Raw genomic sequence first — 72089 nt, 5'->3', positions numbered from 1 at the left:
GGCGACAGAGAGAGGGGCACAGAGAGTGGGGGGACAAAGATTGGGGAAATGGAGAGAGTGGGGGACAGAGAGAGAGAAGGGGTCAGACAAGGGGGCAGAGAGAGACGGAGCAGAGAGAGGGCGACAGAGAGGAGGGCTAAGAGCGGGGTAGGGATAGAGGGGACAGAGAGAGGGAGACAGAGAGAGGCCGACAGAGAAAGGGGAGAGAGAGAGGGTGGACAGAGAGAGAGGGGGGGGATAGAGAGAAGGGGACAGAGAGAGGGGGACAGAGAGAGATTTGGTGGGTGAGAGAAGGGGTCTGAGAGAGGCGGGTGGGAGAGAGAGGGCGACAGAGATAGGGGGAACTGAGAGAGCCGGAATGAGAGAGAGGGGGACAGACAGAGTGGGGGACAAAGATCGGGGATAGCGAGGCGGGTGGAAGAGAGAGGGGGACAGAGAGAGGGGGACAGAGAGAGAGGCACAGAGAGGGGGGCACGGAGAGGGGGACAGAGAGTGGGACAGAGAGGGGGGTACTGAGAGTCGGGAAGATAGAGGCGGACAAGAAGAGGGGGGAAAAGAGGGGGAGGTAGAGATGGTCAGAGGGAGGGGGACAGATAGTGGGGTACTGAGAGTGGGGGAGATAGAGGGGGACAAAAAGAGGGGGAGGTAGAGGGGGTCAGAGGGAGGGGTAGAGAGTGGGGCGTACTGAGAGTGGGGGAGATAGAAGGCGTCCGAGAGAGGGGGACAGAGAGAGGTGCACAGAGAGTGGGGGAGATAGATGGGGACAGAGAGAGAGGGTGACAGAGAGAGAGGGTGACAGAGAGAGAGGGGGACAGAGCGTGGGGGAGATAGAGGGGGTCAGAGAGAGGGAGTCAGAGAGAGGGGGTCAGAGACTGGGGGACAGAGTGGGGGTGAAATAATTGGTCAGAGAGAAGGGGGCAGAGACAGGGGACAGAGAGAGGGGAACAGACAGTGGGGGAGATAGAGGGGGGCAGAGACAGGGGGACAAAGAGTGGTGAGATGGTGAGAGTGGGGGGACATATAGAGAGAGGGGGTCAAAGAGGGGGCAGAGAGGGGGAGAGAGCTGGGTAGAGATAGAGGGGACAGAGAGAGGGGGGCTGAGAGAGAGAGGGGGACAGAGAGAGGGGGAGATAGAGATAGGCGGTGGGAGAGAGAGGGCGACAGAGACAGGGAGAACAGAGAGAGCCGGACTGAGAGAGAGGGGAACAGAGAGAGACGAGGACAAAGAGGGAGGATAGCGAGGTGGGTGGGAGAGAGAGGGGCACAGAGAGAGTGGCACAGAGAAGGTGTCACAGAGAGGGGGACAGAGAGGGGGGTACTGAGAGTGGGAGAGATAAAGGGGGACAAAAAGAGGGGGACAATAAGAGGGGGAGGTAGAGGGGGTCAGAGGGAGGGGGACAGAGAGAGGGGCACAGAGAGTGGGGGAGATATTGGGGGACAGAGAGAGGGGACAGAGAGAGAGGGGACAGACTGAGAGGGGGGGACAGATAGAGGGGGGACACAGGGAGGGGGACAGAGAGAGGGGGGACAAAGAGGGGGTGAACAGAGAGAGGTGGGTTCAGAGAGAGGGGGGACAGAGAGAGGGCGATAGAGAGTGGGCGACAGAGAGTGGAGGAGATAGAGGGGGTCAGACAGAGGGGGACAGAGAGAGGGTGATATAGAGGGGGACAGCGAGAGAGGGTGACAGAGGAGAGGGGGACAGAGAGAGGGGGATTAGTGGGGGACAGAGGGAGGGGGACAGAGAGTGGGGGACAGAGAGAGGGGGACAGAGAGAGATGGGAACAGAGAGAGGGGGACAGAGAGAGGGGAGAGAGAGAGAGGGACAGAGAGAGGTGCCCAGAGAGAGGTGCACAGATTGTGGGGCACAGAGAGTGGGACAGAGAGGGGCTTACTGAGAGTGGGGGAGATAGAGGGGGACAAAAAAGAGGGGGACAAAAAGAGGGGGACAAAAAGAGGGGGATGTAGAGGGGGTCAGAGGGAGGGTTAAAGAGGGGGGTACTAAGAGTGGGGGAGATAGAGGGGGACAGAGAGAGAGGGGACAGAGAGAGGGGGTGGGACAGGGAGAGAGAGGGGGACAGAGAGAGAGGGGGACAGAGAGAGAGGGACATAGACAGAGGCGGGGGGAGAGAGAGGTGGACAGAGAGAGGCGGACAGAGAGAGGGGGAGATAGAGGTTGTCAAAAGGAGGGGGACAGAGAGATGGGCACAGAGAGTGGGAGAAATAGAGGGGGTCAGAGCGAATGGTACAGAGGGAGTAGTACAGAGAGTGGGGGAGATAGAGGGGGACAGAGAGGGAGGACAAAAAGAGGGGGAGGTAGAGGGGGTCAGAGAGAGGGGGACAGAGAGAGGGGCACAGAGAGTGGGGGAGATAGAGCGGGAAAGAGAGACGGGGGGGCAGAAAGGGGGGGCAGGGATGGGGGACAGAGAGAGGTGGGTGGAAGGGAGAGGGGGGCAGAGAGAGAAGGCGACAGAGAGAGGGGCACAGAGAGTGGGGGGACAAAGATTGGGGAGATGGAGAGAGTGGGGGACAGAGAGAGAGAAGGGGTCAGACAGGGGGGCAGAGAGAGACGGAGCAGAGAGTGGGCGACAGAGAGGAGGGCTAAGAGCGGGGTAGAGATAGAGGGGACAGAGAGAGCGGGACAGAGAGAGGCCGACAGAGAAAGGGGAAAGAGAGAGGGTGGACAGAGAGAGAGAGGGGGGGATAGAGAGAAGGGGACAGAGAGAGAGGGACAGAGAGAGATTTGGTGGGTGAGAGACGGGGTCTGAGAGAGGCGGGTGGGAGAGAGAGGGCGACAGAGATAGGGGGAACTGAGAGAGCCGGACTGAAAGAGAGGGGGACAGACAGAGTGGGGGACAAAGACGGGGGATAGCGAGGCGGGTGGAAGAGAGAGGGGGACAGAGAGATGGGGACAGAGAGAGAGGCACAGCGAGGGGGGCACGGAGAGGGGGACAGAGAGTGGGACAGAGAGTGGGACAGAGAGGGGAGTACTGAGAGTGGGAAGATAGAGGGGGACAAGAAGAGGGGGGAAAAGAGGGGGAGGTAGAGATGGTCAGAGGGAGGGGGACAGATAGTGGGGTACTGAGAGTGGGGGAGATAGAGGGGGACAAAAAGAGGGGGAGGTAGAGGGGGTCAGAGGGAGGGGTATAGAGTGGGTGGTACTGAGAGTGGGGAAGATAGAGGGGGACAAAAAGAGGGGGAGGTAGAGGGGGTCAGAGTGTAGGGGGTAGTGTAATTTTTAAACGGTTAGCTGCCTTTTAGTCTTTTCTACCTCATAGTAAACACAAGCATGTAGGGGGTAGACGGTTAGCTGCCTTTTAGTCTTTTCTACCTCATAGTAAACACAAGCAGACACTCGAAACTGTTGCCGGACCTCCCCCACGTTTATATGAATGAAACAGTTGTAACAGCTTTCCTCGATAGTTGAGAGGCCGCCCTTAACCACAGTTGTACAACATCATCCATATAAGGGAAGAATGGGAAGCTCAAACACTGATTGGCCAAGTGAATGATAAAAGAATCGCAGGCACCAGAACCCAAAAAAGGAAAACAGTGCGGAATCCGAGCACTCGTTGGTCAAGGCAGCAGTAGTAAACCCAGCCCACATATACATGTATATAATGCGTGGAGATTACTATGCTTGTGTGTGTGTACCTTTGGGAACAGCACCCAACTTTGCAAAGTTGAATGAAAAGTTTTTGGACTGACTCCTCCGTGTCTTTGTTCCTGGGAAGGGAAATAAAAAAAGTGCCGTAGATGGGGCTGGATAGCCACCTATCTCGCACAATTGGGGGCTCGTCCGGGATGAAATAATTATTGCCGGGGGGGGCAGTCTCTTCGGCTCACGGATCAAGCCTGATTACAACAAAGACGCGTCTAGTATATATTTATACTTCTCACTGATCAGCTTGGTCCGTTGGCCGTCGGCCAAGAGACGATGTGACCCGGCTCATTTAAAAATAATTTTGAATCCTGGAAAAGGAACACACGGACGAGTGCTGGGACGACCGGTTAGTGACTATACACGGGGGTACACACATTTAAAAAGGCCAGACAACTCCGTGCACGGATCAAGGTAAGAGATTCTTTTGTTCTTCCTTGTTGGCCGCGTGGTTTTGACGGTCATCTGTGAAAACGCTTTGGGCGTTTAAGACCAGGACTGAAGATAAACCACGGGAAATTGTGGTTTTGACGGTCATCTGTGAAAACGCTTTGGGCGTTTAAGACCAGGACCGAAGATAAACCATGGGAAATCAGACTTCTAGATTTACTAAGGAAAAGTCAGGGAAGACTGCAAATGGGAAAGAAATAACCCCCGATAGTCCATTAGGTCGGAAGTTAAGTCTATGGACGGACAGTAGTAGAACGAAGGACTTAAAGAAAGAGACCATGATAAAATATTGTTGTTTTATATGGACCAAAGAACCTATCCGCGCCCCCTCGGTAGTTTGGCCCGAGTATGGGTCTGATGAAGACTGGGTGTGTCAAATCCTAAATGTATATGTTAACAGAAAACAACCGTTTGACCCAGAGGAGAGCAAATATGCCGCCGCCTGGTTGGCGGGAGACGGCGAGAGTCCCACGCGTCTCTATCCTCTGACTCCCCAAACAGACCCGAGGAAGCCCCAGAAGTCTTGGGACATCCTCACCGACGGTTTGCCACCGTCTTCCCCGCCCCCGTATATACCACCCGCGCACGACCAGGCGTCCAGCGCGTACCTCCCTCCTGCGATGGATAATTCCGAGTCCCAGCAGGCTACGACCAGTGAGGAAGGGACTGCTGGGGGGTGTACAGGAGGGGGCACAGAACTCACCCCAGGCACTAGGAAATCAGTCCGACTCGAGATGCGGAGAGGTCGAGAAGAGGGATTGAGAGCTGGGAGGAGTGATAATATTGAACAGCTGAACCCCTTACGAGAGGTGCCGTTTGGGAACGAACGGACCGGGTTTGTAGTACAACCTTTAAATTCTGGGGATATCCGGCATCTCCATAATGAACTACCCCGTCTACTGGACGACCCCGTCAGTGTGGGAATACAACTGGCCCAATTTCTGGGGCCCAGTATATACACATGGGCTGAACTGCAGGCCATGATGAGAATACTATTTAATTACGATGAAATTGTTATGATCCGGAATAGTGCAATGGCCATTTGGGATAGGGAGCATCAGGACGGCCCTCAGCGTGGAGAGCAGAAGTACCCCTTAGAGGACCCCCGGTGGGATCATAACGACGCGGGGGGACGAGCCAATATGACAGACCTCAGAAGCCTTATAATCAGGGGGATCCAAACCTGCGTGCCCAAACAGCGGAATTTAGCAAAAGCATTTAAAGTTGGACAGAAAAAGGATGAATCCCCGAGTGAGTTTTTAGACCGTTTGCGGGAGTCCATGCGAAAGTATTCAGGTTTAGACCCCGATGGGGAAATAGGCAAGAGCATGCTTAAGGTGCACTTTGTGACTAAGTCATGGCCTGACATTCAGAAGAAATTACAGAAAGTGGAGGATTGGGCTGAAAAGGATGTTGCAGAATTATTACGGGAAGCACAGAAGGTGTACGTTCAGAGGGATGTAATAAGGGAGAAACATAAGACAAAAATGATGGTGGCAGCCGTACGGGAAGCTTGTAAGTCCACCGGAATGGGGGAGGGAGATTATGGGGTGGAAAGAGGAACGTCGAAGAAAAGTTGGAGAGGGAGAGAAGCGAGACGGGGCAGAAGTGAGAGAGGAGGATCTTATGGAATTGAGCGCCCTCAGAAGGCTGGATGTTACCATTGCGGGAAACTGGGACACTTCAAAAGGGATTGTCCCGAGTTTAAAAGGGAAAGAGAAGGGATGTATGAAATGGAGTGTGAACAAATGGATTAGGGAAGTCAGGGGAGGATCGGAACACGGGCCTACCAAGAACCCCTGGTAAATTTACGGGTGGGCCCATTTAGACAAGATGTTACCTTCTTAGTTGACACAGGCGCTGGCAGGTCCTCAATTCCCCTCCATCCGAGGGGGGTTGGCTTCCAAGCTAAAACATTAAACATTTCTGGAGTTAAGGGTGGGGTTTTTAATGCGAGAATATTCGAACCACAACCCTTGTGGCTGGAGGAGGAGGAGCTCCAGGTGGAAATCCTTCACCTCCCCCATCTTCCCTATGGGTTGTTGGGACGGGATTTGATAGTCCGTTTCGGATTGCGAATAGAAGTGGGAGAAGAGGAAGAATTAGCCGTTACCATGTCATACCTTAGTGAGTCCCGATTGACAGAGATAGACCCTAGGGTTTGGGTCGCCAAAGGGAACCGGGGGGGACTCGCAATTCGACCTGTGGAGGTAAAATTAAAGCCCCAGAGCCCCGACGTCAGAGTGCGCCAATACCCCATCTCTTGGGAAGGGAGGCAGGGCCTGAAGACAGTTATGGAAGACCTAATAAAAGATGGATTGGTAGAGCCCTGTATGTCACGATACAATTCCCCAATCCTGCCGGTCCGGAAGTCGGATGGGAGCTACCGAATGGTCCAAGACCTAAGGGAGGTAAATAAAATTGTCCAAGTACGGCACCCTGTGGTACCGAACCCATACACTATTCTGGGGCGAATTCCCCCGGACCACGGCTGGTTTAGTGTTATAGACTTAAAGGATGCCTTCTGGGCGTGTCCCCTGGACAAGGACAGTAGGGATCTTTTTGCTTTTGAATGGGAGGATCCTGATACTGGCAGAAAACAACAGTACAGGTGGACCGTACTCCCCCAAGGATTCACTGAGTCCCCGACTCTGTTCGGGCAGATTCTGGAACAATTATTGGAGGGACTAACCTTGTCCCCGTCCCTTAAGCTTATACAATATGTGGACGATCTCCTTTTATCCGGACCGGCGGAGGAGGACGTCCTATTTGGGACTAATGCCCTGTTAAATTACCTAGCTGAGAAGGGTTTAAGAGTGAGTCAGAAGAAGCTCCAATATGTTGAGAAAGAGGTTAAGTACCTGGGACACTTGATAAGCCAGGGACAGAAACGAATAAGTCCGGAAAGAGTGCGGGCAATAATCGAACTAGGCCTCCCAATGACCAAGAGGGAGTTGCGGAAGTTCTTGGGACTCTTAGGCTATTGTCGGTTATGGATAGACGACTATGCCCCCCTTACTAAAGACTTGTACCTAAAACTCATTGAGGAGGCACCCAACAGAATAAAATGGGAGGAGGAGGAGAAAGAGTTAATTGAAACCCTAAAAGGAAAATTGATGGCCGCACCTGTTTTAAGCTTGCCGGATTTTAGTAAGACATTTCGCCTCTTTGTGAACTCCAGAAAGGGAACCGCTCTTGGAGTATTGACCCAGGACTGGGGGGGGATAAAAGGAAGCCCGTGGCTTTCCTGTCAAAAATTCTGGATCCAGTCTCCCGAGGGTGGCCGGAGTGTGTCCAAGCGGTGGCAGCCACGGCAAAGCTGGTAGAGGAAAGCAGGAAGTTGACTTTCGGGGCCCCCTTGACAGTCACTACTCCCCACCAGGTTCGAACTATCCTGAATCAGAAGGCCGGGAGGTGGCTGACTGACTCGAGAATTCTGAAATATGAAGCCATATTGTTAGACCGAGAAGACCTCCGAATAGAAGTCGGGGGCTGCCAGAACCCGGCGGAATTTCTTTGGAAAGGGGAAGGGGAGGAGGAACTGGAACACTGCTGTTCAGACATAATAGAGTACCAGAGTAAAGTGAGGGAAGATCTGAGGGATACCCCCTTACATGCAGGTAGGCGGTGGTACATTGATGGGTCCTCTCGAGTGATAGATGGGAAGAGACACAACGGTTATGCAGTCATTAGTGAGACTGGTTGGGAATTAGTGGAAAGTGGACGGCTACCGAATGCCTGGTCCGCACAAACGTGCGAATTGTACGCCTTGCACCGAGCTCTGAGGAATTTAAAGGGAATAGCCGGGACAATCTACACTGACTCTAAGTATGCCTTTGGGGTAGTACACACCTTTGGGAAGATCTGGAAAGAAAGGGGAATGATAAATAGTCGAGGAAAGGAGTTGGTCCATGAGGAACTAGTAGCCATGATCTTGGAGGATTTGTTGCTGCCACAAGAAATTGCTGTAGTACATGTGAAAGGACACCAGAAAGACGATAAAATAGAGACCCTGGGGAATCAATTGGCAGATGAACAGGCAAAATTGGCTGGGATGGGGAAGGAAGTAATAAACTGCCTGGTAAGGATTCCACAGATATCCGAAATTACCGAAGTGCCCACGTTTACTGACAAAGAAGAAACTCTTCTCGCGTCTCTGGGGGGTACAAAGGATAGGGAAGGCAAGTGGACCTTACCCGATGGCCGCCAGCTACTAAATCGACCGTTGACGCGGGACATTATTGCCCGTTTACACCAAGGGGGTCACTGGGGCGCCCAGGCACTGTGTGGTGCCTTCCTGCGCCGATATGCTCACCCTGGTCTGTACACGGTAGCCAAGCAGGTCACAGGAGATTGCATAACATGTCGAAAGATTAACAAAAGGGGGCTGCGGCAGCATGGAAGACAAGGAGGTAGGAGTCCGGCCTATAGGCCGTTTGAGTATATCCAGGTAGATTACACTGAGCTCCCCCCCATAGGTCGCCTGAAGTATCTATTAGTAGTGGTAGATCACCTGACAGGATGGGTGGAAGCTTTCCCCACTACCACGGCAACGGGCAACTCAGGTTAGCAAGATTCTACTCGAGCAAATCATCCCACGATTTGGGCTACCCCGCGCTATTGACTCTGACCAGGGGAGCCACTTCACCTCGACCGTCCTCCAGAATGTAGTGCAAGCAATGGGGATTGACTGGGATTTGCACACCCCCTGGCATCCCTCCTCCTCGGGCAAGGTCGAAAGAATGAACCAGACCATCAAAAAGCAGCTAACCAAACTCACTAGTGAAATCGGCCTGCCTTGGACCAAATGCCTACCCCTTGCCCTATTGCAAATTCGCACCCAGCCAAGGCGGGATTTGGGCGTCTCCCCTTTCGAAATGTTATTTGGCCTCCCGTTCCATGGGCCGAAGGGGGAACCTCCTGTATTTGAGTCTCGGGATATGTTTGTGCAAAAATATGTGGTGGCTCTGGGGTCTGCTCTATCTCGTTTACGCCAACAGGGACTTTTGGCACAGACGCCGCCCTCGAGTTTGCGGTGCACACCGTCAAGCCAGGTCAGTGGGTCCTGATTAAAAGCTGGAAGCAACGTACCCTCGAACCAACTTGGGACGGTCCCTTCCTGGTACTTTTGACGACCGAAACGGCTATCCGTACGGCCGAAAAGGGCTAGACACATTACGCTCGAGTCAAGGGACCAGTGCCACAACCGACGGAGGACGAACGAACCGCTCTGACAAAGGCATCTAAGGAACAGAGACCCTGAGAACGAACTAATCGGACTTTGGCGAGTCTAAAGGAACTGTGCCCTCGGGCTACAGGTGTCACGGAAAAAAAAATGCGGTCAATCGTATTGTTAACTTGCTATGCCATTATCCTTGGGCTGGGTCATAGTGCGCGTGTTACCCAATTTGGCCTCTGGAAAAAACAAGCAGAGGACCGTCAGTGGTTCACCATCTCCGTGCTTGCCAACCAATCAACACAGACACTTAGCTTAGACCTATGTGAGTTGGTGCCCTGTAGGACTAAAAGTCAACTGAATCGAACTAGGCTGAATATATAGAGAGAAAGGGGATTCCAGGGTCAGGCGTTAGTATTACAATTGTATGGTAGGGAAGGCCTAAATAGGCTTCCAGCCCCCGGGGTCCAGGCTATGGTGTCGGTTGTCCGTGATCCCATCACCCCTGGACGAGATTGTGGGCAGAATCAGTGCAATCCGCTTTATCTGACCATAAAGAACTTGGAAAAGAACGAGGCGAGCCTTAATAGAACAATACTGGGTATTAGAGTTGGGGGCCAGGCAGGATGGGGGGGGATGCAGCTGTGCTGCACGTATATCACGGTCATTGAAGCTGAGTCTGGGGGCTCATCCACCACTGATAAGCAGGAAAAGATTAGAATAATTGAGACGACGGATTTGGAAAAGACCTTTGAAATAGAAACGGGATACGGGGAGGCGAATGCCTGGATGGAATGGGTCAAATATACTGTGAGGAGCATGAAAAAGAGTGATTGCTACGCATGCACGAGTGCCCGCCCTAACCCTCAGGTGGTCCCATTCCCGCTGGGATGGGAGAAACACCCACGAGCCATGGACTGCATGATAAGGCTGTACCAGGACCGAGAGGCCTGGAACGACCCCACTTGTCGACCCTTGAGTTTGAAGTTTCCCCCCGTCAGGTCTGAGGGGGCGCCCCGCCCGCCATCATTCTCAGGGGTAACGGGTACGCACCAGGCCTGCGTCTCTCGGACGGGACTACAGTGGGACGACGATGTGGGGACATTGACAAGTGCAGCGGATCAATCCGGCTGGTCAATGAAACTACCGGGGGCGGGAATTACTCCCACATTCATGTGCCTCGGGCAGACCTCTGGTGGTACTGTGGTGGGAGGGTTCTGCGACCGACCCTGCCCCAAAAATGGACGGGCACTTGTGCGATCGTTCAATTGGCCATCCCATTCACCCTGGCATTCGAAAAACAAGAGCGACCCCGTTCTAGTGGAAGAACTGAGAGAGCTTTGGAGACCTCTTTCGATGATAACATATATTTAGATGCCATAGGGGTCCCCAGGGGTGTTCCTGATGAATACAAGGCGAGGAACCAGATAGCGGGGGGTTTTGAGTCGTCACTGTTCTGGTGGGTAACCATCAATAAGAACGTGGATTGGATTAATTATATTTACTACAATCAGCAGAGGTTCATTAATTATACCCGGGATGCAGTGAAAGGAATAGCAGAACAACTGGACGCCACTAGTAGGATGGCGTGGGAAAATAGGTTGGCCTTAGACATGATGTTGGCAGAGAAGGGGGGTGTTTGTGTCATGATAGGCACTCAGTGCTGCACTTTCATCCCCAACAACACAGCCCCTGATGGGTCCATCACCCGCGCCCTGGATGGACTCACCACATTGGCGGACGAACTGGCCGAAAACTCGGGCATCGACTCTGGCCTCACGGACTGGTTGGAAGCTTGGTTCGGTAAATGGACGGGGGTGGTCGTTCCCTTTCTTGTCTCATGTATAGTGGTGGCAGGGGTACTCACTGCCCTTGGGTGTTGCGTTATTCCCTGTGTCCGGTGATTAACTCAACGACTGATCGAAACCGCCCTTACTAAGAAGGATGTTCCCTATGGGCAGGTTGAACGAATAAATCTCGAGATGGAACAACGTGAATCCCTCTTGGGCGGGGGTTGTATTAGAGAAGGGCAATTTGATGAACAAGCTCGGGAGTTATTAAATGCCCTGGAGAAGAAACTTACGGTTGAAAAATTACAGGCCGTAAGAAAAGACACGGGGGATTTGTAGGGGATGGTGTAATTTTTAAACGGTTAGCTGCCTTTTAGTCTTTTCTACCTCATAGTAAACACAAGCAGACACTCGAAACTGTTGCCGGACCTCCCCCACGTTTATATGAATGAAACAGTTGTAACAGCTTTCCTCGATAGTTGAGAGGCCGCCCTTAACCACAGTTGTACAACATCATCCATATAAGGGAAGAACGGGAAGCTCAAACACTGATTGGCCAAGTGAATAACAAAATAATCGCAGGCACCAGAACCCAAATAAGGAAAACAGTGGGGAATCCGAGCACTCGTTGGTCAAGGCAGCAGTAGTAGACCCAGCCCACATATACATGTATATAATGTGTGGAGATTACTATGCTTGTGTGTGTGTACCTTTGGGAACAACACCCGACTTTGAAAAGTTGAATGAAAAAGTTTTGGACAGACTCCTCCGTGTCTTTGTTCCTGGGAAGGGAAATAAAAAGTGCCGTAGATGGGGGTGGACAGCCACTTATCTCGCACACCGTGATGTTATGCTGCAGCTGTACAGAGCCCTGGTAAGACCCCACTTGGATTATTGTGTTCAGTTTTGTTCCCTTCATTGCAGGAAGGATGTGGAAGCTTTAGAGAGGTTAAAGAGGAGATTTACCAGGATGCTGCCTGTACTGGAGGGCATGTCTTATGAAGAAAGGTTGAGGGAGCTAAGGCTTTTCTCATTGGAGTGAAGGAGGGTGAGGGGTGACTTGGTAGAGGTGAACAAGGTGATGAAAGTCAGAGATAGAGTGAATAGAGAGAGAGAGATTTTTTACCCTCATATAAATAGTTATTACAAGGGGGTATAATTTTCGGGTGGTTAGTGGATGGTTAAGGGGAGATTTCAGAGGTAGGTTCGTTTCATACAGAGTGGTGGCTGAGTGGAATGCACTGCCAGCGTGGCGGTAAAATTAGATGTATTAGGGACATTTAATATACTTCTGGATAGACACATGGATGATAATAAAACGAAGGGTATGGAGTTAAGAGTCGAAGAGACGTACAATATGGAAACAGACACTTCAGTCCAACCTGTCCATGCTGACCAGATATCCCAACCCAATCTAGTCCCACCTGCCAGCACACGGTCCATATCCCTCCAAACCCCTACTATTCATATATCCATCCAAATACCTCTTAAATGTTCCAGTTGTACCAGTCTCCACCACATCCTCTGGCAGCCAATTTCATACACATACCACCCTCTATATGAAAAAGTTTCCTCTTAGGGCTCTTTTATATCTTTCCCCTTTCATCTATAACCTATGCCCTCTAGTTCTGGACACCCCAAACCCAGGGAAAAGACTTTGTCTATTTACCCTATCCATGCCCCTCATAATTGTGTAAACCTCTATAAGGTTACCCCTCAGCCTCCGATGTTCCAGGGAAAACAGCCCCAGCCTGTTCAGCCTCTCCCGATAGCTCAAATCCTCCAGCCCTGGCAACATCCTTGTAAATCTTTTCTGAACCCTTTCAAGCTTTCCAATATCTTTCCGATAGTAAGGAAACCAAAATTGCACGCAATATTACAACAGTGGCCTAACCAATGTGTTGTACTGTCGCAACATGACCTCCCAACTCCTGTACTCAATACTATGAGCAATAAAGGAAAGCATAACAAACGCCTTCTTCACTATCATATCTATCTGTGACTCCAGTTTCAAGGTGCTATGAACCTGCACCCCAAGGTCTCTTGGTTCAGCAACACTCCCTAGGACCTTACCATTAATTGTATAAGTCCTGTTAAGATTTGCTTTCCCAAAATGCAGCACCTCGCATTTATCTGAATTAAACTCTATCTGCCACTTTTAATTTTGGTCTTATGGTTGGATAAAAGATTGGCATGTCATCATGGCCGAAGGGTCTTGTTCTGTACTGTTCTGTGTTCTACGTGTCGGATGGTAAACTGGGTAATAAGCTCAGATCAGTGTAAAAGGTTATGGCTTTCAAGAGGAGCTGGTCAACTGGACAGAAAATTGGGCTTGATGGTAGGAGACAGAGGGTGGTGGGAGACATGTTGTTTTTCTGACTGGAGACATGTGACCAGCGGTGGAGTGGGTCCACTGTTGTTTGTCATTTGGATAAATGGTTTGGATGGGAATATTGTTAAGTAAGTTAAATAAGTTTTTTGGGTGACACAGAAATTGGTGGTAAACAGGACACTGATGAAGGTTATCTGTGATACAACAGGATGAACAGTACTGCTGGGATAGTGGGCTGAAGAATAGCAGATGGAGTTTAATTAGATAAAGGTGAAGTGTTCCATTTTGCTGAAACAATCCAGGGCGGGACTTGTACAGTTAATGTTCGGGTCCGAGGTAGTGTTGTCAGTCTGTGACCCAGGGATGCAGGTACACAGTTCTTTGAAAGTGGTGTCACAGGTAGACAGGCTGGTGAAGTAGGCGTTTGTTATGGTTACCTCCATTGGGGAGAGCATTGAGAGTAGGATTTGGGGTGTCATGTTGTATCTGTACAAGACATTCGTCAGGTCACCATAAAAGCATTGTTGATCAGTGGGAAGAACTCATCTGGTTCACTGACCTCCTTTTGTGTAGACCATCTGACTTTTTAACCTGGCCTGGCTAACATGTGACTCCAGACCCATTGCAGTATGGCCAACTCTGAGCTGTCCTCTGGGTAATTAAAAGTGACACCCACATCCCATGAATGAATAAATAAAAATACATATGTCCCTCTCTACCTCTGCAAACCCCTCCAGCTGCAGCAATCCGCACTGGTTTTGTAACATCGTTCAGGCCCTGACTACTCTCCGTAACACTCTTACCAACTCCGGCACCTTCAACTCTCCCTGTTCCTTTTGTGACATTGAACCCTGACAACGATTACCCTTCCCACTGCCCAACTCCTGCTAGCAGACCCTTTGCAATCCCTTTAACACTTACTCCTAAAACACTCTCTCACTTCAGGATTTTAAGTACTTTTTGGTGATCTTCTAAGCCTCATAATCTAATATGATCCATTTTGTCCTGAGTGAGGGGCCGGTGGGAATTTCTTGCTGAGGTTTTGTCTGTTTCAGTGGAATGTTCTTTTGTTGAGTGATTTACACTGTCCTTTCAAATGTTTTCCACTGTTCATTTATAGGCACAGATTTCAGTCTGTTTAGCCCATTTAACTTGGTCAGTTCTCCTCTCAAACCCATGCCATTGGCTATTTTTGTTTCTAGTTGTAGCATGTCCTTTCTGTGATTCATTTTAAAACTTTATATTTCTTTAAACTGCACTTTATCACAGTTTCCCGAAGGATCTCTCCAGGTGACATTACTCATTCACGAAGTTCCCTCACACAAAGGTAGCTCTGAGATAGTTATGTCCGTAGCCAGTTGCACAATTTGTTATTCAAAGAAACACTGAAAAAAATTCTCTGAACTACTCTTCCAATTCACTGTTGTTAGTGTGACTGTCCCAGATTATGGGAATATTGAAGTTTCCCAAAATTATCACAAAGCGTTTGTTTAAAAATTCCAATGAGTTCCTGTTTAATGCAATGATGAGCAATGGAATGCTGTTCGGTGGCTAAAACTGTTCTGCTGCTTGTGTCCTTGGCAAGCAGTAGCCAGAATTTATATTCAGACTGACTCTACTTCATGATCTGAGGTCAAATGATTTCTTTGTACTGCCTTTCTTATCTATTATTGTTAGCGTTACCCATTTTGCCTGAGTTTCCACAAGGTTGTGATCCATTGAATATTTATGCCCACCTTTTGTTCGCCCTGTAACCACGTCTCTCTGGTGTCTAAATTTCTTTTATCTCTGTGTCACAAATCAATCTACCTTATTGAAGAGAGTTAAAAATCACACAACACCAGGTTATAGACCAACAGGTTTAATTGGAAGCACACTAGCTTTCGGAGGGACGCTCCTTCATCAGCTGATAGTGGAGAGCTCGATCGTAACACAGAATTTATAGCAAAAATTTACAATGTGATGTAACTGACATTATACATTGAAAAATTGATTGTCTGTTAAGCCTTTCATTGTTGAGAATAGAGTGATAGTTTCACTTCTGTCATGTGTAAATCACAAAACATTTTTTTTAAAGTTGCATTCTAGGGTTAGCTGTTAACAATGGTGAGAGGTAGACAATATGTTGAAGGTTTTGGCCCCCTGTGTTCTCTGTCTATGCCCTGATATTAAGATTTATTCTAATCTAAAAAGTGAGATAAGAGTTTGACATAAATTCATGCAGTTTTTAAGCTCAGAGTTCTACATGAATGCATGTAATTTTTGAACAAAGTACAATGTAATCCTGCAAGTACAAATTCACCCCACAAAATATATATATGTGTCAGTGGGTCTTTGTCTGTCTGTGTGTGTCTGTCTGGGGTGGGGGTTGTGAGTGCGAGAAAGTGTGTTGTAGTGAGTGCAGAGTGTCTTAGGTCTGTGAGGGGGTGCATGTGTGAGTGTGGGAGTGTGTGTGTCTTTTAGGGTGTGTGTGGGTGTCTGTGTGCGCGTCTGTGTGTACCTGTGTCCATGTGTATGTAAGAGTGCAGGATGTGTGTAGGAATATCTGTGCGTGTGTAGTGCAATGGTGATCACCTGTAATGTGACATGAACCCAAGGTCCTGGTTGAGGCCCTCCCTATGGGTACCGAACTTAGCTATCAGCCTCTGCTCGGCCACTTTTCTCTGCTGCCTGTCCCGAGGTCCACCTTGTAGGATGGTCACACGATGGTCCGAAGCTGAATGTCCTGGACCACTGAAATGTTACCCAACTGGGAGGGAACCCTCCCGTCTGTTGATTGTTGTGCAGTGCCCATTCATCCGTTTTCGTAGCCTTTGCTCGGTTTCCCCAATGTACCATGCCTCCGGGCATCCTTGCCTGCAACGTATAAGATAGATAATGTGGGCTGAGTCACATGAGTACCTGCCATGTACAAGGTGGGAGGTTTTCCCACATGTAATAGTGGTATCTATATCCACAATCTGACACGTCTTGCAGCGTCCACCCGGACAGGGTTGTATGGAACTGTCCTGAGGGCCATCCGCTTTATCCTGGATTACAACGTCTTCACTGTCCACTATGCCACCCTCCAGCCTTTCCAGCACATCACACATGGCTATCAATGGTACAAATATCTTTGCTCGGGGCTCCACAATATTCTGTGATAAACTTAATCAGGCTTTCCATAGCTTTATGTTTTAAAAACCTCTATAACATGCACTCTTTTCAAGTCATAGAGATGTACAGCATTGAAACAGACCCTTCGGTCCAACTCGTCGATGCTGACCAGAAGATGTAAATAAATCCATCCCATTTACCAGCATTTGGCCCATGTACTTATTATGATATTATTCATGTACGCATCCAAATACCTCTTAAATGTTGTCATAGTATCAGTATCTGCTACTTTCTCTCTCAGCTCATTACATACACACACCATGGTGTGCATAAAAAATCTGTCCCTTCAGTGCCGTTTAAACCTTTCTCCTTTAACCTTAAACCTATGCTCTCTAGGTGTGGACTCTCGAACCCCTGGGAAAAGACCTTGACTGTTTACCCAATCCATATACCTCATTTTTATGTAAACCTCTGTCAGGTCACCCCTCAGTCTCCGATGCTCCAGAGAATATAACCCCAGCTTTTTCAACAACAACCCTGGCAACATCTTGTCAATCTTTTCTGAACACTTTCAACTTTCACAACATCCTTCCTATAGCGGGGATACTGGAATTGCAGAGAACTCCAAATGTGGTCAAACGTATTACTCTTGTTCCCTGAGTTCCCCAGTCTTTGTCCACAATAAGTTCTGGAGTAAAAAATGTGGTCAATGTCTTTGACATAGCCTGCTGTTCCACACATCAGTGGACTCATTGATTTTTAAGGGACAGCATTGTGTCTCAAGTTACTCTTTTACTCAATATATTTATACAATCTCTTTTGGATTCTCTTTATCATTCTCTGCCAAGGCTATTGCATGTACACTTTCTGCAATCCTGATTTCGACCCAAAGTGTATTCCAACAGCCCCTGTATATCCTCAGGGATTCCCTTGATCCAGATGGCTATACCTGACATGTGCCCCCTTTTCCTTGACCGAGACCCTCAGTAGACAGCCAATGTTTCCTAATGCTGTCAGCATTGACCTGCACACAAACAGGAAAATGCTGGCGCTGATCGCTCAATTTATCTCACTTTTAAAATATTCTCACTTGTCTGACTTCCCTTTCCCTGCAAATAGACTCCCCAATCACCTTTTGAGTGTTCCTAGCTAATATTATCAAGATTAGTCTGGCCCCATTCTATAACTTGAACCTGTGGACCAGCCCTGTCCTTTTCCATCGCTGTTTTCAAACGAATAGACTTGAGTCACTTTGGCAAAATGTTTTCCCACTCACACCTCAGTCCATTTTACGACCTTGTTTCCCAAGGGGAGGTCAGGTTTTGCCCCTTTCTCTTTTCAGGCCATTTACATATTGATTGCGAGTTTTCTGGAACGCAATTACCAAATTCCTCTCTTCCAAACAATGAACACTGGCAGTCCAAGACTAGGTTTGGAAAGTTTAAAAACCCCAACCATAAACAGCCCTATTATTATGATTGATATTTGAGATCTCCTGATGTGTTTGTTCCTCAGTCTGCCCCTGATTATTCGGGGTCACTAGGACAATCGTGTCAGAGTGATGACCCATTCTTATTTCTCAGTTCCACTAACATAGTGTCACTGAGTGATCCCACAGGAATATCCTCTCTATGTACTGGTGTAATGATTCATGCAATGAAAACCCACCACCACACATCCTCTCTTGCCTCCCCTTCGATGCTTCCTGTTGCATCTCCACCTTGAAACAATGAACTGCCAGCCCTGTCCCTCCCTCAGCTGTGTTTCTGTAATAACTATAATATCCCAGCCCCATGTTCCAATCCATGCCCTGAGTTCATCTTCCTTAGCTGTCAGGCCCCTTGCATTGAAATAAATGCAGTTTGGAAATCAGTTCCCCCTCCCCCATTTCCTGCTATGTTCTTGCCTGCCTTGTCTGCTGAAATTGCTGTCTTTAACTCGTGCACCAACCTCAATCTTCTTTCTGTTCTTATCACTGTTTAAGGTGCAACACCCTGCCAGATTAGATTATATCCTCTCAAGCAGCTCAAACAATTCGCCCCATCAGGATGTGGGTCCCCCTCCTGCTCCCAGTTCAGGTGCCTTCCCCACCCTGTCTACCTGTGCTGACACCTTCAGACATCCAGGGATTTGCCCACCAAGGTCCCGGTGTTACTCAGTTCTCCAGGAGGACCTACCCTTCATGATGTATATCCTTCGGTTATGAGACTTCCCACAGTGCATTACCTCACAGTGATCAGAAGTAAACTCCATCTGCCATTACTCAGTGTGTACAACTCTGAGTATGACTAACTTCATCCAGTCTCCCCAACCGTCCCTACCTCTAATTGTCGAGAGAATGCACAACCCTCCCTATTGCGTTAACCCCCTCCAGTCCCTCTCATGGACACCATCTCTGTAAGCTTCTCCTGTTCCTGACTATATTTTCCTCCTGTTCCAATAAACCCTTGTGAACTTTGTGACCTAGTCCAATCTCTGCAGTGCTCTGTATAATCAGCCTCACTGTGCCTGGAACCTGGCTTCAATTCCAGCCTTGGCCAACTGTCTGTGTGGACTTTGCATGTTCTCCCCCCGACTGTGTGGGTTTCTTCCGGTTGCTCTGGTTTCCTGCCATAGTCCAACAGACAGAAGATACGTGATTGGCCATCATAAATTGACTGTAGTATTCAGGCAAGTGGTGGTTTAGGTGAGTTCACCATGAGGAATGCAGGGTTTATTGGATAGGGAGAAGGATGGGTCTGGTTAGGATGCTCTTTAGAGGGGTTGGTGTGGACTTTTGGGCCAAGTGGCCTGTTCCCTCACTGTGGAGATTCTATTCAGGTTACTGCCCAGTCCTGACAACCATCCCTGTCTCTTGAACCTTGCCTCATCCCCAATACTCTCCTTATATGTGAAATCTCCAACAGTTTCTAAAACATTCCTTGGCGATGTCAGCTTCTCCAGTCTTTACAAAGATCGATACGACTGTCACCTCTTCCTGCTTTTAGAACAATCCTTATAACTATTGCCATTTGTTACATCACTCCCAATCACTGTTCCATCCTGAAACCACCAAAAACATTTATATCTCTGTAAACTCATCTGGACTGTCTATACTTCCTTTTGACAATCCCGTTCTGAGACTTTCTCTATATCAAAAAAAGTCATTAAGTTTAGGTAACTCTTATTATTGTAACCTCCCTCCAGCCTTACCGCACTGAGGATCTGTAGAACCTCTTTTCAAATCGACAGCCATCTCCGTGTCTGTAATCTCCTCCACTCCCCATAATATATTTTCTCTGAGCTCCTCTGTAGTCCACTAAACACTCCCTAACACTGTCTGTATCAGTGTAACCTTCACCAAAAACACAACCTTCCCGATCTGTGTGAATCCCGACAACAGTCCCTATCCCTCTCAGCTCCGTCTAAAAATACAACCCTCCATGTCTGTGTATTCACCTTCAGTCCCTACATCCCTCCCTATCTGTGTAACCTTCTCCATGCATTTTTGCTACAGTCTCTTCAACTGTCCCTGTCAGTGTAATATCTTCCAGTCCCGAAAACTCCCCTCTCTTTAACTTTCTCAGGCCACACATCCCTCACTATCTGTGACCTACTCCTTTCGGAGAACCCTCCCTCTGTGAACTGCTCCAACTCTTCAACTCTCCATAATCTCCTGCAGCTCTTCCAGCCCTCCCTATCGACCAAACCTCTTCCAGTCCCTAAAACGCCATCAGTCTGTAGAGACCCTACCATCATCCCTATCTGTGTTATCCTCTCAGGTCCCTGCAACCCGATCTGTAGATCCCACTCCAATGCCTGTGCCTCTCCCGATCCTGTTCCTCATTAACAATGTCACATCCTCCCGTCACTATCACCCACCCTGTCAATGTAAGCTCCTCCTGTATCTCCAAACATTTACTCATCTCCATAACCTTCTCCAGCTCTTACCCCCCCATCTGTGTAAACATTACTCTCCACTCGAACCCTCCCTACCGCAGGAACTTCCTCCTGTTTGTGCTATGCTTCCTTCTCTGTGAGACTGTCTCCAACCAATCTTGCTCCTCATTCTCTCAAAAAAGAATCCAGATTCCACAGTCTCCATGTCGAAATAACCCCCAGAACCTAAGCCTTCCTATCTCTATAAACATCTTCAGTCACGATGACCCTCCATAACTCTGTTTGTTCCGCCAGATGATACAAACATCTTTATCTCTGTAATCTGCTCAACTCCCTAAAACAGTCCCTGTCTGTGTAATCCAGCCCTGTCCTACAAACATCCTTATCCCTGTAAACTTCTCTATCCCTCCCAACTTTCCCAACTCCATGAACCCCTGTCAGTCCTACAGCTCTCCACATTTCTGTAACCTCCTGTGGGTCTATGGTCCTCCCTCCCTGTGAAACCACCTCCAGTCCCCACGTCCCTCCCAATCTGGGTCCTCTGCTCCAGATCAGACCATTGCTGTCTCTGTAAACACCTCCACTCCTAACAACTCATCCCATTTGTGTAACCTCGTTCAGACCCCATACTCTCCAGCTTCCTGAATCCTCTTCCTGCCATTGCAACCAAAACCATGTTTATGGAACAACCACCAGTGCTTAAACCTCCCCTCCTCAGTAACCACTTACAGCCCTAACAAAGCACCTAAACTGTGAAACCTCTAATTTCCCTACAATCCTCCCTCCCTCCCTCCCTCCTCAAATGCCTTCATCACCATGAAACCTCACAATTACTGAAGCCTCCTTTTAGCATTGCAACCCTCCTAATGTCTGCAAAATCCTCCTGTCCTGATATCCCTCCCTGAGTCTGTAATCCCCACCACCCTCCAGTACCCTTCTGGGGAACATGGCAGAGGAGGGAAGATTTGTAAAGTCCGAGCCATGTTACGGAGGTAGAATTCTGGGAATTACAGATTTGGTCGAATGTTTGTGGTGTGCAGATTATTGGCGAGGACTCTAAAGAAAGGAATTATGACTACTTGGAAAACCATAGTTAAATTAGAGACAGCATGGGTTTGTGAGGGGCAGGTCATGCCTTACAAACCTTATTGAATTCTTTGAGGATATGACAGAATACGTTGATGGCTCATTCAGAAAAGAAGGATGATTGGGATACAGGGAAATCTGTCTGTCTGGATGCAGGATTGGTTTGCCCAGTGAAGACAGAGTATGGCGGCAGATGGACATTATTGAGCCTGGAGCTCAGTGACCAGTGGTGTTCTGTAACAATCGGCTCTGGGACTTTGCTGTTTGTGATTATTGTAAATGACTTGGATGTGGATGTTGGAGAATGGGTTAGTAAGTTTGCCAATCACACCAAGTTTAGTGGAGTGGTGGGGAATGTGGAGGGCTGTTGTAGGTTGCAATAGGACATTGATAGGACACAGAGCTGGGCTGGAAGTGGCAGATGGAGTTCAATCTGGGAAAGTGTGAAGTGATTCATTCTGGAAGGTCGAATTTGAATACAGAATACAGGTGGAAAGGCAGAATACTTGGCATTGTGGAGGAACAGAGAGATCATGGGGTCCATGTCCATAGATCCCTCAAAGTTGCCACGCACATTGATAGGGTTTTTTAAAAGTCAAGTGTTGTGTTGGCTTTCTTTAGCAAGGGGATCAATTTCAAGAGCCATGAGGTTTTACTTTATCTTTATCGCGACCTGGTGAGACCACACTTGGAATGTTGTGTTCAGTTCTTGTCCCATCTTTACAGGAAGGATGTACAAGTTTTAGAGAGCGTACATAGGAGATTTACCAGGATATTGCCTGGAATGGAGGGCATTTCTTATGGAGAAAGTTTGGGGGAGCTGTGGCTTTTCTCATTGGAGTGAAGAAGGGGGCGGGGTGACTTGGTAGAGGTGAACAAGGTGATGAGAGGCACAGAGAGAGTGAATAGTCAGAGACTTTTTCTCCTGTGGCATGAATGGCTATTACAAGGCGGCATAATTTTAAGGTGATTGGAGGATGGATAAGAGGATAGAGATGGTAGGTGGTCGGATGGACTGCCAATGGTGGGAGTAAAATTAGACACATTCGGGACAGCGAATAGACTCTTGGACAGACACATAGATAGAGTAAAATGAAGGGTATGTAGGTTAGTTTGATTTTACAGTTGGATAAAAGGTTGGCATGAGATCATGGCTGAAGGGTCTTGGGCTGAACTGTTCTGTGTTCTGTCTGGTAAACTGGGGAATAAGCTCAGATCAGTGTAAAAGGATAATGCATTCAGGAGGAGCTCGTGAACTGGATACAAAATTTGCTTGATGGTAGGAGACAGAGGGTGATGGGAGACATGTTATTTTTCTGACTGGAGACATGTGACCAGCGGTGGAGTGGGTCCACTGTTGTTTGCCATTTGGATAAATGGTTTGGATGGGAATATTGGTTTCCTGGTAAGTCATTGTTTTCGGTGACACTGAAATTGGTGGTAAAGTGGACAGTGAAGAAGGTTATCTATGATACAACAGGATGGACAGTACTGCTGAGAAAGTGGGCTGAAGAATAGCAGATGGAGTTTAATTAGATAAAGGTGAGGTGTTCCATTTTGGTGAAACAATCCAGGGCGGGACTTGTACAGTTAATGTTCGGGCCCTGGGTAGTGTTGTCAGTCAGAGACCCAGGGATGCAGGTACACAGTTCTTTGAATGTGGTGTCACAGGTTGACAGGCTGGTGAAGCAGGCGTTTGGGATGGTTACCTTCATTGGGGAGAGCATTAAGAGTAAGAGTTGGGATGTCATGTTGTATCTGTAAAAGATATTGGTGGGGCCACCATTAAAACATTGTTGACCAGGAGGAAGAACTTATCTCGTTCACTAACCTCCTTTAGGGATGGACATCAAATATTCTAACCTGGTCTGGCCGACATGTGACACCAGACCCACAGCAATATGGCTGACTCTGAGCTACCCTCTGGGTAATTAGCAGTTGGGTCAAAGAATGTTTGTCCAGGCAGTGACACCCACATCTCATGAATGAATAAATAAAAATACATATGTCCCTCCCTACCTCTGCAAATCCCTGCAGCTACAGCAATCCGTACTGGCTTTGTAACACCGTTCCGACCCTGACCACTCGCAGTAACACTCTCACCACCTCCAGCACCTTTACCTCTCCCTGTTCCTATTGTGTCAATAAACCCTGACCATGGTTCCCCTTCCCACTGCCCTCCTCCTGCTAGCATACCCTTTGCAATCTATTTAACATCTACTCCTGAAACACACTCTCACTTTAGAATTTTAAGGACTTTTTGGGGATCTTCTCAGCCTCATAATCTAGTATGATCCCTTTTGTCCTGAGTGAGGGCCCAGTGGGGATTTCTTGCTGAGGTTTATACTGTTTCAGTGGAATGTCCTTCTGTTGAGTGTTTTACACTGTTCCTTCAAATGTTTTCTGCTGTCCATTTACAGATACATGTCTCAGTCTGTTTAGCCTGTTTACCTTGGTCAGTTCTCCTCTCACACACATGTAATTGGCTATTTTTGTTTCTAGTTGTAGCTTGTCCTTTCTGTGAATCACTTTAAAACTTTATATTTCTTTAAACTGCACTTTATCACAATTTCCCGAAGGATCTCTGCAGGTGACATTACTCATTCACTAAGTTTCATCACACGATCGCTCTGCGATAGTTATGTCCCTTAACAGTTGCACAATTCGTTTTTCAAAGAAACACTGAAAAAAAATTAACCGAACTCCTTTTCCATTATCAATGTTGACCGTGTGTTGTCCCAGATTATACGAATATTGAAGTTTTCCAAAATTATCACAATGCCTTTGTTAAAAAATTCCAACGAGTCCCTGTGTAATGCAATGATGAGCAATGGCATACTGTTCAGTGGCTAAAACTGTTCTGCTGCTTGTGTCCTTGGCAAGTAGTAATTACATTCAGACTGACTCTACTTCATGATCTGCAGCCAAATGCTTTCTCTGTAATGACTTTGTTATCCATTATTTTTAGTGTTACCCATTTTTCCTGAGTTTTCGCAAGATTGTGAACCATTGAATATTTTTGTTCACCCTGTATCCATGTCTCCCTGGTGTCTAAATCTCTTTATCTCTGTGTCACAAATCCATCGACCTTATTACAGTGACGTTGTCCATTAAAAAAAACATAACTTACTCTTTCCCACAATTTTCTGTCACAAACCTTTTTGCTGATGTACAGTTTTAGTTAAACTCTGTCCCATCCTGTTCCTCTCTGCTTGTCTTCAGCCACATCCCTTTGCTGTTCCGTTGCTTCGCCTTTTCCCTTTAGATTGGGAAAGCTCCTTTCACCTGAACCCAGTCCCAGCATCCTCTCTGTCAGTTTAAAGCCCTGTCCATAAATCTACTGACATGATCAGCAGGACCCTGGTCCCAGCACGGTTCCTGTGGGACCATCCTAATGGATTATTTATTAAATCAGGTATGGGATGTGGGTGTCTCTGGCTGACCAGCCTTTCTTGCCCAGTCCTAGCTGCCCTTGAACTGAGTAACTTGCTTGGCCTTTGAAGATGGTAATTGGGAGGCAAATACTTTGCTGTGGCTATGTCGTGCAGACCACGTGAGGGTGGACAGATATCCTTATCTGAATGACATAGCAGCCTGGGATACATTTCCCTGGGCATTGGGGATTTATCCACCTTTATGCCTGTGAAAACATTTAATACCTCCTCCTTATTGATCTTAACATGTTCTGGGACCTCAGCATCCCAACTGAAATCCCCGGCTACGATGCCTTTCTCCTGTGTGAATACAGGTGGGAAGTATTCATTGAAGACCTCACCTGCTTCCTCTGGCTCCATGCACAGATTGTCCCTTTGGTTTCTCACATGCCTCCCTCTTTCGTTGGGAATCCTCTGACTCTCACGATGCTGATAAAATACCTGTGGCTTTTCCGCAATCGTATCTGCCAAATATATTTCATGACCATTGTTTGTCCCTCATTTTCCACAATCCCCTTGCACTCTCTATACTTGTGAAGGGCTTCACCTGATTTTATTGCACTGTATTTTCTTTATCAAACTTCCGGTATTCACTTGATCAGTTTTCCTTGGACTTGCTGCCTTTACTATTCACTCTTCAAGGAGCACACTGGCCCTGCGTTCTCACTGCATCACTTTAAAATTCTCCACTTTCCTAACATGGACCCAACTGTAGGGAGTTCCTCCCTGTCTCTGTTTGCCGGATCCTCTGTAATGATCGTGATACTGATAGGAGGCTCAGTTGTGAGGGGGACAGACAGGAGACTGTGTGGCTCCAGAGGAGACCCCAGGATGGTGTGCTGCCTCCCAGGTACCAGGGTCAAGAATGTCTCTGAGTCGTTATTGAACATTATGAAGTGGGAGGGTGAACATCCAGAGGTCATTGTGCACATCGGTCCACATGACAGGGGTAGACAAAGGGATGGGGTCCTGAGAAATGAGTACAGGGAGTCAGGTGAGAAGTTAAAAAAGCAGGATATTGACCTTAATGATCTCCAGATTACTCCCAGTGCCAAGTGCCAATGAGGATAGAAATAGAAAGGTCGGCTGGATGGATGTGTGGCTGAGGAGCTGGTATAGTGGGCAGGGTTTTCAGTTCTTGGGTCATTGGGATCTCTTCTGGGGTAGAGGGGACCTGTACAAAGGGAATGGTTTGCACTTGAAGCAAAGGGGCACAAGTATCCCAGGGAGGAGATTTGCTAGTGTTACCCGGGAGGATTTAAACTAGTTTGGCAGGGAGTTGAGACTCTGAGTGAGGAGAGGGACCATCGAAAAGTCAGGGGAAATACATCAGCCATCAAGAGCAAGTAACCTATTCAGGATATCCAGGGGCACAGTCGAGGGAGGGAGAAGACTTCTGGTTTAAAGGGCATTTATTTCAACACACGAGGCCTGACTGGTAAGGCAGATGGGCTCAGAGCATGGATTAGCTCTGGGGACTGGGATATTATAGCCATATCAGAAACATGGCTGAGAAAAGGGCAGGACTGGCAGCTCAGTGTTCCAGGATACAGAAACTACAGGCGGGACAGAAGGAGAAGTAAGTGAGGAGGGGGAGTTGTCCTTTTGATTCGGAAGGACATAACAACTGTTCATCGAGACAATTCTGTTATGCAGTCATCAAATGAGGGCATAAATTTAAAAGTTATAAACAAAAAGGGGATGGTCAGTCTGCTGGGATCGTGTTCTAGACCCTCAAATAGCCAGCGGGTACAAGGGGAGCAAATATGTAGTGAGTTTGCAGGTACCTATGAAAATAATAGAGTAGTATTGGATGGAGGTTTTAACTGTCCCTGGATTGTCTGGGTCACCCAGAGTGTAAAAGGCCCATACTGGGTGGAATTTGTAAAATGTGTCCAAGAAAGTTTCCTAAACCAAGACGTAGAGGGCTCTATGCTACTCAGGCGGGTGCAACACTGGACCTCTCCTCAGAAATCCAGGTCAGGCAAGTGACTGAAGTATCAGTCGGAGAGCACATTGCGTCCAGTCACCACAACTGTCTTTGTTTTAACATAGTTATGGAAAAAGATCAGGCAGGTTGACAGATTTAGGTCTTAAACTGGAACTGGGCCAATATTGGGGCCATTCAGCAGGATCGACCAGGGGTTGATTGGGTGAAGGTAAAACTCACACGACACTAGGGTATAGTCTAGATGGTTTACAGAGGAACCTCAATTATCTGAACGAGATGGGCGGGCACTATTTCGTTCAGATAATTGATTATTCGGTTAATCGATTCAATACCTTTCCTCTGGGGCTCGGAGTTTTCAGTCCAGTCTGCTCCCTGTTCCGGTGACTAGGCAGCAGCAAGCCATGAGTGAGCCCCCACACCCTGCCAAACCCCAAAAACACACCCCGCTCACCTCCAAACCCATCCAACACCGCCCCCACCTGCCTCTCAACGTCACCCCCCAAACTGACCCAACAGCGAATCCTGCCCCCAAAAGAGTCCGACACCACCATCCACCCGACGCCTGCCCCCACTTCCCAGACACGTCCGACATCACCCTCAGCCCGTCCCCAAACCCATTCAACACCGCCCCCCCCCCCCCGCCCACCACACTCACCGTCCAATCCATGTCCATGTCCATGCCCCCGTGAGTGTTACCTCGGTAAGCGGATAGTGGAGAAGGTGTTTGGTATTCTTTCCTTTATTGGTCAGAGCATTGATTATTGGAGTTTGGAGGTCATGTTGCAGCTGTACAGCACACTGGTTAGGGCACTTTTGGGATATTGCATGCAGTTCTGATCTTTTTCCTATTGGAAGTATGTTGTGACACTTGAAAGTGTTCAGAAAAGTTTTACAAGGATGTTGCCAGGATTGGAGGATTTGAGCGATCGGGAGAGGCTGAAACGACTGAGACTGTTTTCCCTGGAGCGTCAGAGGCTAAGGGGTGACATTCCTGAGGTTTATAAAATCATGAGGGACATGGATAGGATAAACAGACAAGGTCTTTTCCCTGGGGTGGTGGAGACCAGAAATGGAGGGCGTAGGTTTAGGGTGAGAGATGAAAGATTTAAAAGGGACCTAAGGGGCAACCTTTTCACGCAGAATGTGGTTATGTGTGGAATGTACTGCCAGAGGAAGTGGTGGAGGCTGGTATAATTGCAGCATTCAAAAAGCATCTGGATTGGTATATGAATAAAACCGGTTTATTGGGATATGGGCCAAGTGCTGGCAGATGGGACGAGATTAGGAAAGGATATCTGGTCGGCGTGGTCGAGTTGGACCGAAGGGGGGAGAGGATGAAGGTGATAGGTCAGGGAGGAAAGGGTGGAGTGGATAGGTGGAAAAGGAGTTAGGCAGGTAGGACAAGTCCGGACAAGACAAGGAGACAGTAACTGAGCTGGAAGTTTGAAACTAGGATGAGGTGGGAGAAGGGGAAATGAGGAAGCTGTTTAAGTCCACATTGATGCCCTGGGGTTGAAGTGTTCCGAGGCGGAAGATGAGGCGTTCTTCCTCCAGGCGTCTGGTGGTGAGGGAGCGTTTATGTGCTGTACGTCTCTAGGTCTCTCTGGCTCTAAATGGTTTCCACTGTTCATTTACAGACTGACATTTCAGTCTGTTTCCCCTGTTTACTTTGGTCAGTTCTCTCTCAAAATCATATAATGGGCTTTGTTACTGATGCTCGGGTGTGCTTTATGGTCATTTTAAAATGTCATAATCTCTTTGAATTCCGGTATAATTTCTTGGAGGATCTTGGTGTGATATTACTCATTCACTCAGCTTCATCACCCAATAGTCTATCTGAGATAGTTACATCCCTAGCTATTTGCACAATGTGTTATTCAAAGAAACACTGACAAAAACATTCAAGGAGGATCTCGGATAATATCACTCTTGCCAATGTGTCTGTCCCAGATTAGACAAAGATTGAAGTCTTCAAAAATTATCACACTACCTTTGCTACAATTTCTAATGAATTCCTGTTTAATGCAGGGATGAGCAATAAAACACTGCAAGGCAGCATCTCCGAGACACCCACACCTCTCAATCACACCGCCCCGTGGCCCAACATTTCAACTCGCCGCCCCACTCTGCCGAGGACATGGAGGTCCTGGGCCTCCTTCACCGCCGCTCCCTCACCACCAGACGCCTGGAGGAAGAACGCCTCATCTTCCGCCTCGGAACACTTCAACCCCAGGGCATCAATGTGGACTTAAACAGCTTCCTCATTTCCCCTTCTCCCACCTCATCCTAGTTTCAAACTTCCAGCTCAGTTACTGTCTCCTTGTCTTGTCCGGACTTGTCCTACCTGCCTAACTCCTTTTCCACCTATCCACTCCACCCTTTCCTCCCTGACCTATCACCTTCATCCTCTCCCCCACTCACCCATTGTGCTCTATGCTATTCTCTCCACACCCCCACCTTCCTCTAGCTTATCTCTCCAAGCTTCAGTCTCACTGCCTTTATTCCTGATGAAGGGCTTTTGCCCGAAACGTCGATTTCGAAGCTACTTGGATGCTGCCTGAACTGCTGTGCTCTTCCAGCACCACTAATCCAGAATCTGGTTTCCAGCATCTGCAGTCATTGTTTTTACCAGTTTAAAAACTGTTTTCCTGCTTGTGTTTTTGACATAGCACCCAGAATTTGCATTCAGGCTGATTCAGCTGCATAATCTGAGACCAAGTGCTTTCTCTGTAATGCCTTTGTTGTCCATTAGTGTCAGGGTTCCCATCTTGCTTTTCCATTCTGCCTGAGATCCTGTAAGGTTGTTTACTGTTGAATATTTATGTTCCACCTTTTGTTCACCCTGTAATCACGTCTGTCTGGTGACTAAGTCTCATTTATCTCTGTGTCACAAGGCTATTACCTTAATGAAGATACTTTGTCCATTCCAAATCAAAACAACATTATAATTTCCTCTTCCCCACAATGTCCTGTCACAAAACAATTCATTGATGTACAGTTTTAGTTAAACTCTGTCCCTTCCTGTTCCTTTCTGCTTGTCTTCAGCCACATTCCCATGCTGTTCTGAGGCTTCACATTTTCTCTTTGGATTTGGAAAGCTCCTTTCACCTGAAGCCTGTCTCTGCATCCTCTCTGTCAGTTTAAAGCCCTGTCCATAAACCTACTGACATGATTGGCCAGGACACTGCTCCCAGCAGTGTTGATTTTAAATCACTCATGGGATGTTGCTGTCTCTGGCTGGCCAGCATCGCATGCCCACCCTGACCAGCCTTAGAGCTGAGTGACTTGCCAGATCATTACAGTGGGCATTTCAGCGTCGATCCCATTGCGCTGGGTCTGGATTCATATGTAGGCCAGACTGGCAGCCTATAACAGATTTGCTTACTGAAAGGGTATTATTAAGCAGTTAGATGTGTATCCCTGACTCTGGCATTAAATTAGGAAAGGATATCTGGTCGGCGTTAAATTCTGGATGAACAGTCTAGTGAGAGTAACACGAGGTCATTGCCTGGTCTACTGATAGCTCCCTCATCCCTGAGTACTGATCCCAGTGCACCTTCTTCCTGACCGTGGTTTGATCCTGATACCTTCCTGCACTCTGGTGATATCACACAGTCTCTCTCCATGTGGTATCTGTCACTGTGAGGGTCTAATTGATGCCAGTGACTGCACCTTTTGCAGCTACTCCAGATCCTAAGCCAACAGAATTCTCCACTCCAGGGAGATGAGGCAACACAGACCAGGGATGGAGACAGGGATTTTCCAGATCTCTGTGGGACTTAGTGCCATTTTCCATGTGTAACCCTCACTGCATCAGTCTAATTTCCCATTCTGTCTGTTTCTCTATCTCCTGTAGATACTCAGGATGCTTTTGACTCAACAGAATTCCCAATTCCTGTCTCATCCATCACCACACTGAAGATGGTTGGTCAGCCAGAGAGATGGAGAGTGAGAGCTGGAGCCTTCAGTAAATCCTGCAGCGAGGCAAGATAACTCACAGTGAACAGAGCAGAGTGGATTTAAGGGATCGAACTTTGGTCCAGAAGACATGACACAGATACAGTGTTGAAGGGTAAACACAGAGCATGATGGTCCCAGGCTCAAACCCCACCGTCTTGTTAATTTACATCTCTGCTGCAATACAGTAAGTTGACAGTTATCAATTCAGGCCTGTGCTGTCTTAGTGAGGATCAGTTCAACAGAGGGGAAAGCAGGCCTCCCTCAAGGAGATGGTATTGAAACCTGGGATCTTTCTGTTCTATCTTCCCTCCTCACGCTGTCTCTTGTCATGTGATAGAGTCATACAGCAAGGAAACATGCCTTTCGGTCTAACTTGTTTGTGCCAATATCGTGAATGCTTGTAATTCCCAGAAGTTTTCCTATTTCTGTAACCTCCACCACTCCCATATTCCCGCTGTATATTTGAAACCTACTCCGATGCTGACGACTCTCCCTGTATGTAAATTGCTCCAATGTCGATAACATGCCCAATCTCAGTAATCTCATCCTGCACTCAGTACAATAATTCCCATTTCTATAGTTTTGCACAATACTTACAGTAACCCCGTCTCTGTAAAATCCTCCAGCCTGAAGCAAAATACCCACCTGTGTACTTTCCTCAAGCCCCAAGAAAACATGATATCACTGTAACCTTCTGCAGGTCCGATCACACTCCTGCCTCCTGGCCTATAGCACCACACGACCACAGTAACCTTCTCCCAACCCTACCGACCTCCTTACCGATATGAACACCTCCAGACCTTTTTCAAGCCACAACAGCACTCCACATCTCTGTTTGCTCGTCCACTCCCTACAGTCCTCCCAGCACCTCAAACACTCTCTCTTTGTGTAATTCTGCAATTTGGGGCAGCACGGTGGCTCAGTGATGAGCGATGGTGCCAGGGACCCAGGTTTGATTCTAGCGTTCGGTGACTGTCTGCCTGTGTAGAGTTTGCACCTTCTCCCTGTGTCTGCGTGAGTTTCCTCCAGGTGTTCCAGTTTCCTCCCACAGTCCAAAGATGTGCAGGTCAGGTGAATCGGCCATGCTAAATTGTCCATCGTGTTAGGTGCATTGTCGGAGAGAAGTGGGTCTGGGTGGATTACTCTTTGGAGAGTTGGTGTGGACATGTTGTGCCAAAGTACCTGTTCCCATGCTGTAGGGAATCTAATCTAAACTCTCCCTCTGCGTTCCATATTACTGCCCCTAAATATATCCATCTATCCATAATCAGCCCCAATCCCTTCAAACCTCCGAGTCTCTGTGAACTCCCACAGCTCCAACATCCCTCCTTAACTGTGTAACCTTTTCCATTCCTGAAACACTCTGAAAATGTGGGCATCCTACAAACCTCCCTATCTGCGTAATCCTCTCAGGACCCTGTAAAACTACCGATCTGTGGAACCAGCTCCAATGCTTGTGACTCTCCCGATCAGTTTGTATAAGACTTACTATCTCAGTAACATTCTCCCGTCACTATCACCCGCCCTGTCAGTGTAAGCTCCTCCGGTCCCCCTACCAATCTAATCATCTCCATAATCTTCTCCAGCTCTTACACCCCTATCTGTGTAAACGTTACACTCCTCTACAACCATCCCTAAATCAGAAACCTCCTCCAGTGTCTGTAATACTCCCTATCTGTGTTTGTGTCTCCAGGATGTATTGCTGTTCCTGTCTCTGTAAACTCTGACAGATTGTACAGCTTGCCGGTCCGTATACTTTCCAGAACCTCAGCATCTGACATCAACAAAAGTCTTCATTAACTACAGCCTTCCATATCTCTGTTCTTTCCTCAATTCTATACAACTCTCCTAATCTCTGTAAGTAGCTCAATTCCATAAAATACCCCATGCCTGCGTAAACTGACCCAATTCGACAGTGAGAAGCCTCACTGACCTTTTGATCACCTGTAATCCCTTCAGATCTCCCTGTATCTTCTCTGACTCCATTGAATACAGCCCATCTCATGTTATAACTCCTCTAACTCATATGTTACTCCCCATCTCTGTGATATTCTTCAGTCACTGCAATTCTCATTCTTTATCTCCAGATCTTCCAATCCCCTGATCGATGTAAGGTTTTGATCCTTTGTAGCATGTTTAACACCTAGAGCAGCCTCCAACTCCTCAACGCATCCTGTTGCTGTAACCTCCTCAAATACTACAGCTCACTGTCTTTGTAATATCTTCCAGTATCTGCAACCCTCTCGATTTTTGTAACCCCCACCAGAACAGCATTCCACATCTCTGTGTAACTGATGGGAATGCTGTAAACCTGTCTTCACAGTCCTCAGTAACTCTCTGAACTCCTGCAGCTCGACTACCCTCAGTATCTCTGGCTCCTCCAATCCCTACACTTCTCCCTGGCTGTTTGAACTGATCCAGCCCCTTCAACTCTCCCCTCCACTCTTGTCCATGTCAGTGTAATTCCCAGCACCAACAATCCTCCCATTCTCTATAAACTCCTGCAGCTCCAACTACCACCCCAATCCGTGTAATCTTCAGTCCCTCCAGTCCTTCCTTTTTCTATAAACACCTGTAGCTCCAAATACCACCCCATCTGTCTACTCTCCAGTGCCTATAACCCTCCCTTTCTCTGAACATTTCTGTAGCTCCAACTACTACTGTGTAATCTCTAGTCCCTATATTCCTCCTGATTTCTGTAAATCCTTCAGAACTGATAATCCTGTAACTCCACTTGACATCTTTCAGCCCGACAACCACCTGATCTCTAACCACCAACAGTGATCTCAAACCACCGAACTCTGTAACATCCTCCAGTCTCTACAGCCCAGCTTTTCTCTCTTAGCTTCTCTGGTAACTGTATTCCCCTTCATCTCCGGTTACAGACCCTTGCTCAGTGAAACAATGTCTCAGTATCGAATCTGTAAGAACACAAGAATCTTTGGTGTATCAACAAATTTGACTCATTTTCTAAATTTTAACGACTGCAAGTTCAACCTTCTCCACCTCTTCTCATCAATATCCCTCCATTTTGAAGACCAGCCTGGTGAACCTTTCTGCAGTTGATCTGAAACCAAGAGCTGACAGCAATAATCATGAAAGTGCTGGAATGTATCATAAACGATATGCCAGAAATACTAACTGCACACTTAGAAACTTATGGAATAAGCGCAGTCCATAAGACCATCATATATAGGGGTAGAATTAGACCATTCAATCCATCAGGTCAATTCCACTATTCGATTGTGTATGAATTGTTTCTCAACCCCATTCTCTCACTCCCTGTAACCCTTGATCTCTTTATTCATCCAGAACCTGCTTATCTCTGAGTAAGATACACTGAATCACTTAGCATCCACAGCCCCATGAGACAGTGAGTTCCACAGATCCATCACCCTCTGGCTGAATAAATACCTCCACATCTCTATTCTAAAGGGTGGTCCCTTCACTCTGAAGCTGTGCCCTTGGCCTCTGGTCTCTCCTGCTCGTTGAAACATCTTGCCCCCGTCCACTCCATCCAGGCCCCTCAGTTTTCTGTAAGTTTGAATGAGATTCTGCCGCCGCCTCTGAAACTTCAACAAGTGCAGTCCCAGAGACTTCACCTGCTCCTCATATGACACGAATTTCATCCCTGCGATCTTTCTTGGAAACCCATTTCTCGTACCCCTTCACATCCTTTGGTCAGACTCTTAATGAATAACGTGTTGAGTGTAGTCCCAACACTGACCCCTGTGGAGCTCCCCCATCACCAGTTCCCATGGTGAAAAAGACCCCTTTCTTCACACTCTCTGTCTTGTGCCAATCAGCCAAATCCTCTATTCATGCTCAGCATGTTGTTCTGAAACGGAAATGTCATTTCACACCCACTGCTGGATTTATTTTTCTGTCTGGCTGTAAACAGCAGAGTTTCCCCATTACCTTCCCATCTGTAATTCCCTGGAGAAGGTGGTGGGGAGCTGCCTTCCTGACCCATTGCAGTCCTTTGGGTGTAGGGACAGACTCAGTGCTGGGAGGATGGAGCATGGCTTGGAGGGCACCTTGGAAATGCTGGTGTTCCTCTGCACCTGGAGCTCCTCTCTTTCCAGGGTATAGTGGTTCCGGGTTTGTGAAGTGCTGTTGAAAGGGCCTTCCTGAGTGACCTCAGAGCTACTTGTAGATCTTTTATTCCTTCATTTATTCATGAAGATGAGCTTTGTTGGCTGGGCCAGCATTTATTGGTGATATGGAGTTGTCCCTGAGAAGGTGGTAGTGAGCTGCCTTCCTCAGCCACTGCACCAGCCGTTGGAACTGTTGTTATCCGTGTACCCTCCAGCAGGCGCTACAACACTCCTCATGTCTGTAACTGCAAACAGATAATGCACCTCTCCCTTTTTTATCTCACATCCTCCCCGCCATATAAATCTGACAGTTCCTCACAATATCTCACCTCCTCCATTCCCATCTGTTCTAGAGATCACTAAAATTACTTTATTCTTGTTTAAACTTCTGATCATCCAAAATCTCTCCCATTTTAAATGTGAAACCCCTTCAGTTTCTGTTACTCTCCATATAACTGCAATCACTGATAGCACAGGTTCCCTTCCTAAATCTCTAATTACAATGATTGTGTTTGCTAAAGTGGCACTTTTCTTCCTCCCTATCCATCTCAGGACTTCCAACCCCTACAATCCCACTATTTGGAATGCTCACAATTTCTACACCACCTCAAGTCCTGGGGGTCCTTGAAAATTACCAGTGCCCCAAAGGTTTATATTCCCCCCAGTTACTGCAAGTCTTCTCACTCTGTCACATCCAAGTCTCCATCCAAATCTCCAGGACCAGACAACACTTGCTGGCTCTCAATTTGCATTTGTTGAAGTCTACACATCTCTGTAAGCAGCTCAGAAAAAGTCACTTAGACTCTACAAAGCTCCGTCATGCACAAGCCACCATCTCTCTTTTCCCTTGCCTTCTTCAATGTCTGAAACTCTCACTGTATCTCCAGTAACGTTCTTGAGTTGATGCAGGTTTGCCTAGTTCCCCAGAATACCTGTTCCATCCCATATAGCACGCTCAATCACTGTAACACTCTCTGCTTTGTCTAGTCCTGCCTTTTCTAATGTTTTTGCAGGCACAACGGCGATCCTATAAGAGAGCAATACGGAATGGAATGTTATAAATTTCAGCTGAGGATTGAGGCCTATCGTTACCTGGGAGTCACAAAGGGAGGGAACCTGAGAGAGAGCAGCACAGAGCGGGAGAATATTAATCAGTAGCGAGGTTTGAGGCCGACGAGGACTTGGAGTTGGAGAAGCAGCAGAGCAGGAGGCTCGAAATTAACACCGAGTCACAGAGGGAGTGAACATGTGAGGGAGCAACTTGGAGCAGGAGCATGAGGCTCACTCACACCTGGGAGTTACAGAGGCAGCAAAGTGGGAGGATATAAATCAACACTGAGGATCATGGCCTAATTGTGCCTGGGAGTCACAGAGACAAGTGACCCTGTGAGGGAGCAAAGTGGAGTGGGAGCTGAAGGATTACACGTCCCTGGGAGTCACAGAGACGGTGACGCTGTGAGGGAGCAGAGTGGAGTGGGAGCTGGAGGATTACACGTCCCTGGGAGTCACAGAGATAACTTCTGCTGCTGGGACCTGCCTGCACTGAGTTTGAAAAAAGTGCAAGAGCCATCGCAGAAAAGGCTGTAATTTCATTGGCTGATAAATACACCGCTATTAGCGACAGTCAGTTAATTGCTATAATTTTTTTTCAACTTCTGAAATAAGGGTTGAACACAGAAATAAGAGGGAGAACTGAAATTGTGAGCAAATATAATAAATTAACCTCAGTAAGCCCAGTTGAATAAGGGACTTAACCATATTGTTATTTCCCGAATGCTAACTTCATTCTAAGTAATTAATTAAGTTACTCCAGACATGTTGCATTTTAAGACATGGTAAGACTTGTTTGTCGATGGAAAATGTGTTCTGTTACATTGGGAAGTCATAGCCCCTGCTTGTGTCCTAGATGGACACTTGGTCATGGAGTTCAGACAGTGACTAGAGACTCTATGGGACATCTGTTATGCTGAGAGTTAGGTGGATAGTACACACACACAGCAGATTACCCTGCAGACATGACAGCCTGGAAGAAGGAAGGGTCTGGGGGATGAGGCAACCAGAGAGAAACAATGAGGGAATACAAGAAAATCCTGGTATCTCCCTCCCAATTCAGTTTCCCAGTTTGGAAGCTGAGTACATTGTAGGCTGCTCAAGGGAGGGCAGTCAGAGCCATGTCTGTGGCACCACAAGCAGCCTGACTGTACAGGTGGGGAGGGAGAAGGAAGGAGGAGCAATAGTCACAGGGGAGACAGGAAAGTGAAGAAGGTGTCAGTGTGTCTGTAATTCCAGGATAGTGGGGTTAAGAATGTCACTGTGTCTGCAGGACATTCGTCTGGGGAACAGTGAGCAGTCAAAGGCCATGTTCATGTTGGTAGGAATGACCTGGGTAGGAAGGGCGAAGTGGTCTGCGAGTCAGAAATTAGGGAGCAAGGTGGATGGTTAGCAAGCCGGTCCGCAAATGCAACAATCCCTGGAATACTCCAAGTGCCGTGTCCAAGTGAGAACAGGACTCGTGGTTTTAGGTAGATGAGAGTGTGACTGGAATGATGATTCAGCAGGAAGGGCTTCAGATTCCTGGGACATTGAGACTGGTTCTGGGGAAGGCAGCAGCTGTACCAGCTGGATGGGCTAACATGACAGAGCTGGGACTGAGTTCATTGTGCGGTGTTTGGGAGGGATTGAAAATAACTTGGCGTGTGCTTAGGATCCAAAATGGAATTGAAGAGGAGACTACCAGAATTCTCAAACTAATGTGAGATACAGTTGGTACTAATTTACAACAAGTTTATCAGTGGAAGATGGAGTAAGAAAGAAAGCCTTAATCTGAGGTACTCTGCATGGACGTGAATACTCAGTGTGGGGAGTTCCAGATGCAGATTGGTGTGTGGAAATCTGATGGACTGATCATCGAGAGCTGGCTCAAGGAATGGCAGGACTGGGTGTTAAATAGTGCTGGGGAAAAGGGATTCTGAAATGATAGAATTGAAGGGAAAAGATGAAGGTAGAAGTATTTGTTTTGATTAGTGTTAGTTAAGAGGTCCAAGAGAAAAATTAGATTAGATTACTTACACTGTGGAAACAGGCCCTTCGGCCCAACAAGTCCACACCGCCCCGCCGAAGCGCAACCCACACATACCCCTACATCTACCCCTTACCTAACACTACGGGCAATTTAGCATGGCCAATTCACCTAACTTGCACATATTGGACTCTGGGAGGAAACCGGAGCACCCAGAGGAAACCCACGCAAACACGGAGAGAATGTGCAAACTCCACACAGTCAGTCGCCTGAGGCGGGAATTGAACCCAGGTCTCTGGCGCTGTGAGGCAGCAGTGCTAACCACTGTGCCACCGTGCCGCCCACAAAAAGAGGATCCGTCCGAGGACAGAATGAATTTGGCTGGAGCTACAGAACAACAAGTGTACACTTACACTGTAAGGTACAGTCTGTCTGCCAGGAACCAAAGAACTGATGGAGAGAATAAATATGCAGGGTCATTTGAGAGCGATGACAATACTACAGATCGGTTATACTGAGAAACGTAATGTTGCCAGATATAGACAGAGATACTGTTGGTGAAAGGTCACGAGGGACAAGTGTTCCTGGATTACATGGAGGAGAACTCACTGCAGGAGTATGTATCCAACCCAAGAGAGCATGTACTATTGGATCTGGTCCTTGGGAAAGAGGTGGGGCAAGTGGATCCAGTGTCAGTAGAGGATGGTTTTGGGGCACAGCGATCATTTTATTGTAAAGTTCAGGATGTTGTAGAGAATGACATGCAATAATTGTGACTGAGAAACATTAGTTGATTGAGAGCAGGCTTCAATGGGGCAAGAATGAAGCTGGGAAATTTTGAACAAGGCCAGTGAAATGGTAGCGTTAAATAGTGTGAACCAGGTCAGATTGAGCTGGGATTATGGAGATATGGCTGCAGTGTGACCAAGACAGACCTGGATAATCAAAAACTTTTCCCCATTTCTACAGGAAGGATAAACAGGACAACACAGTGAAGTAGCATTGTGTAGAAAGGATGTGGTCAGTATTATTGTGATGCTAATCAATTCACACACTGCTCCTCCCTGCCCTCACCCCTCATCCCTACATATTAATCCTATCAGATATTGGTAACCTTTGCAAACTTCAGAAAATAGCACAGTATAGAGGAGATCACTCTGTCCACTGTCTGCATTGGACAAGATGTAATGTTGTTTTTTAAAGCCCTAGTTCTGTCTCCCCAGACAGTGTAGGACTTCAGGTGCAGATCCCGGCACCTTTTTAAAATGGTTTGAGAGTTTCTGCCTCTATACCACTTACATGTGTGACTCCCAGATCCCGACCATAAACTGCGTTAAATAACAACTTTCCTCATCAATTCTCTAATATTTCAACCAATTACATTAAATAATTTCCACTGATAACTGAGCTCTCCAACAGGTGCAAGGTATTCTCTCCCTTTCGACCCAGGATCCTGACAATATGTGCACCTCAATCTAATCTCCTATCAGCACCCTCCGTTCCAATCTTTACTCATAACTACACTTCCACTGTCACAGGGTGAAGAATCTCCTCTGTACCCTCTCCAGTCCAATCCCATCCTTCCATGTGATGGGGTGACCAGAACTGCACACAGTCCCCAAGCTCTGACTGAACTCATTCTTCATACAGTTCCTACATAAGCTTCCTGCTGCGAAATTCTGCCCTTTGGCTTACAGAGGAAATGATGCCATTTGCTCCATTAACGAGATTTTTGGTGTTTCCAGCTACCTTCATTTATCTGCCCACACTGACCACGTTCTCATTTATTGCACATTCTCCTCTATTGCTGATGTCCCGAAATGCCTTGCCTTACTCTTCTCTGGGTTGTTTGCTTCATTCACCTGGACCCCATAATTTCTGTTTTTAAACAGTCTGCCATGGGATCTCTCTTCAAATCCAAATACTTCACATGCAGTTACAGGTTAGTGCCTCAGACCGACAGTCAGATTAATTACACACGATCTTCCTTGAACAAATCGAGACCGACTGTCCTGGAGTCCCTGGGACTTCCTCAGTGACCGTTTATTCACTCTCAGAGTTCCAGCCTCGACCTCTTCACTCAGTCCCTTGCTCCACAGTAAACAAAGTTGCAGTATTAGCCATTTTCCTGTCCTCCGGCATCATTGCTGCAGGATTGGATAATGTAGGTAAATATAAGGCAGGGGATTTTCCCGACTCCTTTTAACAGTCTGGAACATTGTGTTACCCCTTTTTTGAGGATTTTAATCTACTGTATAATTCTCCACTCCAAGTTTGTTGCACCCAATATTTCATCCCTGTTTTGATTCAGACAGACAGAAGCCTAAACCATCTTATGATATGGTCAAGTATCGTTTTAATCTGGTCTCATGGAGGGTTACTCTCCACAAGATGAATTGCATTTTCTCATGATACCATCCCCAATCTGCCTCATTAACTACCCTCCCTGCCCGCGTGGTCTTCCTCTCATCTGATACTAACACAATGATTTTTCCCCTTCGTCATAACAGCTGCCCTCTGACTGGATATCCCAGAATGCACCGGCCTCCCTGTTTCCAGGAGCCATCTTTAAAAAGTCATTTTACTCTTGAATTGTGAACCCGAAACTGGCCTGGACATGGCAGAGGGGGTAAAACTGGGGCTCCCCATTGTGGACAAACCCCTGGTCCTGGGGTATGACATGGTGCATGAGAGGGGCATTATCTTCCTTCAGGGCTGGCAGGGGAAGCTATGACACCAGACCCTTCCAGCTTGGTCCGAGGCTGACCCCTGGGTCAGTGTGATTCCAGCCTTCTGGGTGAATGCCCAGCAGTGTAGGAAGGAGGTCAGTGACCTTTTCCCCTCTACCAGGGTAAGTGGCATTCATCCCCACTTCTCCCACCCTCAGTGAATACAGCACCTTCTCTCAGTCTCTCTCTAATCTCTTCTCTGCCCCTCTGCCCAACTCTGCTTGGTGTCTGTGCTGCCCACTCACTCAGTCAGAACCCCTCGACAACTTTCCCCCAACTGTCCCAGTACTAACAGCTGTACCAACCACTTCCATTTCACTAATCCTCCTTGGTAATTCTCACATTCCAGAAGGAACTATCCCACACTAGGGCACAAAGAGCTAAAAGGGATATGGGGCAGCCTCACATTCATCTCCTCACCCCCTCACAGGGGAAGAATCCTGACCCCAACAACCATGAGAGGCTGACAGACCGTGTCCCAGCTCTCGAACTGGGATCGGAGACTCCCCCTGACTCCCTGTGCTGGGCACAGTGACTGACTGTGGACAATGATATCAAGCTTCCTGATTTATGTCTCTGCTAAACACCAAGACAATACAGCAGACAGGTGAGCCTGGTAGCTCTGGCTGAGGGGAAACGCTGCTAAAGGCAGGGTAAGGCAAGGCAATAATTTTGTGAGCATTGAAGCCAGTTCAAAGTGAGTGTGTACAAACATGGAGTGACCAGCTCAGAGGGACAGTACATGAGCTGGGTGTGTGTCCCCTGAGCACAGTGTCCTTGCAGCAGCATTGCAATGTGTGTTGTCAGCGCGCCCTGAGCTGCAGAATTGAATTACAGAATCGTGGTGTCAGTGGGTCAGAGATGTGCTGGAATGGCATGGTGAGGCTGGCATGTGTCAGATGCCAGCATTGGTGGGTGTGGAGTACATGCAGCTTCTGGCAGTGCAGTTTCCCCCGAGACGTTGGTATCCAAGATAGAATGACGCAGGAGCGAGGGTCAAGATGGTGTCACCAGGTACCAGCTCAGACATTCATGTCAAATTCTCAATATTGAGTTTCCCCAAGGTGGGGAAGGATATGAAGCTACAAGATGATGAGGGGAGGGATCCACAATAATATGGCTGTTGGTAATCAGTAATCATTCAGTGAGCATCTCGCCACCCCCGGGCTCAAATCTTGACAAAAGGAATGGTCCAACACAGGAACAGGCCCTTCAGCCCAGCAGGCCCGCACTAACACAGGATGCCCTTCTAAAGTTAAAACAAAAGTTTTTGCTCGAATACCTCTATGTCATTCTATTCCCTACTTACTCATACTTGTGCCAAGATCCCTCTTAAACCTTGATATATTGACTTCTTCCCCTCTATCAGTGCATTCCAAGCACTTTCACATTCTGTCTGGAACAGCAAAAAAAACCTATCATATCTCCTGAACTTTCTCCTTTTTACCTAAAACCTACGGTCCTGAGTAATTGATATTCCTACTCTGGGAGGGGAGGGGTGGGGGGTTGGGAACTGTCCTTCTATCTATGCCTCTGATAATTGTGTAAATATCTATCAGGTAGCTCCAAAGCCAATGATGCCCAGGTGCACACAAACCACGTTTGTTCAATTTCTCCTTCTGGCTAATACCATTCAAACCAGACAACATGCTGGTAAAACGTTTCCATACACTCTCCATCACTTCAACATCGTTCTGCTGGTGTGGCAACCAGTCCTGTACACGATATTCTAAATGTACCTCGAACTAAGTTTCTCTACAGCTGCAATATGACCTGTTAATGTTCATACTGCATGCTCCGATGCCTGTCTGCAAGTTTGCCGTCAGTCGTCTTGTTCACCCTATTCACCCGTGTTACCACTTTCAGGGAACTGTCGAACTGTATACCGAGATCCCTTCGGATGTTGATGCAGCCAGTAGTTTTTCCATCCACTTTATATTTCTCTCCTGCATTAGACTTTCTAAAACAGATCACATCGCAACTGCAGAGATAACGTTACACCTGTATTTTCTCCGTCCAAGACTGCAGCTGACAGTGGGAGGTATGTCGGTCGGTGATGGTTACTATACAGTGGGAGGTATGTCGGGGTGTGATGGTTACTGTACAGTGGGAGGTATGTCGGGGTGTGATGGTTAATGTACAGTGGGAGGTATGTCGGGGTGTGATGGTTACTGTCAAGTGGGAGGTATGTCGGGGTGTGATGGTTAATGTACAGTGGGAGGTATGTCGGGGTGTGATGGTTACTGTACAGTGGGAGGTATGTCGCGGAGTGATGGTTACTGTACAGTGGGAGGTATGTCGGGGTGTGATGGTTACTGTACAGTGGGAGGTATGTCAGACCATGATGGTTACTGTACAGTGGGAGGTATGTCAGGCTGTGATGGTTACTGTACAGTGGGAGGTATGTCAGACCATGATGGTTACAGTACAGTGGGAGGTATGTCGGGGTGTGATGGTTACTGTACAGTGGGAGGTATGTCGGGGTGTGATGGTTACTGTACAGTGGGAGGTATGTCGGACCGTGATGGTTACTGTACAGTGGGAGGTATGTCGGGGTGTGATGGTTACTGTACAGTGGGAGGTATGTCGGGGTGTGATGGTTACTGTACGGTGGGAGGTATGTCGGGGTGTGATGGTTACTGTACAGTGGGAGGAATGTCAGGGTGTGATGGTTAATGTACAGTGGGAGGTATGTCGGGGTGTGATGGTTACTGTACAGTGGGAGGTATGTCGGGGTGTGATGGTTACTGTACAGTGGGAGGTATGTAGGGGTGTGATGGTTACTTTACAGAGGGAGGTATGTCGGGCCGTGATGGTCAATGTCCAGCGGGAGGTATGTCAGGCTGTGATGGTTACTGTACAGTGGGAGGTATGTCAGGGTGTGATGGTTAATGTACAGTGGGAGGTATGTCGGGGTGTGATGGTTACTGTACAGTGGGAGGTATGTCGGGGTGTGATGGTTACTTTACAGTGGGAGGTATGTCGGGGTGTGATGGTTACTGTACAGTGGGAGGTATGTCAGGGTGTGATGGTTACTTTACAGTGGGAGGTATGTCGGGGTGTGATGGTTACTGTACAGTGGGAGGTATGTCGGGGTGTGATGGTTACTGTACAGTGGGAGGTAAGTCGGGGTGTGATGGTTACGGTCAAGTGGGAGGTATGTCGGGGTGTGATGGTTACTGTACAGTGGGAGGTATGTCAGGGTGTGATGGTTACTTTACAGTGGGAGGTATGTCGGGGTGTGATGGTTACTGTACAGTGGGAGGTATGTCGGGGTGTGATGGTTACTGTACAGTGGGAGGTAAGTCGGGGTGTGATGGTTACGGTCAAGTGGGAGGTATGTCGGGGTATGATGGTTACTGTCAAGTGGGAGGTATGTCGGGGTGTGATGATTACTGTACAGTGGGAGGTATGTCGGGGTGTGATGGTTACTGTACAGTGGGAGGTATGTCGGACCGTGATGGTTACTGTACAGTGGGAGGTATGTCGGACCGTGATGGTTAATGTCCAGCGGGAGGTATATCAGGCTGTGATGGTTACTGTACAGTGGGAGGTATGTCGGGGTCTGATGGTTACTGTACAGTGGGAGATATGTCGGACCGTGACGGTTACTGTACAGTGGGAGGTATGTCAGGCTGTGATGGTTACTGTACAATGGGAGGTATGTCGGGGTCTGATGGTTACTGTACTGTGGGAGGTATGTCGGACCGTGATGGTTACTGTACAGTGGGAGTTATGTCAGGCTGTGGTGGTTACTGTACAGTGGGAGGTATGTCGGGGTGTGATGGTTACTGTACAGTGGGAGGTATGTCGCGGTGTGATGGTTACTGTACAGTGGGAGGTATGTCGGGGTGTGATGGTTACTGTACAGTGGGAGGTATGTCGGACCGTGATGGTTACTGTACAGTGGGAGGTATGTCGGGGTGTGATGGTTACTGTACAGTGGGAGGTATGTCGGGGTGTGATGGTTACTGTACAGTGGGAGGTATGTCGGGGTGTGATGGTTAATGTACAGTGGGAGGTATGTCGGGGTGTGATGGTTACTGTACAGTGGGAGGTATGTAGGGGTGTGATGGTTACTGTACAGAGGGAGGTATGTCGGGCCGTGATGGTTACTGTACAGTGGGAGGTATGTCGTGTCGTGATGGTTACTGTACAGTGGGAGATATTTCGGGCCGTGATGGTTACTGAACAGTGGGAGGGATGTCGTGCCGTGATGGTTACTGTACAGTGGGAGGTAGGTCGGGGTGTGATGGTTACTATACAGTGGGAGGTATGTCGGGGTGTGATGGTTACTGTACAGTGGGAGGTATGTCAGACCGTGATGGTTACTGTACAGTGGGAGGTATGTCGGGGTGTGATGGTTACTGTACAGTGGGAGGTATGTCGGGGTGTGATGGTTACTGTACAGTGGGAGGTATGTCGGGGTGTGATGGTTACTGTACAGTGGGAGGTATGTCGGGGTGTGATGGTTACTGTCAAGTGGGAGGTATGTCGGGGTGTGATGGTTAATGTACAGTGGCAGGTATGTCGGGGTGTGATGGTTACTGTACAGTGGGAGGTATGTCGCGGAGTGATGGTTACTGTACAGTGGGAGGTATGTCGGGGTGTGATGGTTACTGTACAGTGGGAGGTATGTCAGACCATGATGGTTACTGTACAGTGGGAGGTATGTCAGACCATGATGGTTACAGTACAGTGGGAGGTATGTCGGGGTGTGATGGTTACTGTACAGTGGGAGGTATGTCGGGGTGTGATGGTTACTGTACAGTGGGAGGTATGTCGGACCGTGATGGTTACTGTACAGTGGGAGGTATGTCGGGGTGTGATGGTTACTGTACAGTGGGAGGTATGTCGGGGTGTGATGGTTACTGTACGGTGGGAGGTATGTCGGGGTGTGATGGTTACTGTACAGTGGGAGGAATGTCAGGGTGTGATGGTTAATGTACAGTGGGAGGTATGTCGGGGTGTGATGGTTACTGTACAGTGGGAGGTATGTCGGGGTGTGATGGTTACTGTACAGTGGGAGGTATGTAGGGGTGTGATGGTTACTTTACAGAGGGATGTATGTCGGGCCGTGATGGTCAATGTCCAGCGGGAGGTATGTCAGGCTGTGATGGTTACTGTACAGTGGGAGGTATGTCAGGGTGTGATGGTTAATGTACAGTGGGAGGTATGTCGGGGTGTGATGGTTACTGTACAGTGGGAGGTATGTCGGGGTGTGATGGTTACTGTACAGTGGGAGGTATGTAGGGGTGTGATGGTTACTTTTCAGAGGGAGGTATGTCGGGCCGTGATGGTTACTGTACAGTGGGAGGTATGTCGTGCCGTGATGGTTACTGCAGAGAGGGAGATATTTCGGGCCGTGATGGTTACTGTACAGTGGGAGGTATGTCAGGGTGTGATGGTTACTTTACAGTAGGAGGTATGTCGGGGTGTGATGGTTACTGTACAGTGGGAGGTATGTCGGGGTGTGATGGTTACTGTACAGTGGGAGGTATGTCGGGGTGTGATGGTTACTGTCAAGTGGGAGGTATGTCGGGGTGTGATGGTTACTGTCTAGTGGGAGGTATGTCGGGGTGTGATGATTACTGTACAGTGGGAGGTATGTCGGGGTGTGATGGTTACTGTACAGTGGGAGGTATGTCGGACCGTGATGGTTACTGTACAGTGGGAGGTATGTCGGACCGTGATGGTTAATGTCCAGCGGGAGGTATGTCAGGCTGTGATGGTTACTCTACAGTGGGAGGTATGTCGGGGTCTGATGGTTACTGTACAGTGGGAGATATGTCGGACCGTGACGGTTACTGTACAGTGGGAGGTATGTCAGGCTGTGATGGTTACTGTACAATGGGAGGTATGTCGGGGTCTGATGGTTACTGTACTGTGGGAGGTATGTCGGACCTTGATGGTTACTGTACAGTGGGAGGTATGTCAGGCTGTGGTGGTTACTGTACAGTGGGAGGTATGTCGGGGTGTGATGGTTACTGTACAGTGGGAGGTATGTCGGGGTGTGATGGTTACTGTACAGTGGGAGGTATGTCGGGGTTTGATGGTTACTGGACAGAGGGAGGTATGTCGGGGTGTGATGGTTAATGTACAGTGGGAGGTATGTCGGGGTGTGATGGTTACTGTACAGTGGGAGGTATGTAGGGGTGTGATGGTTACTGTACAGTGGGAGGTATGTCGGGGTGTGATGGTTAATGTACAGTGGGAGGTATGTCGGGGTGTGATGGTTAATGTACAGTGGGAGGTATGTCGGGGTGTGATGGTTACTGTACAGTGGGAGGTATGTAGGGGTGTGATGGTTACTGTACAGAGGGAGGTATGTCGGGCCGTGATGGTTACTGTACAGTGGGAGGTATGTCGTGTCGTGATGGTTACTGTACAGTGGGAGATATTTCGGGCCGTGATGGTTACTGTACAGTGGGAGGGATGTCGTGCCGTGATGGTTACTGTACAGTGGGAGGTAGGTCGGGGTGTGATGGTTACTATACAGTGGGAGGTATGTCGGGGTGTGATGGTTACTGTACAGTGGGAGGTATGTCGGGGTGTGATGGTTACTGTACAGTGGGAGGTATGTCGGGGTGTGATGGTTACTGTCAAGTGGGAGGTATGTCGGGATGTGATGGTTACTGTACAGTGGGAGGTATGTCGGGGTGTGATGGTTACTGTACAGTGGGAGGTATGTCGGGGGGTGATGGTTACTGTACAGTGGGAGGTATGTCGCGGTGTGATGGTTACTGTACAGTGGGAGGTATGTCGGGGGGTGATGGTTACTGTACAGTGGGAGGTATGTCGCGGTGTGATGGTTACTGTACAGTGGGAGGTATGTCGTGCCGTGATGGTTACTGTACAGTGGGAGGTAGGTCGGGGTGTGATGGTTACTGTACAGTGGGAGGTATGTCAGACCGTGATGGTTACTGTACAGTGGGAGGTATGTCGGGGTGTGTTGGTTACTGTCAAGTGGGAGGTATGTCGGGGTGTGATGGTTACTGTCAAGTGGGAGGTATGTCGGGGTGTGATGGTTACTGTACAGTGGGAGGTATGTCGGGGTGTGATGGTTACTGTACAGTGGGAGGTATGTCGGGGGGTGATGGTTACTGTACAGTGGGAGGTATGTCGGGGTGTGATGGTTACTGTACAGTGGGAGGTATGTCGGGGTGTGATGGTTACTGTACAGTGGGACGTATGTCAGGCTGTGATGGTTACTGTACAGTGGGAGGTATGTCGGGGTCTGATGGTTACTGTACAGTGGGAGATATGTCGGACCGTGACGGTTACTGTACAGTGGGAGGTATGTCAGGCTGTGGTGGTTACTGTACAGTGGGAGGTATGTCAGGCTGTGATGGTTACTGTACGATGGGAGGTATGTCGGGGTCTGATGGTTACTGTACAGTGGGAGGTATGTCGGACCGTGATGGTTACTGTACAGTGGGAGGTATGTCAGGCTGTGGTGGTTACTGTACAGTGGGAGGTATGTCGGGGTGTGATGGTTACTGTACAGTGGGAGGTATGTCGGGGTGTGATGGTTACTGTACAGTGGGAGGTATGTCGGGGTTTGATAGTTACTGTACAGTGGGAGGTATGTCGCGGTGTGATGGTTACTGTACAGTGGGAGGTATGTCGGGGTGTGATGGTTACTGTACAGTGGGAGGTATGTCGGACCGTGATGGTTACTGTACAGTTGGAGGTATGTCGGGGTGTGATGGTTACTGTACAGTGGGAGGTATGTCGGGGTGTGATGGTTACTGTACAGTGGGAGGTATGTCGGGGTGTGATGGTTAATGTACAGTGGGAGGTATGTCGGGGTGTGATGGTTACTGTACAGTGGGAGGTATGTAGGGGTGTGATGGTTACTGTACAGAGGGAGGTATGTCGGGCCGTGATGGTTACTGTACAGTGGGAGGTATGTCGTGTCGTGATGATTACTGTACAGTGGGAGATATTTCGGGCCGTGATGGTTACTGCACAGTGGGAGGTATGTCGTGCCGTGATGGTTACTGTACAGTGGGAGATGTTTCGGTCGTGATGTTTACTGTACAGTGGGAGGGATGTCGTGCCGTGATGGTTACTGTACAGTGGGAGGTACGTCGGGGTGTGATGGTTACTATACAGTGGGAGGTATGTCGGGGTGTGATGGTTACTGTCAAGTGGGAGGTATGTTGGGGTGTGATGGTTACTGTCAAGTGGGAGGTATGTCGGAGTGTGATGGTTACTGTACAGTGGGAAGTATGTCAGGCTGTGATGGTTACTGTACAGTGGGAGGTATGTCAGGCTGTGATGGCTACTATACAATGGGAGGTATGTCGGGGTCTGATGGTTACTGTACAGTGGGAGGTATGTCGGACCGTGATGGTTACTGTACAGTGGGAGATATGTCAGTCTGTGATGGTTACTGTACAGTGGGAGGTATTTCGGGGTGTGATGGTTACTGTCAAGTGGGAGGTATGTCGGGGTGTGATGGTTACTGTACAGTGGGAGGTATGTCGGGGTGTGATGGTTACTGTACAGTGGGAGGTATGTCGGGGTGTGATGGTTACTGTCAAGTGGGAGGTATGTCGGGGTGTGATGGTTACTGTACAGTGGGAGGTATGTCGGGGTGTGATGTTTACTGTACAGTGGGAGGTATGTCGGGGTGTGATGGTTACTGTACAGTGGGAGGTATGTCAGGCTGTGATGGTTACTGTACAGTGGGAGGTATGTCGGGGTCTGATGGTTACTGTACAGTGGGAGATATGTCGGACCGTGACGGTTACTGTACAGTGGGAGGTATGTCTGGCTGTGGTGGTTACTGTACAGTGGGAGGTATGTCAGGCTGTGATGGTTACTGTACAATGGGAGGTATGTCGGGGTCTGATGGTTACTGTACAGTGGGAGGTATGTCGGACCGTGATGGTTACTGTACAGTGGGAGGTATGTCAGGCTGTGGTGGTTACTGTACAGTGGGAGGTATGTCGGGGTGTGATGGTTACTGTACAGTGGGAGGTATGTCGGGGTGTGATGGTTACTGTACAGTGGGAGGTATGTCGGGGTGTGATGGTTAGTGTACAGTGGGAGGTATGTCGGGGTGTGATGGTTACTGTACAGTGGTAGGTATGTCGGGGTGTGATGGTAACTGTACAGTGGGAGGTATGTCGGGGTGTGATTGTTACTGTACAGTGGGAGGTATGTCGGGGTGTGATGGTTAATGTACAGTGGGAGGTATGTCGGGGTGTGATGGTTACTGTACAGTGGGAGGTATGTAGGGGTGTGATGGTTACTGTACAGAGGGAGGTATGTCGGGCCGTGATGGTTACTGTACAGTGGGAGGTATGTCGTGCCGTGATGGTTACTGTACAGTGGGAGATATTTCGGGCCGTGATGGTTACTGTACAGTGGGAGGGATGTCGTGCCGTGATGGTTACTGTACAGTGGGAGGTAGGTCGGGGTGTGATGGTTACTATACAGTGGGAGGTATGTCGGGGTGTGATGGTTACTGTACAGTGGGAGGTATGTCAGACCGTGATGGTTACTGTACAGTGGGAGGTATGTCGGGGTGTGATGGTTACTGTCAAGTGGGAGGTATGTCGGGGTGTGATGGTTACTGTCAAGTGGGATGTATGTCGGGGTGTGATGGTTACTGTACAGTGGGAGGTATGTCAGGCTGTGATGGTTACTGTACAGTGGGAGGTATGTCAGGCTGTGATGGCTACTTTGCAATGGGAGGTATGTCGTGGTCTGATGGTTACTGTACAGTGGGAGGTATTTCGGACCGTGATGGTTACTGTACAGTGGGAGATATGTCAGGCTGTGGTGGTTACTGTACAGTGGGAGGTATGTCGGGGTGTGATGGTTACTGTCAAGTGGGAGGTATGTCGGGGTGTGATGGTTACTGTCAAGTGGGAGGTATGTCGGGGTGTGATGGTTACTGTACAGTGGGAGGTATGTCGGGGTGTGATGGTTACTGTCAAGTGGGAGGTATGTCGGGGTGTGATGGTTAATGTAGAGTGGGAGGTATGTCGGGGTGTGATGGTTACTGTACAGAGGGAGGTATGTCGGGCCGTGATGGTTACTGTACAGTGGGAGATATTTCGGGCCGTGATGGTTACTGTACAGTGGGAGGTATGTCAGGGTGTGATGGTTACTGTACAGTGGGAGGTATGTCAGGGTGTGATGGTTACTGTACAGTGGGAGGTATGTCGGGGTGTGATAGTTACTGTACAGTGGGAGGTATGTCGGGGTGTGATGGTTACTGTACAGTGGGAGGTATGTCATGGTGTGATGGTTACTCTACAGTGGGAGGTATGTCGGGGTGTGATGGTTACTGTCAAGTGGGAGATATTTCGGGCCTTGATGGTTACTGTACAGTGGGAGGTGTGTCAGGCTGTGATGGTTACTGTACAATGGGAGGTATGTCGGGGTCTGATGGTTACTGTACAGTGGGAGGTATGTCGGACCGTGATGGTTACTGTACAGTGGGAGGTATGTCAGGCTGTGGTGGTTACTGTACAGTGGGAGGTATGTCGGGGTGTGATGGTTACTGTACAGTGGGAGGTATGTCGGGGTGTGATGGTTACTGTACAGTGGGAGGTATGTCGGGGTTTGATGGTTACTGTACAGTGGGAGGTATATCGGGGTGTGATGGTTACTGTACAGTGGGAGGTATGTCGGACCGTGATGGTTACTCTACAGTGGGAGGTATGTTGGGGTGTGATGGTTACTGTACAGTGGGAGGTATGTCGGGGTGTGATGGTTACTGTACTGTGGGAGGTATGTCGGGGTGTGATGGTTACTGTCAAGTGGGAGGTATGTCGGGGTGTGATGGTTACTGTACAGTGGGAGGTATGTCGGGGTGTGATGGTTACTGTACAGTGGGAGGTATGTCGGGGTGTGATGGTTACTGTCAAGTGGGAGGTATGTCGGGGTGTGATGGTTACTGTACAGTGGGAGGTATGTCGGGGTGTGATGGTTACTGTAAAGTGGGAGGTATGTCGGGGTGTGATGGTTACTGTACAGTGGGAGGTATGTCGGGGTGTGATGGTTACTGTACAGTGGGAGGTATGTCAAGGTGTGATGGTTACTGTACAGTGGGAGGTATGTCGCGGTGTGATGGTTACTGTACAGTGGGAGGTATGTCGGTGTGTGATGGTTACAGTACAGTTGGAGGTATGTCGGGGTGTGATGGTTACTGTACAGTGGGAGGTATGTCGGGGTGTGATAGTTACTGTACAGTGGGAGGTATGTCGGGGTGTGATGGTTACTGTACAGTGGGAGGTATGTCGGGGTGTGATAGTTACTGTACAGTGGGAGGTATGTCGGGGTGTGATGGTTACTGTCAAGTGGGAGGTATGTCGCGGTGTGATGGTTACTGTGCAGTGGGAGGTATGTCAGGCTGTGATGGTTACTGTACAGTGGGAGGTATGTCGGGGTCTGATGGTTACTGTACAGTGGGAGATATGTCGGACCGTGACGGTTACTGTACAGTGGGAGGTATGTCAGGCTGTGGTGGTTACTGTACAGTGGGAGGTATGTCGGGGTCTGATGGTTACTGTACAGTGGGAGGTATGTCGGACCGTGAAGGTTACTGTACAGTGGGAGGTATGTCAGGCTGTTGTGGTTACTGTACAGTGGGAGGTATGTCGGGGTGTGATGGTTACTGTACAGTGGGAGGTATGTCGGGGTGTGATGGTTACTGTACAGTGGGAGGTATGTCGGGGTTTGATGGTTACTGTACAGTGGGAGGTATGTCGCGGTGTGATGGTTACTGTACAGTGGGAGGTATGTCGGGGTGTGATGGTTACTGTACAGTGGGAGGTATGTCGGACTGTGATGGTTACTGTACAGTGGGAGGTATGTCGGGGTGTGATGGTTACTGTACAGTGGGAGGTATGTCGGGGTGTGATGGTTACTGTACAGTGGGAAGTATGTCGGGGTGTGATGGTTAATGTACAGTGGGAGGTATGTCGGGGTGTGATGGTTACTGTACAGTGGGAGGTATGTAGGGGTGTGATGGTTACTGTACAGAGGGAGGTATGTCGGGCCGTGATGGTTACTGTTCAGTGGGAGGGATGTCGTGCCGTGATGGTTACTGTACAGTGGGAGGTAGGTCGGGGTGTGATGGCTACTATACAGTGGGAGGTATGTCGGGGTGTGATGGTTACTGTACAGTGGGAGGTATGTCAGACCGTGATGGTTACTGTACAGTGGGAGGTATGTCGGGGTGTGATGGTTACTGTCAAGTGGGAGGTATGTCGGGGTGTGATGGTTACTGTACAGTGGGAGGTATGTCGGGGTGTGATTTTTACTGTACAGTGGGAGGTATGTCGGGGTGTGATGGTTACTGTCAAGTGGGAGGTATGTCGGGGTGTGATGGTTACTGTACAGTGGGAGGTATGTGAGGCTGTGATGGTTACTGTACAGTGGGAGGTATGTCAGGCTGTGATGGCTACTGTACAATGGGAGGTATGTCGGGGTCTGATGGTTACTGTACAGTGGGAGGTATGTCGGACCGTGATGGTTACTGTACAGTGGGAGATATGTCAGGCTGTGGTGGTTACTGTACAGTGGGAGGTATGTCGGGGTGTGATGGTTACTGTCAACTGGGAGGTATGTCGGGGTGTGATGGTTACTGTCAAGTGGGAGGTATGTCGGGGTGTGATGGTTACTGTCAAGTGGGAGGTATGTCGGGGAGTGATGGTTACTGTCAAGTGGGAGGTATGTCGGGGTGTGATGGTTACTGTACAGTGGGAGGTATGTCGGGGTGTGATGGTTACTGTCAAGTGGGAGGTATGTCGGGGTGTGATGGTTAATGTACAGTGGGAGGTATGTCGGGGTGTGATGGTTACTGTACAGAGGGAGGTATGTCGGGGTGTGATGGTTACTGTACAGTGGGAGGTATGTCGGGGTGTGATGGTTTCTGTACAGTGGGAGATATTTCGGGCCGTGATGGTTACTGTACAGTGGGAGGGATGTCGGGGTGTGATGGTTACTGTACAGTGGGAGGTATGTCGGGGTGTGATGGTTACTGTACAGTGGGAGGTATGTCGGGGTGTGATGGTTACTGTACAGTGGGAGGTGTGTCAGGGTGTGATGGTTACTGTACAGTGGGAGATATTTCGGGCCGTGATGGTTACTGTACAGTGGGAGGTATGTCGGGGTGTGATGGTTACTGTACAGTGGGAGGTATGTCGGGGTGTGATGGTTACTGTACAGTGGGAGGTGTGTCAGGGTGTGATGGTTACTGTACAGTGGGAGATATTTCGGGCCGTGATGGTTACTGTACAGTGGGAGGTATGTCGGGGTGTGATTTTTACTGTACAGTGGGAGGTATGTCGGGTTGTGATGGTTACTGTACAGTGGGAGGTATGTCGGGGTGTAATGGTTACTGTCAAGTGGGAGGTATGTCGGGGTGTGATAGTTACTGTACAGTGGGAGGTATGTAGGGGTGTGATGGTTACTGTACAGTGGGAGGTATGTCGGGGTGTGATGGTTACTGTCAAGTGGGAGGTATGTCGGGGTGTGATGGTTACTGTGCAGTGGGAGGTATGTCAGGCTGTGATGGTTACTGTACAGTGGGAGGTATGTCGGGGTCTGATGGTTACTGTACAGTGGGAGATATGTCGGACCGTGACGGTTACTGTACAGTGGGAGGTATGTCAGGCTGTGGTGGTTACTGTACAGTGGGAGGTATGTCGGGGTCTGATGGTTACTGTACAGTGGGAGGTATGTCGGACCGTGAAGGTTACTGTACAGTGGGAGGTATGTCAGGCTGTGGTGGTTACTGTACAGTGGGAGGTATGTCGGGGTGTCATGGTTACTGTACAGTGGGAGGTATGTCGGGGTGTGATGGTTACTGTACAGTGGGAGGTATGTCGGGGTTTGATGGTTACTGTACAGTGGGAGGTATGTCGGGGTGTGATGGTTACTGTACAGTGGGAAGTATGTCGGGGTGTGATGGTTAATGTACAGTGGGAGGTATGTCGCGGTGTGATGGTTACTGTACAGTGGGAGGTATGTAGGGGTGTGATGGTTACTGTACAGTGGGAGGTATGTCGGGGTGTGATGGTTACTGTACAGTGGGAAGTATGTCGGGGTGTGATGGTTAATGTACAGTGGGAGGTATGTCGGGGTGTGATGGTTACTGTACAGTGGGAGGTATGTAGGGGTGTGATGGTTACTGTACAGAGGGAGGTATGTCGGGCCGTGATGGTTACTGTTCAGTGGGAGGGATGTCGTGCCGTGATGGTTACTGTACAGTGGGAGGTAGGTCGGGGTGTGATGGTTACTTTACAGTGGGAGGTATGTCGGGGTGTGATGGTTACAGTACAGTGGGAGGTATGTCAGACCGTGATGGTTACTGTACAGTGGGAGGTATGTCGGGGTGTGATGGTTACTGTCAAGTGGGAGGTATGTCGGGGTGTGATGGTTACTGTCAAGTGGGAGGTATGTCGGGGTGTGATGGTTAGTGTACAGTGGGAGGTATGTCAGGCTGTGATGGTTACTGTACAGTGGGAGGTATGTCAGGCTGTGATGGCTACTGTACAATGGGAGGTATGTCGGGGTCTGATGGTTACTGTACAGTGGGACGTATGTCGGACCGTGATGGTTACTGTACCGTGGGAGATATGTCAGGCTGTGGTGGTTACTGTACAGTGGGAGGTATGTCGGGGTGTGATGGTTACTGTCAAGTGGGAGGTATGTCGGGGTGTGATGGTTACTGTCAAGTGGGAGGTATGTCGGGGTGTGATGGTTACTGTACAGTGGGAGGTATGTCGGGGTGTGATGGTTACTGTCAAGTGGGAGGTATGTCGGGGTGTGATGGTTAATGTACAGTGGGATGTATGTCGGGGTGTGATGGTTACTGTACAGAGGGAGGTATGTCGGGCCGTGATGGTTACTGTACAGTGGGAGATATTTCGGGCCGTGATGGTTACTGTACAGTGGGAGGTATGTCGGGGTGTGATGGTTACTGTACAGTGGGAGGTATGTCGGGGTGTGATGGTTACTGTACAGTGGGAGGTGTGTCAGGGTGTGATGGTTACTGTACAGTGGGAGATATTTCGGGCCGTGATGGTTACTGTACAGTGGGAGGTATGTCGGGGTGTGATGGTTACTGTACAGTGGGAGGTATATCGGGGTGTGAAGTCCCAGACTGTATGCGCTGTACGGAGTATGATTCTGCTGCTGCTGATGGCCCTCTGCCCCTCATGGCCGCATCATCATTAATTATTCAATCTGTTTAAATTCTATCCCATTCAGTATTCAAGGGGCTACATATCATGGCGAGGAGGGTCTGCCAAATGTGAAGGTACCCCTTGCTCCCCATTGTGCAGTGACCATTCTGACTGATATTTGAGATGGAGAGGTGTATCTGCAGCAGGCAGATCGGTGATGATGTGATCAATTATATGTTTCCCTTTTATTGATTCCAACATAACCTGCTGCAGAGCAGTCTAGCAAACACAGGATTCAGCACGATCATTAGATTTGATCCCTTTCAGGATGGGAACAGGCCTTTCAGCTCAACCAATCCACACCGACCTTCCGAAGGAGCAGGAGTCTCTGACTAATGCACTGAACATTATGGGCAGTTTAACATGACCAATTCAACTGAGGTGCATATCTTTGGACTGTGGGAGAAATCCCACGCAGACAGAGGGAGAATTTGCAAACTCCACACAGGCATTTGCCGGAGGCTGGAATCGAACCTGGGACCCTAATATTGTGAGGCAGCAGTGCTAGCCACTGAGCCACTGAGCCACCACGCCACCCTATATTGACTATATACAAATGAGCAGTCCCCCTTTGCCTGGCTGTCTCCTGTCAGTGGGACAGAACCTACCAGAGAGGGTGGTGATGTTGCCTGGGACATAGTGCTGTTCACAGAATCCTGCTTTACAGACAATATCTGACTGTTGCTTGATTAGTCCATGGGAAATATATACCTGGTCTCTTTCACATTTTCTGTAATGAAGAGTTAATATCACTTTATTTCTTACATAATTTAAAATAAACTAACCATCATTGTTTTTCAGTTGAAAACAATTGAAGTGAACAATAATTGAAATACCAGAGCGCACACCTAACTCTTACACAATTCAGTAACTATAGTAAACAGCCGATTCATGTACAGATCAGTGAATGCACCATCTTGCAAGCAGCAAAGCTGTTGAAATGTCTTTGATGAAAAGCCTGAATTCAGACACAGTGTTATTGGGTCTCACCAGGACCTCCAAAACACTGGCCATCTCCAAAATCAGACAAAGAGCATCCAAACTGGAGCTGGGCGGTTGCACACACACTCCCTCAGAATAGACTGGTTAGAGGTCCACCTGAACAACAGGGAGATGTGTGTGGGGCAGACTGGTCAATGGACTAGCACATGGCACTGGTCCAGATGCTGTTCAATATTTATAACAATGACCTATAAACAGCCATATCTTGCAAGTATATCTCTTCTTGCGTGCCACCTAAACTCTGTAATTCTGCACCTTGGACCCGATCCTGAATGAAGGTGTTATAAAGGTGATGGGCTCCTGCAGCACATGGCATCTTACATTGAATCCCTCATAAACAATATCCAGTGTATGTTAGCTCTACAATGTCAGTGTCTAAACAGAATTGTGCAGCTCCATTGATGGCCAGCGTGATCCCAGCCCAACAACCTTGTGTGTGACTTGAGCTGGAAATCTCTGTGTAAATGTTTGCACCATTGTTCTAAACATTAACAGCAAAGTCTCTTTACTAAAGGTCCAATATCCTTTCATAATACCAACTTATAGTTTGTCCAACAAGCACAAAATCCACCCATTTATTCAGTACACTGTTATAACAACAATATGATGAAAACTCACAGTAAGTAGCAATGAAATGATGAGTCTCATTGCCACACCCAAGAACAAATTATAATTAAGTACAAGAACTTTGAAAATATACAATTATTTTCCCTTGTATTAATATTGTTAACTAATAGTCGATTCTCCTGCTCCTCAGATGCTGCCTGAAGGTCTGAGTTTTTTTTCAGAATCACACTTTTTGACTCTGATCTCTAGCATCTGCAGTCCTCACTTTCTCCCTGCTAATATTCACTTATAATAATTTTGGTGGCAACAATGTCACTGTGTGTTTAAACAGTTCCAGTCAGATATGAGTACGTTTTCAGTTGCTTCTGTCTATCTCAAAGCTCAGTAAAGTTGGATGAGAATGCCAGTGTCTGTGTGATGTTCGGTATGTAGGCCATGCCTCTGAGAGACTGACAGATTGTTTCAAACAGCATATCCCTTCAGCTGTTCACAACATGCAATGTACTGCCTGGACCAACTAGCCTGAGCTCACAAAACCCAAAACACAGTGTGCAGTAATGAACAGGTTGAGTCAAAAAGTTTCTGTTAATTTATTCATGAAATGTGATTTGTACGGCATTTATTGATAGATAGGGAACTTAAAACAGTGACACTGAAGGATCGGCAATATACTTCCCAATCAGGATGGTAGATGGCTTGGGACAGAATGCGAACATGGTGGGGGTCCCGTGTATCTGCTTCCCTTGTCCTTCTCGATGGTCGGGGGTTTCAGAGGTCCGTTGTAAGGAGCCTTGGTAAATTTCTGCAGAGCACTGAGTAGATGGCAGGTATTGCTGCTACTGAATGTCAGTGGATGAGGGGTGAAGCTGCACTCACACAGGCAAATGGAAGTATTTAATCACACACACACATTCAACATGTGTCTCAGCAATAGGTGACAGGCTTTCGGAAATTTTGAGGTGAGTTATTCCTGCACAGTTTCTAGTCCCTGACATATTCTTGTAGCCAATGAAGTCATGTGTGTCAAAAAGTGGCGTTGGAAAATCAAAACAGGTCAGGCAGCATCTGAGGTACAGGAGAAGTCAATGTTTTAGCATAAGCCCTTCACAGGAATAGGTAATGAAATCATATGGTCAATCCAGTTCAGGTTAACGATAATCCCCACGATATTGTTTGGTGTGTGTTCAGTGATGGTGGTGGAATTGAACGATAGAGGATGTGGTTCAATTTTCCATTGATATCAGTAATCGTTGTCTGGCACATGTGTAATGGAAATGGTTTTGTCACTGTTAAGCACACACCTGCATATCTCCAGGTTCTGTTACATTTGGACAAGGACTGCTTCAGTATCTGAGTAAATCATGAATGGTGTTGAACACTGTCCAATCATTGGCAAACATCCTCACTTGTGATTTTACAGTCATTTATGAAGCAGCTGAAAATTATAGGGCCGAGGGCAGAGAGCACTCTTATAGCTCACTGATGCTGTCCCTCTCTCTGAGCAAGGAAGCTTGCTTCTCGTTCCACCTGCTCCAAAGGTGTTTACCAACATATCTTAATGGAATAATATTAAAATATCACAGAGCTGCGTGAGGATTTGGTTAGCTCAATCAGTTGAATGGTTGGTTTATAATGCAGATTAATGCCAACAGTGTGGGTTCAATTCCTTGGACTGAACTAAGGACTAAAGGACTGTCCTACTCAATCTCTCCCTTACTTGAGGTATGATAACTGTCCAGTTCAACTGCCGCCAGTTGTCTCTATTATCCTGTAGGAGTATGGTGTCCTACCTTTACATTTCTGATCTACAGGCTTACCCAGAAACCTCGTCCCTGGGGAACTTCGGTGAAGCTGAGATGGCTGCTCTCCACCAACCCCAGCCACCTTCCTTTGTACCAGGTATAACTCATGCCAGTGCAGACGATTCCTATTTGCTCCAGGTTTGCCGTTAATCCTGGATATGACATTTGGACAAATGCAGTTATGATCATGTAAAAAGTGCAGTAACTGTCACCTCACCTCTCGAATTCAGCTGTGTGTTCTCTTGTTGTATATCATTATACCAAGGCTTCAATGAGCCCAAGGGATGAGAGACCAAACTGAGCTTTAGCGAGCAGGTTAGTACTGAGGAAGTGCTGCTTGACCCCACTGTGGGTGACATCTGCCATTCCTTTATTAATGACAGGGATTCGAGCAATGGGGTATTCACTGATTGTCTGATATTGTGTGTGTGTGTGTGTGTGTGTGTATACAGAACACACCCGGATAGTTTCTAACATTGTCAGGTAGGTCCCAGTGCTGTATCCCAGCAGGAACAGCCGGAATGGAATGTTATCATGGCCCATAGCCTTTGCATTCTCCAATCCCTCCAGCTGTTTGTAGATACCACACAAAGTGAGTCGGATTAGCTGAAGACTGCCATCTGGAGGAGACTAAAATAGATCATCCCATCGATATTTCTGTCTGAACATTGCTGTAAATGTTTCAGCTTTAGATTTCTATTGTTGTGCTAAGCCCTTCCATCATTCAGGAAGGTGGTATTGGTGGATTCTTCTCCTCCAGTGAGTTGTGTGATTGTCCACCACCACTCACCCGGATTGTAGAGATTAGGTCTGATTCACTGGTTACATCTGTGTCTCATTTGCTATTTATACCATGTGATGAGTAAGTGGCCCAATTTAGTAACTTCATCTCATTCTGAGGTGTATTTGGTGCTACTATAGTCAGGCCTTCCTGTTTTCTCCATTTATCAAGGGTGTATCCCTGGCTTGACGGCCAGGATAACGTGAAGTATATGCCAGGCAGTGATAGTGAAAATTATACTGGAGTACAATTCTGCTGCTGTTGGTAATGACCCGAACCACCTCACACAGGCCAGTGCAAAATTCCAAAATCTATTGGAAATCTGCCCCGTTGAGCACAGTGATGGTGTCACATATACACAGGGATCTTCACAATGTAAAAGTGGAAAATGTCTCCAAAAATACTGTGTGCGGTAGTTCACCGTTCCCAATACGGTCATTGAACAATGTGTTTGCAGCCAGTAGGTTGGTGATGGTGAGGTCAAGGATGTTTCTCCCTATCAGTCGTTCCCCCCGACCCGGTGCAGACGCAGTGAAGCAGTTGTGTCCTTTTGAACTCGACCACTTCGATCAGTAATGTTGCTGCTGAGCTTCTCTTGGTGTTGGGTTTGAAATGGCCCACCCAGTAAACATTCTCCAGCTCTGTCAGTCTCTTTGCTTCCTCCAAGTGTTGTTCAATGTAGAGGGACACTGAGGCAGGGGAGTCAGCAGGTGGTTTCTGTGTCAGTGTTTGATCTGACATAAGAGCTTCAAACCTCCTCAATACCTACCCCCTTCGCTATCTCTCTTTCCTTCCCCAAACCCTACGTTCCTCTCTATCTCTATAACCTCTTCCAAACCTTCCACCCGTCCCATCTATATAACTTCCTCCAGCCCCTACTGCCTTTGCTATCCCTATAACACCCTCCATGCACTGTACCCCTTTTATATCTCTCTAACTTCCTTCCAACCCGACACCCCTCCCTAACTCCTTAACCCTTTCCAAATACTGCACCCTTTCCTAGCTCTCTAAACTCCTCCAATCACTACTCCCTTCCCTATCTCTTCAACCTACTCTAGACCCTGCACCACACTCTATTTCCTTAACCCATTCTAAACCCTGCTCTCCTCCCTATATTTCTGAACCCTCTAAACCCTATACTTCTCCCTACTTACTCAACCCCACCAAACCCTTTCACTATCTATCTAATCACATCCAATCCCTACACCCTTCCCTATCTCACTAACCTGTTCCAAACCCTATGCTACTCCATATCTCTCTCAAACCCTGCACGCCTCCCTATCTCTCTAACCCCTCCAAACCTACACATTTCCCTATCCATCTAACCCCCTCCAATCCGTAACCCTTCTCTATCTCTCCAACCTCCTTCAAACCCTATACTACTCCACAACTCTCTCAAACCCTGCACGCCTCCCTATCCCTCTAATCCACTCCAAACCCTACACCCCTCCCTATATCTCTAAGACCCGCCCAAATCATATACTACTCCCTATTTCTCTCACCCGCTCATACTACCCGCTAATGTTTTATCACGCATCATATTTACGCTTCTACTTCCGTTTTAAGTTTAGCCCAACACATATGGTAGTTGCCTCCATTGACCTGTTCAATTTGTACCTGCTTTAAGCTTCTCTTTCCGATTTAATTCACTTCTTACTGCAGTAACTGACTCCATAATGACTAATAATGCATCACCACCTCCTCCTTTACCCATCTCCTGATCTGCCTATAGTTCTTGCACCGCAGAATATTGAGTCGTCAGCCCTGACCTCCCTCAAGCACATCTCTGTAATGGCAAAAATGTCACAATTCCACGTGTCACTGCGTTCCCTTATCACATCTGTCTGTCCGATAACATAGCCAACATTAAGGGAAAGCACATCCAGCCTGGAATATATCGCCTAGAATACTCTGTACTTCGGAGTTCTTCAGGCATTGACTGCTCGTTATCAAGCTGCCTAATTCATGAACCAAAACTCTGGGACTGAATGAATATTTGTTGAATAGGAATTTCGTTTTCAGTAAATGTATTTACAAATGCAACTTTCCAGAACTGAACGGTCAGCTCTAAATACAGCGAGTTTCTGTTGATTAATTGCCTGCTCAGTGTGCAGAGGGGACAGCCCTTTGTAATGGAGAAAGTGAGACCTGGAGATGCTGGTGATCAGAGTCGAAAAGTGTGGCGCTGGAAAAGCACAACATGTCAGGTGCATTTGCGGAGCAGGAGAGTCAAAGCTTTGGGCATCAGCCTTTCATCAGGAAGGCATTGGTGCCTTCCCATGTTTTCCATTCCATGATTAACAGGTTATAGGGAACCATATGTGTTCAGGAAAGCAGCACTGTATAGAGCCCGGAAATGGAAAGCAGTCAATCAGATAGTTGGACAGTGAGTAGACATGGTGAGGTGAAGTACAGACTGATTGAAATACAAACATAGGGGTAGATAAATCTCCTAGGTGAGACGGGATCCACCCTGGCTTACAACAGGAAGAGAGGGAAGAGATTACTGCACCTTTGGAGATGATCTTTGCGTCCTCACTCTCCATTGGAGTCGTGCCAGACGATTGGAGGGTGGCAAATGTTACTCCCTTGTTCAGGAAATGGGATAGGGATAATCCTGAGAATTACAGACCAGTCAGTTTGCATCAGCACTGGGCAAAGTTTTGGAGAGGAGTCTGAGAGACAGAATTTATGATTACTTGTAAATCATAGTTTGGTTAGAAATAGTCAGCATGGCTTTGTGAGGGGCAGGTCATGCCTCACAAACCTTACTGGATTCTTTGAGGATGGGATCAAACACATTGAAGAAACGAGAGTAGTGGATGTGGAGTAGATGGTTTTTAACCAGGCGTTTGGTAAATTTCCCCATGGTAGGTTCATTCAGAAAGTAAGGACGCATCAGATACAGGGAAACCGGTCTGTCTTGATGCAGAATAGACTGGTCCATAGAAGACAGAGGGGGATAGTAAATGGCAAGTATTCAGTCTGGAGCTCGGTGACCATTGGTGCTCCATTGGGATCGGTTCTGGGGCCTCTGCTGATTGTGATATTTATAAATGACTTCGATGAGGAAGAGGGAAGGTGGATTAGTAAGTTTTTCAAATTAACAAAGTATGGTGGAATTGTGGGTAGTGTGGAGGGGTATTGTAGTTTGCACAGGACATTGACAGGATGCTGAACTGGGCTGATAAGAGACAGTTGGAGTTTAACCTGGAAAATTGTGAAGCAATTCAGTTCGGAAGGTCAAATTTGAATGCATAATACACGGTTAAATGTAGGATTCATACATTGTGGAGTAACAGTGGGATCTGATGATCCATGTCATAGCTCCCACAAAGTTGCCACCCAAGTTGATAAGGTTCTTAAGAAGCCGGATGATGTTTTCATTAGCATGGGGGTTGAGTTGAAGCAGTGAGGTTATGCTGCAGCTTAGGAACCCTGGTGAGATCACACTTAGAATGTTGCATTCCGTACTGGTCGCCTCATTATATGAAAGATGTGGAAGCATTAGTGAGTGTACTGAGGAAATGTATCAGGACGCTGCTTGGACTGGAGGGCAGGTCTTGCAAAGAAAATTCAGGGAACTAGGTTTTTTTCTCGTTGGAACGAAAAAGAATTGAACATGACTTGATAGACGTGGACAAGATGATTAGAGGCATAGATAGAGTGGATAGCCAGAAACTTTCACCCAGGACGGAAATGTCTATGATGAGGGGGCACGGTTTTAAGGTAATTGGAGGAATATTTATGGGAGATCTCCGAGGTAGGTTCTTTATGCAGAGAGTGTGGGTGTGTGGATAGGCACATGAATGATCGTATAATGAAAGGTATGTAGGTTAGTCTGATCTTAGAACAGGATGAAATGTCGGCAGGACGTCAAGGGCTGAAGGGCCTGTACTATGATTCCTGTTTCACCAAGCTTGTAGGTTCTCAATTCTTGAGTGTGTGAGGGAGTGATGTGTGTGAGATCAGGAAGCTTTGACGAGGTGTTAGGTCAAAACTTACATTTACGTTGTGCATTGTTACAGTCACCTGAGTGCCAGTACAATATGTGTATGTAACCACACACCAAACAGAATCCGCCAAGTTCAGTTATTAACGTGCTTCTTGGCCTGCCATTTCCTGCTGTTTTCTTCAGATATATTCTGTTTGGTGAACCATGTATTAATCTCTGGCCATCCACAGAGATGTAAAATTTCATTTTGATACTGGTGATAATGAAGGTGACATTTATTGGGTATGGTTTCAGAGGTTTCTTTGTGAGACTCAAGACAGTGCATCAGACTCTCAACTTTTTAACGTCTTTTCCCAGCATCCGGTCCAGGGTGCAGATGTATAGAGTCTGGGAGGTAGGCCAGGTGTCAGCCCCATCAGTAAGTTGTGCGGTGTGATTCTGACACTGCATGGCGACACATCTGCCCACTGGGCCAGGCTCTGACTGAAGATGGTTTTTTAAAACTTGGTTTCTGATCAGCCATTGATATTTAATTTGGATATTATTTGTAGCTACACTGAGACCAGTGATAGTCTGTTAGCGAGCTCCCACCTTTCCCAGGGTGGATTCCAAATCATTTGTTGTGAAGAAATGTTTGACTGACTGCCCTGACCCAGGTTAGAAACTCTTTGCACAGATTTAGGAGCAGGTCAGTGTGTCACTCAGCATCACAGGCAACTGTGAATTCCAGTAACACTGTAAATGATTCCAAATCTTTTGGAAGCCATTTTGTAGCGTAGCTCATTGCAAGGTGTTGAGTTTACTGACCCGAACAATAATCAGCTGTTAGCTATGTTTCGTGAATTGGGCAAAAATGAGATATGAAGTATGATTATTCAACTGAACTATAATCTCTGAAAACAATTAGGTCGATTCTGTATTTATGGGAGTAATGTATAAACTCCTATCAATTTTTTGTAACGCAAAAATAAAGAATGCACATTTTATTTTACTTCGAATAAAGAACATGGTACCTAACTGTTATGATCAGAATTATACATTCAATGTCAGGATTCAAAACCATGCATTGCCACTCCAACATTTTGAAAATGGTCGGCTTCTGAATGATTACATGTTCGGAGAGAGTAAACGATTGGACAATCAAATAGAATTAGCGTTCTTATACATTTATATATAATCAATCAGTTAAATTTCTCAGTGAAATGTACGAGCTTCAGCTAATAGCCAGCCATTTAGAAATAGCAATAATTGAACATGCACTGTGAATGATTACATTATCAAATTTTAGCGAACAATAATTTGAAAACTTCCGATTTTTAGAAAGAATGCGACTTAATATGAAATGTGGACAGTGAAAAAAAAGGACATATTTTGGCGTGAGGGAAAAGTCAGACCTTTTCAAAGAGATACATGCCAAAGCAATGAGATATTTGTTTTCATTATCAGAACATAACATTTAAAATATTCATGTTCTGAGAAATAAATAGACTACATAATGAGACTGACCTTGCAATATTTGCATTTTAAATGTTTATCCTGAACCAAATAATCAGATATTTGCGAGCACTTAAAACAGGAAATAATCCGATACTAACTTTTATTTGCATCAGACACATGGTAGAGTATAAGCCTTTAAAGTACAGGAGGAGGCCATTAGCCACTGTGTGTGCACCAGCTCCAGTAATGTTTCCCAAGCACCTTCCATTTGCCAGCCTTATCTCTGTAGCCCATTAAATTTATAATTTACAAATAAATATCCAATTCTTTATTGAATCGTCATCTACAACTCTCCCAGGCAGTCTAATCCAAATCCTAACAACTCTCTCAATAAAGAAGTATTTATGTATCTCAGTCCCAGCTCTTTTGCTGACCATTTTGAAATTAGAACTCCTTGATGCTGTAATGCCAACTAACAGAAACAGAGTTTTCTGTTTTACTCTGCAACTTTCTTCAAACTTTACAAGTTCACATCTCTGTCTGTTCTGCTCCAGGAAGAATAAGCCTTGCAAGAACTGTAACAAACACTACATCGGAAAAACAGGCAGAAAACGAGCCACCTGGATGCATGAACAACAACTAACCAGAATAAAGACATGACCCACGATCACTAGGTCCTTACAAACGGATGAGGAAGTATATCATTTTGACTGGGTCTGCACATCCATCTAGGACCAGGCAAAGAAAGACACGCAGGAGAATTCCTAGAAGCATGGAAATCCAACCGGAACTCTATCAACAAACAAATCGATTTTGATTCCATCGAACACTCTCTGAGGAAAAGGACCAGGCATGAAATCACCAATACTGGAAATTACATCACTGACTCAAAGAAACCTAAACACTTAAAAAGCAAGTGGGACATAAAACTAGCATTTCATCAGAGACTCACTGATAATGTTCAGTAGGAGAGTGATGAACCATCGGAAAATGAACTCTCCAACTCAAACTGACATCCAGAAGAAATGTAATTTCTCTCGTCCTTTCTTTAACTAAATCCTTCATTCCAGTTATCATTCTGATTATTTATAAAGTTATTGGTATTCTTCTGCAAAGTAATATGGAGTCTGTCAGATTGTGTGTGTGTGAGTGCGTGTGTGTGAGAGAGAGAGAGACAGAACAATCCTCAGTAATCTCTGAATTACTCCCCGTGCCATATGGAAAAGAGGTAAGGATTAGGATGGCGGTATAGTTTAACATGTTGTTAAAAAGCTAGTTCAGGGTTGATCGTTTCAGATTTTTGGATTATTGGAAAATCTTCCAGGTCTGGTGGGACCTGTACAAAAAAGACAGATTGCTGGAGGAGCAACAACATCCTTTTGGGGGGCTTTGCTAGTGCATGTCGAATGGATTTAAACTAATAAACCAGGAGTTTGGTAACCAAAGCAGCGGGTCAGAAACTGAGTAGAAGGTTGAGATGAATAGCACATCAGGCATGTCCAGTCTAATGACCATGCTGAGGGAAGGAATCCTATCAGTTCACATTGTGAGATGGAAGTTGGAATAAATGATAGAGATGAGGCTCAGGTTTATCAACGATTCACAAATGAGGATGGAGAGTATGGGGTATGTGAGGGATTGAGGTGTGAGAGATCAGGAAGACAGTGCACAAGAAAATATTAAAGGGTATATATTGAAGGGATGGAGTGGAGTGGGGAATGCTGTGATAAATAACTGGCAGCAAAACACATGAAAACTTGCTTTTTATCAAAGTGAATATCTGTTAATAATAAAATATGGTGTTATTATTATTATAAATAATTTGTATTTATGGTGAATATGGTGTTCTTCAGGGATCAATTCTGGACCTCTGCTCGTTGTAACTTTTATAAATGACTTAGATGAGGAAGTGGAAGGGTGGGTTAGGACGTTTGCTGATATCACGACGGTTTGTAGACTAATACATAGTGTGGGGGGCTGTTGTAAGTTGCAACGGGATATTGACATAATGCCGAGCTGGGCTAAGAAGCGGCAGATGAAGTTCAAATTGGAAAAGTGTGAAGTGATTATTTTTGTAAGTTTGAATTTGAATTTGAATGCAGGGTTATAGGCAGAATTCTTTCCAGTGTGGAGTAATAGAGGGATCGTGGTGTCCATATCCTTACATCCTTCAAAGTTGTGGCCTAAATTGACCGGGTTGTTAAGAAGGCGAATGGTGTTAGCGTTCATTAACAGGGTGATTGATTTTAAGAGCTGTGAGGTTATGCTGCAGCTCTATAGAGCCCTGGTTAGACCACACTTGACATATTGGGTCCAATTTTGGTCATCCAATTAAAGGAAAGATACGGAAAATTTCGAAAGGGTGTAGAGGAAATTTACCAGAATGCTGCCTGGACTGGAGGGTAGGTCTTATGAAGAAAGGTTGACAGTTAGGGCTTTTAACATTGGTGTGAAGAAGGATGAGAGGTGACTTGATAGAGATAAACAAGATGGTGAGAGGCATATATATATATATATATATATATATTGGATAGCCAGAGGCTTTTTCCAAGTCAGAAATGGCTATCACGATGGGGCATCATTTGAAGTGAGGTTTCGAGGAGATCTCAGAGGTCAGATCCTTACACAGAGAGTGGTGGGTGTGTGAAATGCACTGCCAGCAGTGGGATTTAGTCAGGTATATTAGGGACATGTAAGTGACTCTTACATAGGCACATGGGAGGATAGTACAATGTAGAGTATGTAGTCTAGTCTGATCGGAGAGTAGGATAAAAGATCGGTGGAACATCGAGGGCTGATGGGCCTGTACTGTGCTGTACTGTTCTATGTTGTATCTTCTATGAAACTATTTCAAGGGGGGTAGATGGAGTTTGACCCCTCAGAGACGTGAGGGCTATGAGGAATCGGGCATTAAAGAGGATTTGAGAACTAGAGCAGATCAACAATGACCTTAGTGAAGAGCAAGGCAGGATTGGGGTTTGAACGATTTGTTCCTGTTTCTGATGTTCTCCCATTCTGTTATTGAAAAGTTAGTGGGTGTGATTTTCCTGGTACGTCTGTTGTTGAATATTGCAGTTAAGGACACCAGAGGACTCTGTGAGAAATCACTAGGTGAGGTCTGGGGTCTGTATTCACAGTGAATCTGGGTCTACAACATGAACAACAAATGGTGCACAAGTTACAGAGGGGGAAGCTCTGTATAGAGAGATGCGGTGCCTCTTTCATACGCAACCTGGATTTTCCAATTATATTTTCCAAATCTCCTAAACCGTGTGGGACAGACTTGAGGGGCTGAACAGTCTCTTCTGTTTCTGTGCACCATGTTATAGCAGTAAGCAGCTTCCAACTGCTCCTGTCTAGCAGGTCTAAGGGGCTGAATGGAACACAGGAACATGGGACTGAGGAGCAGGAGTGGGCCATTAGACACTTTGACCCTTCTCCACCAGGCACCTACTGTGATTGATCAGGTTGTGGTCGCAACCCCACTTTCCTGTCTGTATCCCATTATCCGTGGCTCACTGCTCTGCCAAATATTTACCTAACAAAGCTTTCAATAAACGTAAAAAAAAGGAATGTCAAACTTCCGGGGAAGAGAATTCCCACTTGAAAGGCCCTTTTAGAATTTTTCCCCATCCCTCTTATAGAATCAAAGAGTCATACAGCATGGAAACAGATCCTTTATTCCAGTTTGCCCACATCGGCCAGATATCTCAATCTGGTCTAGTCCCATCTGCCATCATATGCCTCATGTCCCTCTGAACCATTCCTATTCATGGACCTATTCCGATATATTTTAAATGTGTAATTGTACCCGCTTTCAACATTTTCTCTGACAGCACTTTCTGTACACGCATCACCTTTGGCATGAAAATGTAACTCCTAAGGTCGGCTCTAAACCTTTCCCCCAGACCTTCAACCTATACCGTCAATAACTGCACTCCCCTAACCCTGGGAAAAAGACCTTGGCCATTCAGACTATCCATACCCCTCAAGGTTTTATAAGCCACTTCATGTCACCATTCACCCTCCTCCTGTCCAGGGGAAAAGCCTCAACCTGTTCATCTTCTCCCTGAATCTCAACTCCCCCGCCCCCCCAACCCCCCACCCCCAGTATCGAAAAATCCTTGTAAATCATTTCAGCGTCCTCTCAACATCCTCCCATCAGCAGAGCCAACATGGTGCGCAGTATTCTTAACGTGGCCTCACCTGCGTCCTGTACAGGGGTAACATGCCACATCAACTCCTCTGCTCAATGTTTTGACCAATTAAGGCAAGCATGTCAAACGTGTTGTTCACCATCCTGTCTACCTGTGACACCACTTTCAAGGAACTGTCAACGTTCACCTGTAGGTCTCTTTGTTCAGTAACATTCCCGAGGGCACGACCCTGCTTTAATTTACCAAAATGTAAAACCTCACAAATATCTAAATTAAACTTATCTGCCAGTCCTTGGCCCTTTGATGGTCAAGGATGCCGCTGTACTGTAAGATAATGTTCTTCACTGTCCGCTACACCACTCTGTTGATGTTATCTGCAAACTTATTAACAATGCCTCTGATATTCACATCCAAATTATTTATCTGCATGATGAAAAGCAGTGAGCTCAGCAGTGATTCTTTCAGGACACCCCTGGCCACATTCCTCCAGTCTGGAAAACAATCCTTTACCTTCAAGACAATTTTGTATTTAATTGGTTAACGTTCCCTGAATTCCATGTGACCTAACCTTAGTAATCTGTTAGAATGAGGAACCTCATTAAATGCCTAGCTGTAGCCAGTGTAAACAATGTACATCAGACTACCTTCTTCAACCTTCTTTGTCACGTCTTCAAAATACTCAATCACATTAATGATACTTGATTTACATGGCACAAAGCCATGTTGACTGCCCCAAACCAGTCATTGTCTTTCTAAATGCATGTAAAACATATCCCTCAAAACCTCCTCCAACAACCTACACTATGCTGACGTTAGGCTCACTGAGTTGATAGTTAACTGTGTTTTTAGATCACTGTTTCCTTTTCTAGTCCCACTCTTCTACTGGTCCCAAAATTTTCAATTATTACTAGGTCAATGAAATGGCCAATGATACAGATCTCAGAGTGTGTCAGGGTCAGTGTTAGGAACAAGTCAGGCAGATTTCTTTCATCTGCTAAAACAACATGTTTATGACTAAAACAATGTTACTCAAACTATGATCGAAAGAAGAATGATGAGTGGGTATTGAAAACATGTACATTAATTTTTCCCTTTGAAAAATACTGAGGAACACACACACACACACGTTTGATGAAGAAACAACCTGGAAATCAAAATCTCTGCGATGTTAACTTGAAAGAACGTTGTCCAAATATTATTGGAACTCATGACAAAAGGCAAAATGAGAGTTTGGCCCAAATGTTATTCTACTTGTAGCGTCAGAGAGTCCTACAACATGAAGACAGGCGCTTTGCCCCAAATTAGCCTATGTTGACCTTAATGTCCATCCACGCTAAACCCATTTCCCTGCACTTGGCCCATATGTTTCTGAACCTTTCCTCTCCATGTTCTTGTTCAATTGCCTTTTAAATATTGTTAATGTAAATGTCTCAACCACTGACAGCTCATTCCACAGAGGGTGCATATCACCCTCTGTGAAACATATCCCCTTCTTGGTCTCTTTTATTATTTCCCCTCTAACCTTTAGCTGATGCACTCTAGTCCTCGATTCCAAAACTCCGGGAAAAAAGACTGTGTTCATTCACCATATCCGTTCCTCCCATTATCTTGTACCTTTCCTCACCATCAGTCCCCCTCAGTCTCCTATGCTCTAAAGAAAAATGTCATTGCTTCTCCAACCTCTCCCTGTAAATCAGACTGTTGGGTCATTTGAACATCCTTGTAAATTTCGTCTGCAATCTTTCCAGTTTAATAACATCCTTCTGATAGCAATGTGACCAAAACTGAACACAACAATGCAAGTGCGGCCTCAGCAACATCCTGAAACTTGCAACAGAACTTCCCAACTTTCACACTCAATGCCCTGACTGATGAATGCCAGTGTGCAAAAAACAATTTCACTCAACTGTCTGCCTGTGACTTTACTTTCAGAGAACCATGCACCTGTACTCTGTCCCTCTGTTCCACTACACCATTTAACTCCCTGCAATTCACCACGAAATTCCTGCCTTGATTTGACTTGACAAAATGCAAAACACACATTTGTCTGTATTAAACTACATTTTCCCATTTTTCGGCCCACTTCCCCAGCTAATCAAGGTCCTGCTACAATTTCTGAAAACTTCCCTCACTGTCATCAGCAAATTCTCTTAGGCTTACTGGTCTATAGTGCCCAGTTATTCCTTTCCTTCCCTTCTTGAATAATTGAACAACATTCGCTACCCTCCAGTCTTCTGGGACCCCACCTGTAGCTAGCGATGATGCAAAAATATTAGCCAGAGTCCCTGTAGTTTCTTCTCTAGCCTCCTGCTGTGTTCTTTGACGTATATGATCAGAACCAGGAGATTTCTCCACCTTTCTACATTGTAATACCTGTACATCCAACACCTCCACTACTATGATGACTGTCCCCAAAGATATCACCACTAACTTCTATAAGCTCCCACATCAAGTCTTCATGTATTTATCTATGATAAATACAGAGGAGAAATATTAATTAAGAACCTTCAGAATTT

General features: G+C 47.2%; 1 long non-coding RNA gene across 1 annotated transcript; it reads left to right on the top strand.

Moving 5' to 3' along the window:
* Positions 1-30102: 30102 nt before the first annotated feature.
* LOC140483970 (uncharacterized) lies at positions 30103-66525 on the top strand. Its single transcript, XR_011962111.1, has 2 exons — positions 30103-30996; positions 65971-66525. It is a non-coding gene; the product is annotated as an uncharacterized lncRNA (long non-coding RNA).
* The last annotated feature ends 5564 nt before the right edge of the window (positions 66526-72089 follow it).

Source organism: Chiloscyllium punctatum, chromosome 12, assembly GCF_047496795.1.
Source record: "Chiloscyllium punctatum isolate Juve2018m chromosome 12, sChiPun1.3, whole genome shotgun sequence".
In the NCBI taxonomy this organism is placed as follows: domain Eukaryota; kingdom Metazoa; phylum Chordata; class Chondrichthyes; order Orectolobiformes; family Hemiscylliidae; genus Chiloscyllium; species Chiloscyllium punctatum.
This window is presented reverse-complemented; position numbering and strand designations above follow the sequence as displayed.